Below are 71,843 nucleotides of genomic sequence, written 5' to 3'. Positions count from 1 at the left end.
TGCAGCTGGTTTTAGGAGGTGGAGTGAGACTCTTGACTCTGCTCCGCCCCTCTCTTCTCTGGGTGTGCCTTTTTTTGAAAACTGCCCTACAGCTTTACATTGCCCATTTCTGGGGTACAGTAACCCGAGCATGGTGGGAAACAGAAGACCAGGGGGGCTGGAGAAGAGAGATTCAGGAGGGCAGGTTATGGGAAACTGCTCTACATCTATACTCTCACTGGGATCCTGGAGGGAGCATGGGAGTTTTCCAAACCAGCTCACAGGAGCTTTGTGGACTTTGAGGTATGTTGTGGGGTGTATCGGGTACTGGGTTTGTTGCCACAGAGGCCCTTTCTGGTCCACAGAGCCGGTACTAAGTTGGATTTACCTGTGACAGCCGCCATTTGTCACCATTTATGTCCATAACTTACAAAAACAGATTTTCTAGCCGAAAAGGGGCTGCCATTTGGGGATGATCACATTTGCAGACAATGTGGTCCTATTGGCCATCTATAGTTGGAACACATTCTCCGGTCCCCCTTTTTAAAAAGAGGAACCACCACCCCGGTTTGCCACTCCAGCGGCACTGTCCAAGACAGCCCTACGACATCCAGAGACTTGAGGTACCCAGGGTGGATTTCATCCATCCCCGGTGCCCTGCCACTGAGGAGCTTACGAACCACCTCAGTGACCTCGGGCTGGGTGATAGACGAGTACATCCCCGAGTCCCCAGTCTCTGCTTCCTCAATGGAAGGCATGTTCTGGGCATGTTAGTGGGATTAAGGAGTATTCCTTCCTTCCTTGGTACATGTGAATTGTTATAAATCTAACAATTCAATGACATTCCAACACATTTGCTAAGTAAAGACCAAGAAAAGAGAATTCCTCGGAAGCTAACTAACTGGTTTTGGCTCCAAACTGAACACACAAACATGAGACTGAAGTTTATTTTGGTCAAAATGCTGAACTTTTCCTTTAAGGTTTGATTTCAGATGTACAGAGACTCCTGGGTGAAACTGGTTCAGGGTGGAGCTGGTTCAGGGTGGAGCTGGCTGATTGTATCCGACTAAACTAAAGTTCTCGTCTGGTTTTCCTGCTTCCTCTTCTTCTGCATCCTCTTTAGCTTGAAAATAGACTTTAATGTTGCTGTAAAACTCTCAGTCTTTTTTAATCCTTTCTACTCTTCGCCGTCGACTCCTGATGACTCGATTCCTCCGTCCTTCGTAGGTCGTTTAGCTCCGGTTTGTAGCGTCCAGGTGAGTTAATGACTTGTGATCGTGAGCTTTGTGAACGTTGTTGTTTACAGTTATTCAGCAGTGATGATGCTCTCCTCTTTGCACTGTACATACCGTAGTTTGGTTTCAACTCAACTTAAACTCAACCAGACACGTTGGGTGTTCAAGTCCCCGTAAATTGAACCCTTCTTTGACATCCAGACCCCGTCATCCGACCTGAGACCACACGCTCTACCTCTTTTTGTACAGGGGCTTCCAAAACAGGCGAACTTTGATGCCGAAGGCTCAGACAGACGGACGTTAGAGACTTCCCATGAATGTAAATCCCCCTTCCCGTATAGGCTGAGAGTCCAGGCTTAATGTCTCGCGGCAGCCGCTCCCTTCCGTAGATGAGTTTTGTGATGAACGGAGAGATAAGATCGTGTATCTATGTAACCGCAACCATCATATATATACGAAACCAATGTGTATTTGGATCCTTTGATTTAATTTCCCAACATGAACGCTGCAAAATGTTCCTGAAAAGACTGTTTCAGCTTTATGAAGAGGGATGGAACTAGGTTATGTTCACGACGGGGGAGGTTACCATGGTAACAGAGTACTCGTTTCTGCGGTAGTCCTCTCTTCCTTGGGTTTACGGCCACTTTGAACGGCAGATGCACTACGAAGACGGTCTGGAGATCCGTTCTCCATGCCACTGCCAAACGGCGGCACCAGGGCTCGGCAAGTGGCTAGTGTGCCAAGTCAAGCGACAATGTACGGACGTGTGGACATCATTGGCTCACACACAGGGATGTAACAACCGTGGATCAACATGTGCCGCCGCCCCACCCACAGTGCAGCGAGGCTGGATAAAGGCGGACTGACTGTGACTGATCTGAGTCAGAAAACCCTGAGCTTCACTTATTTCAGGTCGAACACACTCAAGAATCCACACGATGGTTCAGGGGATGTTTTCAAGCCCCAACAGTCATGCTCTGAAAGCTGTAACGGCTCCTTGGAGCAGGATAAGACGCAATGACTCCATTAGAGGGCAGCTGGGACGTGGTAGAGCAGGAGATTAGCAGGATGCAGAAATGATGTGATGAGTCACGACAACCCGGAGTCCCGTCTCCAGCTCCACCAAGCTGAGGATGAGGGTCGGATACTGCTGACGAGACGGATGTTGGTTGAATATCACTTGGAAACACTTCTCCGTCTTCCCTGGACACGTTTTGATGAGAAAAAAGCTTATTATTTCACTTATTAGCCAATTCAATGCAGGGCTTTTACTTTGGAGGGACGTTTATTTTGAAGGTTCCCAGCTGGTGGCACTTTTGTTCAATTTCTGTCAATTTACAAAATCCTGGGTTGTGAAGAAAAACAGATGTGTCCTTTTAAAGAGGACTCAAACCTCGAGGCTTGAAAACCAAAAAACTACAAAAAAAAAAACAAGAGAAAAAAGAAAAAAAGTCTGAGAAACCTCACAAAACCTGAGGTGAACACGGCAAATATCCATGTTGTGTGGCATGTGTGGAGGAGGCGAGATGGAGGGCCCAAATGAGGAAACAGGGGTTCGGGAAGGACAAGGAGATCCAAAACTAGCCCAGGATTTCAAAGGAGACAAAATGATTAGCCAGAAATAAAACTAATGATTCCTTGTCAACGTGATCCAGAATTATCACGTCATGTTAGAGGAACAACTGGATCTTCAACACCCCAAATATATTTAGTCCCAAAGTGTCAAGCTACCACCTCAGAAAAGACAAAATGAAGTAATTATCACGATATAACGTGAAAATGTATTGTATAAACAATATATTTTTCAAGTTTGAACAATATATCAGGTTATTACAATATACATGTTTATCAAGTCGTAACAAAAAACTTTTAACATTTGTACAATTTATGATCACATTCTCACAATATAAATATTATATTGTAATAACGTAATGATATATTATTCAAACATGAAATATATATTGTAATAACTTGATACGATATTGTAAAATGTAAAAAATATATTGTTAGAACATTAACATTTCACATTATAACGTGATACGGCTTTAATTTTCTTCGCTGATGGTGGCAGTTTTACGCTTCCGTAATTTAGAGCTGGCTCTGGTTTAAACTTAAAAATAAAGTCTAGAGACTTTATTTCGAAAATGCAGCTCAGAATTGTTTGCAACTAAAGTGAGCTGTAATTAAAAGTTATTCCTCTTTAACCCTTGTACTGTCTTTGGGTCAAAATGACCTAATTCTCCAGTCCTTCTTTCCTCCTTCCTTCCTTCCTTCCTTCCTTCCTTCCTTCCTTCCTTCCTTCCTTCCTTCCTTCCTTCCTTCCTTCCTTCCTTCCTTCCTTCCTTCCTTCCTTCCTTCCTTCCTTCCTTCCTTCCTTCCTTCCTTCCTTCCTTCCTTCTTTTCTCCCATCGAACATTATTTCCTTGTTTTCTCCTTTCCTTCCTTCCTTCTTTTCTCACTTCCTTCCTTCCTCCCTTCCTTCCTTCCTTCCTTCTTTTTCCCTTCCTTCCTTCTTTTTTCCCTTCCTTCCTTCCTTCCTCCCTTCTTTCCTTCCTTCCTTCCTTCCTTCCTTCCTTCCTTCCTTCCTTCCTTCCTTCCTTCCTTCCTTCCTTCCTTCCTTCCTTCCTTCCTTCCTTCCTTCCTTCCTTCCTTCCTTCCTTCCTTCCTTTCTCCCTTCCTTCTTTTCTCCCTTTCTCCCTTTCTCCCTTCCTTCCTTCCTTCCTTCCTTCCTTCCTTCCTTCCTTCCTTCCTTCCTTCCTTCCTTCCTCCCTCCCTCCCTTCCGTCCGTCCTTCCTTCCTTCCTTCCTTCCTTCCTTCCTTCCTTCTTTCCTTCCTTCCTTCCTTCCTTCCTTCCTTCCTTCCTTCCTTCCTTCCTTCCTTCCTTCCTTCCTTCCTTCCTTCCTTCCTTCCTTCCTTCCTTCCTTCCTTCCTTCCTTCCTTCCTTCCTTTCTTCTTCCCTTCCTCCTTCCTTGACCCGAAGACAGCACAGGGGGTTAACTGATCATTGGTTTTATTCAGCATTAAATAATAGACTCCAGAATCAAACAAGCCCCTCCCACAATAAGAAATCCCTACTCTGATTGGTCATCTGGCGTCAGTCAGCTGTTTTTGAGGTTTGGGTCCTCTTTAAATCACCTGATGATGTCACAGACCTGCAGGACTGACGTGTCACGGTCGCGTGAACCTGAGCACCTGAACGCAGGTGTGTGTGTGTGTGTGTGTGTGTGTGTGTGTGTGTGTGTGTGTGTGTGTGTGTGTGTGTGCGTATGCGTGTGCGTGTGCGTGTGTGTGTGTGTGTGTGTGCATGTGTGTGAAGTTCTTACCAAATGCATCATACTGGATAACTCGTTGTCATGGTGAAGGCATGTAAACCTTAGATGAGCATCTGTACTCTTGTGTAAAAACATGAATATTTTGCTTCTATTAATCTGGGCCTGACAGGGTTGTGGGGTCTTTGAGGTGGGCGGGGCTAAACTCTAAATGCTGTTCGTTTTGTGCTTGACGAGTAAACTTGTACATTTTTCTAATGCTGATGGATGACATACATATAAAGTGCATGTATTGTTTGACTTCCTTTGGTCATATGAGATTAAAGATGCTGAACTGGAGCAGAGTTTGAGTCTCGGCCGTCTCTGTAACAGCTGCTCGTCTCACCTGGATGATAAACACTGCACCTGTTTAAAGAGCTGATGTTACGGTTTAAAGATAACCATTAAAAAAAGAAGAAAAACACTTTTTCTGTGGTCTAGATGGTTTATTTTGGCACATAAAGTAATTACAGGTTGAAGGACATGTATGAGTATTAGGGAGAGGGTGGAGCCATGAACAGAGAACTAAAGAGTGGATTACAGGTGAGTGTTTATTCTGTATCTCAAAGAACGCCATGAACCTTTCATTAAGACCTCGGGAAACTTATAAAAAGCAGTTTTATTTAAATTAAAACAATATCAAGTCTATTATTATTGTATCATTAGATGCTCTAACTCCACACTGCTCTGACTTGTATGTTTAGACTCCATACCATCCCATAATCAGGGCGGGTCCCCAAAAAGTCTTAAATAACATTTTCCTAAAATAAGGCTTTTAAATGTCTTAATTTGTCTTAAATCCCAATCCAAGGGTCTTCATTTTAGAGGGAATGTATCCAGTCATCATTAAAAAGTTTATTTCATCGTTTTGAGGAGAATCTCCTGCAGTTTCTAAATCTGTGTTGCCAGGTTGGGCAGGTTTCCACCCAATTGGACTGAGAAATATAGGACTGGGCGGGTTGATAAAATTTTGGCTGCTTTTTATTTATTTATCCTTTATTTATCCAGGAAAGTCCCATTGAGATACAATCTCTTCTGCCAGGGAGTCCTGGTCAAGATGGCAGCAGAAAAATAAATTCAGTTTCATATAAAAGAAAATACATACAAGGACAAGTAACTTTACAAAAAAAATAAAAACATATCAAAACAAGAAACAAACAAACATAAAACATACATCAGAAAGCTAAAAAGAATTCATGACAAAGAATGACACTTGATTAAAAACAATGACATTGTTCTGTGAAAAATTATTTTAACATATGTTTGAACATGTTAAGAGAGGGTAAATATTTCAAGTTGAGTTTGTGTTGTAGCTCATTCCAAGCTTGCGGTGCATAAAAGGAAAAGGCCGATTTACCCAACTCTGTTCGAGTGCTTGGGACCATGAGGAGAATTTCTCTGATGATCTAGTGTTATAGCTACTAGAGTAATATTTCCTGGTTTTTACTAAATATCAAACTTACACAATAAACTCACTGATATTTTATTTGCTTTAATCTACTCAATTTAATTATAGTCTTTGTTTGGAGTCTGAACTTTTTTTTGCTATTTAGTGGTGTTGTGAAGCTTGAAATTTGTTACACATTTTATAATTTACGGTTTTAACATAGAGAAAGTATGATTCGGCCGGTTTTTCATTATTTTGGCGGGTTTTACATCGCATTTGGGCTGGAACCTGTCAGATCTGGCAACCTCGACCTCAGCGCTGGATTTCTTAGTGACTTGTCTTTTTGGTCTTAAATTTAGTTTGAAAATGGTATTAAAAAGTCTTAAATTTACCTCGGTCAAACCCGTAAACACCCTGATAATAGACCTGGAAGAATCCTGTAATTCTCTCACAACAGTGGACCCTGGAGACGACTGAATGACGTGTTCCTGATCCTAATTTTCTAATTAGAGAGCGCCAAGTGCTGAGAATGATTATGTTTGTGGCACAGAACCAGGTTTCCCTGAGAAGACGTTTTTAGGAGGAAGAAAAGCAACGAGAGGAAACAGGAGCAGGTGGTGGGAACTAAGTCTAAGCTGGGATTTGAACAGCTGCACAAAAACCGTTGGACCTAAAGTTTGGTGTTTCTGAAGATCAACAGCTGATCCTAAAGTCCCAGCGGAGCACCAACGGTTCTGATGTGCTGCAGATTAGTTCTGTTGTGAAGAAAAAAACATGATTCTTTAAGAAGCACAAAGAGGCTGAAGTTGACTCCAGGATGTCGGTGAACGTGTTTCCGTGACGACGCAGAGGCAACTGACCACGGATTTCTGTGCTGATGTAAAAACATCAAAGCTGAAGCTTCTGTTTTATATTTCAGATGGAAACAGATGCAGAAGAACAGCTGGTGTAGCTCCAAAACCCCTCGGACAAAATACTCTAATCATTATACCTGGCTCTCACCTAACCCTAGGTGTATATATAGAGATATAGAGATCCAACAAATCCATTATTCCTTCAGTTAAATTTGTTGAAATTTCATGAACTAGTAGACTATAGTATTCTGCAAATTATGTTTAAAGCTCATAAAAAAACTTTACCAATCAACATTCAGAAAAGATTTGAAAAAAGAAAAAGCAAGTATGACTTTAAAGGAACAGAGATTTAAAAAAAAAAAAACAAGATTCAGGACTAAATTGATGGAACGTTGTGTTTCTGTGAAAGGAATCAGTTTATGGAACAATCTGAATAAAGAAAACAAAGAATCCAAATCAAACATTACATTCAAAAGAACAATTAAAGCCTGTATGTTAAAGAAATATAACGAAAAATGTTGAGTTTGATTGACATACCCCTAGGCGGTGGAAAATTTTATTTTAATGTTATTTTAATTTCATTTTATTTTAGTTTTTTTTATTCACTTAGTTGTTGTTTTATTATTATTATTATTTTTAATTTATGTTATTTGTGAAAGGGGCAGATCAGATAAGATTCTTCTTCTTTCTGCTCCCTTTTCATTCACAAGTTAGGAACATTTGTATTTGTATTTGTATTGAATTGTTTTGTTTTTTGAATGAAATAAATAATAAAATGAAAAAAAATGAGAAAAAAACCCCCCACATCCTATTACCACCTGAAAAAACGTTGCTAGAATTAAGGGGATTCTGTCTAAACAAGACATGGGAAAACTTATTCATGCATTCATTTTCAGTAGGTTGGATTATTGCAACGGCATCTTTACAGGCCTTAACAAGAAATCAATCAGGCAGCTGCAGCTGATCCAGAGAGTCTTTACAAACACCAGGAAACTGGACCACATTACACCGGTCATGAAATCACTACACTGGCTTCCAGTGAGTCAAAGGATAGAGTTTAAAATCTTACTGCTGGTCTACAAAGACCTGAATGGTCTTGGACCAAAATACATGGTTGATCTGTTAGTTCCTATGAAGCTCCCAGACCCCTGAGGTTCATCTGGATCTGGTTTGTTGTGGTTCCAGAACCAGAACCAAGCAAGGTGAGGCAGCGTTCAGTTATTCTGCTCCTCACCGGTGGAACAAACTTCCTGTAGACCTGAGGTCTGCTCCAACTGTCAGCTCCTTCAAATCAGGCCTAAAAACATTACTGTTTACTCAAGCGTACTCTTAAATTAAATACTTATCTGCTGTATTCTACTGCCCTTATGTTTTAACAACCTGTGCTTTTTATTATTTTACCTCTTTTCTTATCATTTTATTTGTTATTTACTGTTTAATTGTGTCTTGCCGCTTTTAATGTTGATGTAAAGCACTTTTAATTACCTTGTGTTGAATTGTGCTATACAAATAAACTTGCCTTGCCTCACCTGTCCCCTCACCATCTTTTTAAGGATTATGTTATTCTAAGGAAACTTCAACTCTCAGCATCATTTATTTATTTATTTCAGATCCCCATTAGTTGCTGCCTCAGCAGCAACTATTCTTCCTGGGGTCCGACAGTACAAATATACATTTCTATAAAACTTTTACAGTACAATATAAAATGTTAGTTAAACAGAATAAAACAAATAATATAACAAGTACAAAGAACAACAACTAAAAAGAAAAACAAGACAAAAAACAAAAACAAATAAAAACTAAAGATAATAATAAGCAGAAAACAATGAAAAAAAGAAAATGAATTTTCCTAAATGAAAAAAAACGAAAATGAAAAAAACAAAAAAACAAAACAAATAACAACCAAAAACAGATAGATTAAAGATAAATCCAAGTACAACTAAAGATAAATAAGTGCATACAAAATGAGGCAAATACAAAAACAAAAACAAAAAAAACGTATTTCAATAGAAGAAAATGTAAAAATAGTGAAAATAACCGGAAACGTCACAAAACTTCAGCAAAATAAAATACTAAAAGTTAAAATTAAATGCAGAACAAGCAAAAACAAGAACAAGCATCATGTTTTTCCTGTGAAAGTAGCTGTTGGTGGTTCCATGACGTCTGTCTCCTCAGAACAAAGTCAGATTTGATGATTTTCATCATCGGAGCAGAGTCTCCACCGGTGTCTCCGCCCGTCCTGGACGGTCCCGCACCAGAACGAGGACGTGGATCTCCAGTCTGCAGCCGACACCTCCCACACCGAGACGGCGCTGTAGCCGCCGCCCGACTCGGCCCGCGGCCCCTCAGAACCAGAACCCGCTGATACCGGCCTGTCGTCCAGCCACCACAGCACCTGCTGCCGGGGCGAGGCCAGGCCCCCCAGGACACAGACCAGCAGGTGAGGGGATCCCGGATCCCCAGAGAGACGGACGGAGGACAAAACCTCTACAGATGGACGGACGGAGGAACCTGGAGAGAACAGTTAAAGGAGACCCATTATGGATCTAATACCTATTTATAACAGGCCTTGAATGTCTTAAAAACAAGCTTTTGATTGTTTTTGCTAAATAAATTAGAAATTCAGCCTCTAAACCATGTCTTTATCTTCCCATTCTCTAACCTCATTATCTATGCAGGATTCTGAGTGGGTGGGGCTATGATAATGAGGCTCTGTGCTGATTGGCTGCCTGAATGACGCGATACACCGCTACGGAAAAATGGCGGAAGCTCCGGCCGGCGGAGTTAGTTGTGGGCGTGAGTGGAGGCTAACCGATGTAAATCGCACTTTGGTTACGTAACGACGGAGCAGAATCTTATTGGCTCGTAGATCCACATCACACTGGACGGCTCATCCGGGCGGCTGTACAGACACTGCAGAATCTGGTTGCTTTCCTCCTTCTCTGAGTTGGCAGGCTGAGGGGAGACCACTTTATAAATGTTAAAGCAAGAGAAAACATGTTTTTCATAATAGGTCCCCTTTAAGATAGTTCTGGTACCATCTTGGAAACAAACACAGATTACCAAAACGAACGGTTCTGTCCAATACGTCTGTTCTGTCGATTTCTGCTGTTTCGTCGAAAAATGCTACCGCTGCATCAGAGGTGTCAAGTAACGAAGTAAAAATACTTTGTTACCTTACTTAAGTAGAAATTTTGGTTATCTATACTTCACTGGAGTAATTATTTTTCAGATTACTTTTTACTTTTATTCCTTACATTTTCACGCAATTATCTGTACTTTTTACTCCTTACATTTGAAAAACAGCCTTGTTACTCTATTTCATTTCGGCCTTTAAAAAAAAACTATCCAGTTAAATTGCTCCATCCGGATAGAGTGAATTTGGTTGTGGTTGTTTCAGATGTTCTTGTCCAGTTTTGTTCTTACATCCGTTCCCTCAGATTCCTGCAACTAAACTTGGATGTACATTCCAATAAATGTTAGGATAAATGATAACATGCCTCTGAAGTTTGACTTTTTGCACCATTACAATACTTATAGGCAACTAGTCATCATATCTCCTGCTCTCTGAAACACATGTTAATGCTCAATAGTACACATATATGGTTCTTTAATATATTTGCATTATACTAAGATGCATTCATTTTCAATGGCTTTTGTCCTTAATGGCTTTTTTCCCCCTTACATTACTTTTACTTTTATACTTTAAGTAGTTTTGAAACCAGTACTTTTATACTTTTACTTGAGTAAAAAACTTGAGTTGATACTTCAACTTCTACAGGAGTATTTTTAAACTCTAGTATCTATACTTCTACCTGAGTAATGAATGAGCTGCATAAACCGATAGCATCTGTCTATTGATTTTTGCTACCCTATCAGAAAAAGCTCCCTAATGGTTTTCTAGCTCTGTAGAGCTACAATTTTACCGTGTTTTACTCCCTAAACCACTTCCTTTCCCCCCAAGTGGTCCTTGTCTCTTGCCAGGCCGTCATTGTAAATAAGAATGTTCTTAATGACCTGCCTGGTTAAATAAAGGCGAATGACTGAATGAATATCAAATAAAGCGATAGAATTGTTTTTTTCTCTCTTTATCATATAATGTTCACAAAGTGTAATGCAATTCATGTCATGGGTCGTGTATTTTGAAGGATCAAATACTCAACATCCCATATTGTCAATTTGAAATCAATATTTCAGGGGTAGCATAATTTGATAGTCCAGTAACATCCTATCAAATAATGCTCCCGTCACTAAATACATTCAGGTAAGATACTAATCAACTCACTGCCACTGCAGGATGAATGTCAGCATGCTTACACCTCAATTTATCAATTTTGTAATCACTATTTTTGGATTGATAAGTATAAAATAATAAGAAATAAAAGTAAAGGCACACAAACAAACAAATTGTCTCAATTTCTCGTTTCAAAAAAACATTTAAAACAGTAGATGAACAGAGAGCAAAATCTAATCTCTATCACAATATTTTTAAGCTTGGACTGAAGGGATGCAAGAAATGATGGGCGTGGCCATCAAACTTTGAAAATCGACCACAAAGTAGCAGTTCTGGACGGGTAGCATGGATTGACAGAACACCCGTACCTGCTGCTGAGCTTTGACGGGGAAGAAGATCATCGTCCTCACCGTGGTCTGCTCCTTCCCTGATGTCCACCAGGAGGCGGGTTCCTGAGCTGAACACCATTGAGAAGTGGACCGACTGTCTGCCGGGCGACGAGCAAACGGTCCAAAACCTTCAGGTACAAGAACAAGAACATCTATGAGCGTCTGAACCAACACGGACAGAACTCAAGAACCTGTTGAGAACTCTGGAGCTCTTCATGGATGCCGACCCCAGAAGGAGGATGAAAGTCACCGCCGAGTCCATCCTGATCCTCCACCTCCTCTTCGTCCCAAGTCCTGGTGGAGAAACCAGAAATGTGCTCAGAACTTTTTATCAAGAACAATACCATCAGAATTGGATCAATATAGACTACATTCAATCGATCAAATTACGTTTGCTGACTTTTTAAAGGAGCATGAGGCTCCTTTTAAGAAATGAGACTCTCTAGCGCCACCCTTCACCACGACGGCCGTTGGGGGTACTGCAGCCAACAGTGAAGCCGGCACGGGAGAACGGGGAGAACGCACATGCAGCGTCATGTGACGTCACATCCGCAGGACAGCGCGGGAAATTCCGGTCACAATTGCAGCACATTTTGCAGCACACAGCCTGTTCAAGGCAACGGAGAGATACACTAGAGGGCTCATTCTTTTGGGTTTGGAACGCTTCATCTGACATTATTACTAGAAAACTTAAAATGTATACGGATTTTTTTCATAAATCCTGCCTCAATCCTGCCTCATGCTCCTTTAAATGTTGTTTAAATGAGATTCACCATAATGGAAACGTGAATAAATAGTTTTTAGGTACAAACTTTACTGTCTCGCAAACCCAACAGAACCATGGGTCCTGCTCCGAGCAGCACCAGGCGACAGTGAGAGAAAACAAATACGGCAAATCCAAAATACAACCAACAGAACCACACAGGTGGAGGTCAACAGAACTTGTTGCTTGCCATGCTCAAATAATATATTTTATAATTTTATTTATATTTGATATTAATGAAATAACTTTAAGGACGTCCACAGTTAAAAGTGTTAACACTAATCTAAATTTCCTGGAAAGACGAGTTTCATTGCATCAAATGATGTTTTTATCTGGATCTCATGGTAATCACAATGGTAATCACCATGGTAATCAGGTAATAATCACCATGGTTGTTAGAGCCAATTTTGTATTGTGTTGTGCAGGGGCGTCAGTTGGGAATGAAGGTTTGGCAGCCGCCACACCTTTGCTTCAAGGGAAAATGTAAATGTTTGTTTTTTAAATACATTTATGGAATTACTCTGTGTCTATTTGTATTGATTATTCTATTACTTAATACATATAGAATAACTACAAATGCAAATCAGAACAACATGATTTCACTAGTTATTATACACTGCAAAAACTCTTAATCTTAACAAGAATATTTGTCTTATTTCTAGTTAAAATGTCTAATTTTTAGTCAAAAAAATCTCATTACATTCAAGACAAGACTCAAAAACAACAATTTTCACCTGTTTCAAGTAGATTTTCACTTAAAATAAGTAGAAAAATCTGCCAGTGGAACAAGATTTTTTTGCTTGTAATGACAAGATAAATCTTGTCCCACTGGCAGATTTTTCTACTTATTTCAAGTGAAAATTTACTTGAAACAGGTGAAAATGGTCAAATAAGTTATTTTTCTGGTGATGACTCTTGTTTTAAGTGTAATGAGATTTTTTGACTAAAAATTAGACATTTTAACTAGAAATAAGACAAATATTCCTGGTAAGATTTTGAGTTTTTGCAGTGAGCGAGACTGTATTTGAACAATTTTCTTGACCACACAGATAAGCTCCATAGCAGACTTCTGTGATGAATATTTGCTGGACGTGTTTGTGACGGACGTGTACGTTAATGGCTAGTCGCCCCCTCACTGACTATGTGCTCCGGTTAGAGAACAGCTGCGACTTCGGGTGATAGTTAAACATTTATTGATTCCAGACATCAACGTGATCAAAGGTATTTGTGTGCATTACAGAACGCGTGTGTGTGGTTTCTGTGAATAAACATACACAGAAAGGGTAATTAGAAACTATACAGCCAAATTCTACAATATAATAAAATATGCAGAATATACAGTTTCATTATAATTAAGAAATCAAATATACACATTATGTTACATTAACAATATACAAAATAATATAATTGCACCTAAGCAACATTAATGTGAAAGAAACCGAATTACTGCAAGTGGCAAGAATAATATAAGTGAAAACGAGGCACTCATGGGCTTAATATCGAGAAATCAAGTGCAATACACTTGGTGACCACAAGGAGGCGATCTAAGACCACAAATGGTAAAAGCGGCGCTTGCCTCCAGCATGTCTAGAAAGACGACTGTTCACGTGAACAGCGCATGGCACCAGACGCGACCAATGCAACATTTAGAAGCTAAATAAATGCCTTAAACATTAACGGAAAGCTAGAAATAATACCACAGGTCGAAAATACTAATAAAGCACTCTCAAACCCGACCATTCATTACTTTCTAAACTAAGAAATAAGCATTTAGCAGAACATTTAAGAAACGGGCATTTCTCCATAGAAATGAATAGGAGCTCGCGGTAAAATCAAAGTTCACGGTTACCGGATTAAACAACATGTAAATAACACCGGCGGATGAGATAACAACATAAATACAGACATAAAAATGATGTACTTACATTGTCATTAACGCACACGTACACACAAAGAATAAAGGATTTCAGACTGAAAGTCAAGTCATGAATGTGCGCAGGTGCGTGGCACGTCACCGCTGACGTCACTGACGTCCCAATGCTGACTGCAGCAGGGAGTTTTCCACAGCCGCCCCCGGATTCGTGGAGCGAATACGTAGAACAGGAAAGTCTCTGCTGGATTAGCGTGCGCTGGGATCGTTGTCGTCGGGCATCTCCGGAAGCTCGACCAGCTTGGCGACGGGACGGGTGTAGAGGTTGCCCTTGATGTCCACCTCTGCAGCGCGTACCTTGCCGTCGTCACTGGGAATGATGCGGGTGATGCGCCCAACGGGCCACAGCGCCCTCGGGAGCTGTGGGTCGAGCACCATGACGACGGTGCCCACTGCCAGGTCTGGTGTAGGAGTTCTCCACTTCTGGCGGGGCTGTAGACCAGGTAGGTACTTGCGGGTGAAGTGACCCCAGAAGTGGTCGGCAAGCACCTGACTGTGTCGCCATCTGCGTCGTCCCAGCAGATCACTGGAGCCGTAGACTGCCTGGGGTAGCGAAGCGTCTCGTCGCCCCATGAGGAGGAGATTTGGGGTAATCGGATCAGGATCGGCCAAGTCAGAGGATGCGTAGCCGAGGGGCTTAGAGTTGAGGATGCCCTCAACTTCAATGAGCACAGTCATTAGGGCTTCCTCTGGGAGGACTTGGTCCTTCAGGATGGTCTGGAGGGAGGTTTTCACCGATTTAATCTCCCTCTCCCACACTCCCCCAAAGTGAGGAGCGAGAGGGGGATTGAATTTGAAAAGGATGCACTGTTTGGCCAGCTGTTCCTTGAGCGATGGCTCAAGTGCTTCGAAAGCTTGCTGGAGCTCCTTCTCGCCACCACGGAAATTGGTGCCTCTGTCGCAGAGTATCTCGTAGGGCTTGCCCCGGCGCGCTATGAAGCGGCGGAGGGCAAGGAGAAAGGAGTCTGTGTCCATACTTGGCAACAGGTCGAGATGGACACACCGAGATGTGAGACATTTGAACACAATGCCCCAACGCTTCTCTCGCCGCCGGCCTATCTTGACCATGTACGGGCCGAAGCAGTCCACTCCGGTGGACCAGAATGGAGGCTTGTTGAGTCGGAGGCGCGCAGCAGGCAGGTCGGCCATCTTGGGGATCGTAGGCTTACTTCGCCATCTGCGACACTCGACGCAGTGTCGCTGGTGCTTCCTGATGACTTGGCGGCCTCTGAGGATCCAGTATGACCTCCTGATCTCCGCGAAGACTCTCTCCGGACCTGCATGCAGGAGGCGGTCATCGTAGTCCTTCACCAGCAGCTGCGTGATGGGGTGGTCTGGTGCAAGGACGATGGGATGGATTGAGTCTTCAGGTAGATCGTCAGCTTTGCGGAGGCGACCTCCCACTCTGATGAGACCAAGAGTGTGGTCGTACTCTGGTGAGAGTGATATGAGGCGGCTACTAGGTCGGATAGGGCGGTCATGTTGCAGGGCGTGGAGTTCCTCAGGGAAGCTGTCAGCTTGCGCTCGCTTCAGGAGAGCTACTTCTGTGTCTATGCGCGCTGAAGCAGACATGGGGACCGCTGCCGCCCCGTGTTGGGACCGGTAAGTAGCGCCCACTAAGTCAGACCAGGTATCGTACTGCAGTGGATCGGGACAGGTGTCGGAGACTGTAAGCTGGCCGCAGAACGTGGACTTCCTGTGCTCTACTGTATCTCCCTCTCTCGCCACCAAGTTCTCTGGCCAGTGGCTTGGAGGTTCATACAGGAAGGTAGGCCCATTTTTCCAACGATTTGGTTGAGCGAGTTGATGCAGTGACTTTCCCCGAGTGATGTCATCGGCCGGGTTCTGGTCAGAGGGAACGTACCTCCAGTCACTGGCATCGGTGTGCTCCTGGATTTCAGCTATGCGAGTTCCGACGAACACCTTGTACTGAGCAGAGTCTGACCGGATCCAACAGAGCACTGTGGTTGAGTCTGACCACATGAATGTGTGCCTCAGGGTTAGGGTGAGCTCAGAGTGTAGCAATTTGACGAGCTGAGCTCCGGTCAACGCAGCACTAAGCTCCAGACGGGGCATGGAGAGCTGCTTCCGTGGTGCGACCCGGGATCGTGCCATGATGAATGACACATGTGGGTGTCCTTCTGCGTCTTCCATACGAAGGTAGGCGACAGATCCGTATGCCTTCTCCGAGGCATCGCAGAAGACGTGTAGGTCGACGTTGGAAGGGTCAGCGTTCATGTTGGCAGGCAGGTAGCAGCGAGGCATGCTGATGTGCTGAAGATGGGGAAGTTCACTCTCCCAAGTCTGCCACACTGAGAGGAGTTCTCCGGTGATAGGCTCGTCCCACTGTTGCTCGTGCCTCCAGAGGGCTTGGATCAGGACCTTAGCACGAGTGGTATAGGGAATTATGTACCCTAGTGGGTCGTACTGAGACGCCAGAACTCTGTACACATTCCTCAGTGTGGGCTCAGAGGCTACTGGTTGGCGGTGCTTGTAGCCGAGCGTGTCCGAGGGACAGTGCCACCGTAGGCCTAGGGTGGATTCCTGTGGATCCGCTCTCTCTGCAGTCAGCCATAGTTCACAGCCTTCGGACCTTGCCTCTGACGGTAGATGAGCGATGACCTCTGATCGGTTGCTTGCCCACTGCCTCATGTCGAATCCACCAGCAGCGAGCAGGACTCTCATCTTGTCAATCAGCTGTCTAGCCTGTTGTGGAGTGTGCAGAGACTGAAGGCAGTTGTCTACGTAGAAGGCGTTGTTGACTGAGTTCAGGACCTCTTCGTTGCTGGCACTGTTGGTCTTGGCGTGCAGCTGTAGTGCGTATATGGCACAGCACGGGCTGCAGGCAGTACCGAAGGGCAGAACACGCCATTCGTAGATGTCTGGGCTGCGCTCCTTCTCCATGTCACGCCACAGGAAGCGAAGGAGTGGTTGGTCTTCAGGGAGTACCCGGATCTGGTGGAACATCCCACGGATGTCTCCGCTGATGGCTACTGGATACTCCCTGAACCGGAGAAGCACACTGAGCAGTGAGGCTCCAAGGTTGGGTCCAGGAAGTAGGATGTTGTTGAGGGCAGTCTGCTGGTACTTGAACGAGCAATTGAACACCACTCTGGCCTTCCCGTTGTGGTGAACAATGTGGTGCGGAATGTACCAGGACTCCTCCGACTGGCTTGCTTCGTCACTGCTGATCTTGACGACGTACCCAGCTCTCTCCAGCTTGTGGATCTCTTCGTTGTAGACCTTGGCCAGATCTGGGTTGCCGGTTAAGCGTCGCTCAGTAGCGCGTAGCAGGGGAATCACCGCCGATGGAGGTGCATGTAGTTTGGGAGCTGCTGGCTTGCGGAGTAGAGGTGTAGCGTAGCGGGCTATGCCATCTACTGTGACACGGACAGTTTGCTGGTCCAGAGTGTTAACAGCTAGCTGATCTTGCTTGGAGCGTGTTGCCTCCTTCTCAGACCGAAACGGCAGGGTGTCGACTTGCCAGAGCATCTCAACGTGCCGATGTAGGTCTTGATTGGGTGACTGGAACGCTGCATGGAGACATGAAGTCTCCGTGGGGGGTGTTTGCAGGAAGTTGGTCGGTCCCTGTATGGTCCATCCCAGCAGGGTGCGTACAGCGACTGGACTGCCTTGAGGTCCTCTCAGTACTGGACATACAGGAGTGATCAGATGTGGGTGATCGGAGCCGATGAGGAGCAAAGGCTGGACTACACTGAAACCTCGCACCGGAACCCCACGGAGATAATCAAACCTCTTCTTGAGTATCTCTGCAGGGCAGGACTGCTCTGCGAGACTGAGCTGCTCTGCGGTAAAGGCATGACTGATGTCGTATTTCACCTGAGTGTTGTTGGGATTGCATACCTCGAATGACACAGATGCTCCATTAAGCTTCACCACATCTTGTCTGATGGTGCGGAGTGACAGAACTTCATCCTCCCCATGCAGACCAAGATGCCTGGCAGCGGCAGGAAGGAGGATGGTTCTTTCAGAGCCGTCATCCAGTACGGCGTAAGTGTCCAGTGTCTTGCCTCCGCTGTGCAGCTGAATAGGAACAATCTTCACCATGACACGACTGGAGTTACTGGACTGGCTTACATACACCATGCTGGAGGATGCAGTAACGGTGAAGAGGCTCTGACAGGCTTTGGTGGCCACTTCGTGCAGGACAAGAAGGTGTTGCTCATTGCAGGTGGAGCATGGCTTCTTCAGGGTGCAGCTCTCCGGCTTGTGTCCACGCCCACATCGCCAGCATTTACTCTTCTCCTTGATCCAAGCACCTTTCTCAGCTGTGTTGAGCTTAGCGAACTCTGTACAGGCACTGAGGTAATGTTCTTGGTTGGAGCAGTAGGGGCAATAGGGCTTAAAGCGCTCTCGCTTCTTGGAGGCCTGGCCGGGGTTTGAACTGGCTGGAGAGGAGGCAAAACTTTGTGGTGGCTCTGAGCTCTCAGGCTGGTTAGTCACATAGATAGTGGCGGTCTTAGACTGCCAGGGCTTGGCAGCCTTGTTCTTGCGCTCGAACTGAGTGAGTTCTGGTTTAGAGGCGTCAGTAGCACGTCTTGCCACCTGTATGGCTTGCGCCTTGCGTTCCAGCCAATCTGCAAAGTCAGGGAGCGTGTATGTCTGATCACTGCCACTGCGGATGATCCCCTTCGATATGCAATGCTCAGCAAAGCGGTCTCTGTAGGAGGCGGGTAGCTTGCTTAGCAGCGTGTCCACGTGAGAGCCACATCTCAGCTCAGCTCGAGAGGAACCATCGATAGTACTTAGCAGACCCACTAAAGTGCTGATAGAGGATGAGAAGTCCTCAAAGGCCTGTGCGTCACCGGGCTTGATAGGGGGAGAGTTCAGGATGGCCTTCAGCTCTCCTTGGACAAGCTGGCGCGGCTGACCGTAGCGCTGTTCAAGGGTGTGCATCGCACTAGTGTATGGCGTTGGGTCGTTGACATACCTCTTGGCAACCTGATAGGCGTTTGGCAGTTTGAGGAGGTCGAGAAGTACTTGGTACTTGTAGTCCTCGGTTAGGTGCTTGTGTGGACCTAGCACACTGTCCAGTCCTTTCTTCATCATAATGAAGTCACTCTCCTTACCAGTGCTGAACGGGATAAGCTTGGGCTTTGGAATGCCGTAGGAAGAGGCAATGGCCATTTCCAGGATGCCAGGAGCCGTTGGCCCCGATGGTGGGACAGGTTGCCCATAGGGTACTGGCGGTGGCATCGTAGGCACAGCTGGCGGGAGTGATGGATAATTGGGGTAGTACCCTCCAGGTGGGTAAAATGCAGGAGGATAGGCAGGGTACTGAGGGTAGGACTGGTATTGTATTGAAGGAGGATGTGATTGCTGAGTAGGCTGAGGAAAGGGATTTCTCTGTTGGACAGGTGGATGGCTGACGGGCTGTGCAGGCGGAGCCTGAGGCACAATAGGCTGTGGCGCAGACCGTGGTTGATGTCCATCCTGTCGGTGTGGAGTATGAAGTGCAGAGTTGGGGTTGGAGATCCATCCATCATCCATGAGCACTTGTGCTGAGGCCTGGTGGACTGGCTGGCTAAGCATGGCTTGGTCTTGTGCACATGGCTCTCCAGTCTGAGACAGAAGGCTGGGCTGTCGTGACAGGGAACCACGCTGTGACACTGACTGCTGTAGGGACTCTTCGCCAGCTGCAGTAGTGTAGCGAGCGGGGGTGTGAACTGGTGTTGACCGATGGCTGCCAGCAGGGCTGTCCAGGGTTAGCCTTGGCAAGCTAGCGTACTGTGGAGGATAGTGATGGTAGGATGGAGGATAGAATGGCTGATGCGCTGGAGCGCTTTGTGGATAGGGCAGGCGTTTGGCGCCGTCCATCACAAGCTGCAAGTCCTGTAGCTGTTTGGTCAGGTCGTTGTAGCGTGCTTCCATGCGATGCCATTGTTCCTCTTCAGTTGTCCTCTGCAGGGTTGGAAAAGGCGTGAGGAAGTCAGCAGGCGCTAGCTGGCTAGCTGGTTGACTCTCTGTAGCCTGATGAGGGTGTCGCTCAAAGGGAGGCAGTTGTTTGGCTGGGTAACCATGTTCGTAGTCCCCAAGATGCCGTGGGAGCTGTCTCACTCTCTGGGGACGGATTGGGATGTCATCTTCTCTGTAATCACCTTGGTAGGTCGCCATAGTGCAGTGGGCGGAGCTATCCGGCTCGAAGGACCACTTGTGACGGACGTGTACGTTAATGGCTAGTCGCCCCCTCACTGACTATGTGCTCCGGTTAGAGAACAGCTGCGACTTCGGGTGATAGTTAAACATTTATTGATTCCAGACATCAACGTGATCAAAGGTATTTGTGTGCATTACAGAACGCGTGTGTGTGGTTTCTGTGAATAAACATACACAGAAAGGGTAATTAGAAACTATACAGCCAAATTCTACAATATAATAAAATATGCAGAATATACAGTTTCATTATAATTAAGAAATCAAATATACACATTATGTTACATTAACAATATACAAAATAATATAATTGCACCTAAGCAACATTAATGTGAAAGAAACCGAATTACTGCAAGTGGCAAGAATAATATAAGTGAAAACGAGGCACTCATGGGCTTAATATCGAGAAATCAAGTGCAATACACTTGGTGACCACAAGGAGGCGATCTAAGACCACAAATGGTAAAAGCGGCGCTTGCCTCCAGCATGTCTAGAAAGACGACTGTTCACGTGAACAGCGCATGGCACCAGACGCGACCAATGCAACATTTAGAAGCTAAATAAATGCCTTAAACATTAACGGAAAGCTAGAAATAATACCACAGGTCGAAAATACTAATAAAGCACTCTCAAACCCGACCATTCATTACTTTCTAAACTAAGAAATAAGCATTTAGCAGAACATTTAAGAAACGGGCATTTCTCCATAGAAATGAATAGGAGCTCGCGGTAAAATCAAAGTTCACGGTTACCGGATTAAACAACATGTAAATAACACCGGCGGATGAGATAACAACATAAATACAGACATAAAAATGATGTACTTACATTGTCATTAACGCACACGTACACACAAAGAATAAAGGATTTCAGACTGAAAGTCAAGTCATGAATGTGCGCAGGTGCGTGGCACGTCACCGCTGACGTCACTGACGTCCCAATGCTGACTGCAGCAGGGAGTTTTCCACAGTGTTGATTGATACTCTAGTTAAGTTCTGTGACTCGTAACCTTGCCATACCTTGGCTTCGACTGAATTGACGCCACTGGTGTTGTGGTCCCCATTTAATAACTTGTGTGTGAATTGTTGTAGTGCCATTTTTGCCCAGTAGATGGTGTATGGAGTTTGGGGGAATAGGTTTATAAAGGTGAGGCTGATCACGGCAGGTGTGCCGGTTGCCGGTGAGCACACAGTTTTTTGACCGTCTTCACTTTGGCGTCGTGTTACAGCTTTACTGATTTCATGCAAGTTATAACTTTATAAGTGCATGTAGTTCGCTGTAGAGAAAGGAGCTCGTGTGTACGTTTGTGTGTATGTTTATGGACAATCATTCATTCAGCTGACATGCTGCCCAAGGAGACGCGTCATCTGTCAATCAGCGCCTCAGTGACTTGTAGGTTTTTTCTTGTTTGTTTGGGTCAAAACGAGTCAAGTCACAACAACAGGTAATCAGGTAATCACCATGGTAATCACCATGGTAATCAGGTAATCAGGTAATCACCACGGTAATCACCACGGTAATCACCACGGTAACCACCATGGTAATATCCATGCTAATATCCATGGTAATCAACACGGTAATCAGGTAATTGACACAGTAATCATCACGGTTATCAGGTAATCAGGTAATCACCACAGTAATCTCTATGATAATCAGGTAATCTCCACCGGTACATGGATGCAGTAACCACAATAATAGTTATTTCAAAGACTGGGGTCTCCAAAGTAGAAAACTTTTTGCACACCAGATATGCAGAAAGGTGCGTCGGAGGAGGAAAGCTGCAGCCAATTTAAAAAGAAAACTCCCGCATACGTTCTTCTCACCAGACTAGTGTTTTATTGGGCCAACGTTTCGGTCATCCAGGATGCCTTGAGAAAGGTCGATGACCGAAACGTTGGCCCAATAAAACACTAGTCTGGTGAGAAGAACGTGTGCGAAAGACTGGGGTCTACAATTGGGATTAAAGTTCCACCGGTACAACAAATATTCTGTATGATTACTGAAATCTTTTACCTGGCACCCGAGCGTCTGTCCTCCCCGTGGTTCCCGTGGTTCCCGTGGTTCCCGTGGATCCCCTGGTCCCCCTGGTTCCCCTGGTCCCCGTGGTTCCCGGGTGCAGACTGAAGCCGGCAGATCTCCGTGTGCGTCTGGCTCCTCAACGCTGAAACCAGGAAACCTTTTCAGAGCCGTGATGAACTGCTGGAGCAGAACCAGCGGTCTCCAGAGGAGGCTCTGGGATCACGACCGTTGGATCAGGCGGTTGGTGGAGGACTGAACAACAGGAAACTTTGTTCTTCCTCTGTTGCTGCTTCAACTGTCGGCTCCAGAATGTGATTCCTGTTCAACCGTCACCGGTCCAGAGGATGTAAGAGGGGCGCTGTAGCCCAGTGACCTGATCACCAGCAGGTCTGCAGAACTCTATAAAAACTGGATTAACACACTGCTACGAAGGAAAGACATCAGCAATGACCTTGGAGAAGCTACTGTTGCTGCACAAGTTCTACCTTCACTACGAGAAGCTTTATTCCCAGGAATGGAATAATACACCCAAACACACCCTAAGATCAGACCCCACAATGTTCAGTATGCATGTATGTGGTAGTGCTGTACTACTACTCTTACCATACCAGCAGAATTGTTATCAGTGCCAACTGGTGACACCTGGGCCCGATGTCCACCAGTCTTTAAATCCAAGCCTGTTAGGCCGCGTTCAGACTGCAGGCAAATCTGATTCATATCTGATTCCTTCTCATATCCGATTTTCAGGGCTGACTGTCCACACTGTGTTTAGCAAGTGTCCAAATCGGATCTGGCTCTGTTCAGACTGGGCCACATCATTGACTGATCTGACGGGTTGCCGTAGCAACGACGTCGGAGCGGAGGCGTCACTCAGCGCGTGTATTGTGTGAAGTCATGTAATTGCGACAACGAAAACAATAACAAGATGGAGCCAGCTCACCACAGATTAATGAGGCATTTCGTTTCTTCCTCTGTCCAAGGACTGCTGTTTTCAGCATCTTCCGACTGCTCCATACCTGTAACGGAGCTCCACAACTCGAAATGGGCGGGTGGTTTGGCGCATGGGTCTGGTCTGGCGTCGCGTAGAGTGACGTCACGGACAGTCAAAACCGATCTGAGTGTTTGGAGCTGTTCAGACTGAGACGCATCTGCCCAAATGCGATATGAAACTACCTCCCGGAGGTGGTTTCGATCTGGTTTACAAAAATCGGATCTCATGTGGTTTGGGACTGTTCAGACTTCAAAAGAGTCATCCAGTTTCAATCTGGATGGGCTAAAAATCCGATATTGGCTGGCAGTCTGAACGCGGCCTTATTCATTCTGTCTTACTCTCTCTCTCTTCACCTGCAGGCACCTGGTCGGTGATGTGGCAGCCTTGGTTTCCTGTTATCCTGTTTAGTTTATGCATCCTACAACACACATCTACACTCACTTACTTTACTGACATCCACATCCCATGTTTGGTAATCTTTAACATATTTGAGTTCAGTCATTTCTGGTTAATAAAAGCATTTTGTTATTCATTATCGTGGTGTGTCTCCCGCCTTGTCATGGCTGTAAGAGCGTGTGTGTGTGTGTGTGTGTGTGTGTGTGTGTGTGTGTGTGTGTGTGTGTGTATACAATAGGAAGCTACCCCAATCCACCTGTCAAGTAATGCTGACTCTGTATCAATCTGTGAAGAGAGAGCTGAGCTAAAGGCAGGGTTTTCTGTTTAACACACCATCTACGTTCCTTCCCTCACTTGTGGTCATGAGCTGTGGGTGGTGACCGAAATAATCAAGCAGCAAGCTGAGATGAGTTTTCTGTGGGTGGGTGAACTCTCCCTTCAAGATGGGGTGAGAAGTTCAGTCATCTGGGACGTACTCGGAGTAGAGTCACTGCTCCTCCACACTGAGAGGAGCCAGCTAAAGCCTGGTTTATGGTTCTGCGTTAAACCTACGCCGTAGTAGGGTACGCGGCTACGCGGGAGGCCTACGCCGTAACCTGACGTGCACCTCCCAAAAAATATAACTACGCGTCGAGGCGACGCAGACCCAACGCAGATCAAGAGGGCTGTGATTGGTTTGCTAGCAACGCATTTCCGGTTCCAGACTGCGCCATTCCCACCATTTTTAAATATCTTGTTGTACACGGACAGAACATTATCAACATGAACCAAGTCGAGGAGCGACTCATTGAGGAAGTCCTTAAATATGATCACCTTTACAATTCCTCGTCACCTCGCTACAAGGATTGCCAGATGGCACCAAATTCTTGGAGGGAGATATCGATGACTTGATGGTGTGGAGGGTTTGCTCACGGCTATAAGGCAACAATGAAAGGATGGTGCATGCTGGTTTAAACCTGCCGTATCTGGAGGAGTGGAGGCATCAATCCTTATACCTGGACCACTTGTAAAATGATGTCCTTCTACTGAGGACTGAAAACTGGCCAGTTTGAGTGTTGAACTCTGAAAGTGGATTTTGTGCTACTTAAAGACAATGGGATGAATTGAACTCAGAGTCTCTTTAACAATGTGCAGCACTTTACCATGATGCGCCACATTTTTGCCTCCTTCCCAAGCTTCCTGGACAGTTTTCAGTTCTCGGTAGAAAGAGATCATTTGAAAAGTTGGCCAGGTATAAGGTTTGATCCCATAACCTCTGCATCTGAAAGCCTCTTTGTTCCAAGATGAGCTACACCAGGCATTGAAAACTTTTGATCTTTTGTCCTTTATTTCAAGCCTTCAAAATGTGTTTTATTTTATTAATTTATTGTTTTTGTGCTTGCGTTTGAAATAAAATATATCAATCAATCAATCAATCAATCAATCAATCAATCAATCAATCAATCATAGACACCATCTTCCCATCTCTTGTTTTGAGGTTCTATTTAGATGATACCGAGTCACCCCCTGATCAGATCCAAGATCACGGTATTATAAGAGGAAACTTTTGCACATAACTGTGTTTGGGAACTTATTTCACTTCCTGCTCAACTCGAGACAGAGTAACAAGAAAGAGCAACCAAACTTCTCTCATGACCAAAGTTTATTACACACATTGTGACATCATATCGACAGATGAATGAAAGAGTTAAAAAGACACTGAAGTCTAGACTTTTATTCCCCCGTGTAGCTCTCCGGGTCCAGTCCCCTCTTGTGGTCAGAACCGTGGCTGACCCCGCAGTAGTAGACGGCCGCGTCGCTCTGCTCGGACCCTCGCAGCAGCAGCAGCGAGCCGCCGGCCGTGGCCGACACTTTCCCGGGGTGGACGCCGTCGCCGTACCTCAGCTGGGAGCCGTTGGTGGAGGCCAGGCTCAGGAGCAGCTCCGGCCCGCGGCCCGGGGCCTTCCGGTACCAGCTGATGGTGGTGGGGCCGGCCGCGGGGGCCCCGGAGGCCCCGGAGCCGTCCAGCAGGGGGCAGTGCAGCGTGGCGTCCTCGCCCGCTCGGACCCGGACGGTGGAGGCCACCGCTGCGGCGCCAGGACGGAGAGCTGGGAGACACTCACAGAGGTCAAATACTTTCCCCTGACACTTAGTCATTTGATTAAAAGTGCTCTAATGTATAGAAATATTGTATGGAGGAGTATTAGGGCCAGGCAGGAAAAAAATAACATTTTACAGAAGATTTTTTTTTCATTATGCACTTTGAGAAAAAGGTCGAAATGTTGAGAAAAAAGTTGAAATATCGAGAAAAAAGTCGAAATGTCGAGATTAATGTTGAAGTACAATTTCAAGAAAAAAGTCGAAATGTCGAGAAAAAAGTCAAAATGTCGAGATTAATGTTGAAGTACAATTTGGAGAAAAAAGTCAAAATGTTGAGAAAAAAGTCGAAATTTCGTGAATAAAGTGGAAATGTTGAGAAAAAAGGCGAAATATCGAGAAAAAAGTCGAATTGTCGAGATTAATGTTGAAGTACAATTTCAAGAAAAAAGTCGAAATGTCGAGAAAAAAGGCGAAATTTCGACTTTATTCACGAAATTTCTACTTTATTCTCGAAATTGTATTTCAACATTATTCTCGACATTTTGATTTTTTTCTCAACATTTCGACTTTTTTCTCGAAGTGCACAATAAAACAAAATCTTCCCCTCTCAAATATTTTTTCTCCTGCATGACCCTAATACTCTTCCGTAATATTGAGACACTTCCTGTGTTAGTTATTGAGGATTATGGTTTATTGGATAAGAAATGTAATAACAAGTTTATAAATGCTGTCCTTAAATCGAGATCATTTAATGACTATCACAGAGGGTTATATTCTGACACTTCCCAGTCTTTAAGTTTGTCTACACTAGAAAAAGCCCACTCAAATTATATCAAATGGCCTAAAGTCAAGGAAACTCATTTTAAATTGATCAATAAAATGTATCCAACTGCTGAATATTTGAGATAAAGATTTAAATTTGAAACTGACCCCTGTGCTTTTTGTAATGAGTCTGAAGAATCACTTGATCATATGTTTCTATTGTGTCCTGTCTCACAAACTTTTTGGCGTGAAATTAGAAATTGGCTATCTTTGAAAATGACATCCCAAAATAAGAAATCTCAAATATTATTTTTTACATAGATACAATTGACAAATCAGTGTCTCTCTTGGTTAATGTAATTCTTCTACTGGTTAAATATCATATGTACTGTTGTAAGTGGAGAAAAATCAAGCCCTCTTTCCAATGTTTTTTAGATGATTTCAAATGTTTTTTTGTCTCTATAAAAAAATTAAGTCAAATTACTGCAAAAAAAATTATTGCCGGATATATCAAAAGTATCTTTTATTTTAATCTCTTTCTGAAATGTCGATGTTGTTTGCCTTAAAATGCCTTACTGTTTTTGTTATTAATTTTATCTCTTGTTCATGATAATTCCCAAAATATGTTCTATTTTCTTTCTGTATTGTTGTATTTCCTCCAAAAGCAGTTTGTATAAATGTGTGTTTTTGTTTATAAAAGAGAAGTTAACTACTGAATGTCCCAGAATACGTCTACTTTTATATTACGGGATTGAAAATGACCAGATAGATGAGTTTCGACTGAAAGGACAACAAATCACTCGTGATGGAGAAGTTTCATCCGTTAAAGCTGAACAGAAGTGTTTATGGGTAAAGTTAAGGAGGTAAAGGTGAGACTCACCGCTGAGCGTGAGGAGGACCAGGCAGACCGGCAGAGACGCCATCGTCTTCTGACAGAGGAACCGGATCCTGCTGCTGTTTTTGTTCGGCAGGCAGCCGAGCGTTTCGTTCAAAACAACTCCAGCACATAAACAGCACATGGAGACGTTTCCTGGTCTCCTTCATGGACGTCCTGGACTCACAGGAACTTCAGTTTTCTTGGAGAATCTGTCAGCTGAAAACTACAGACTGTAACCTGAGATAATAGTAAAGACCCCAGACGGATCAGAACCACCTAGGGTTGCCACCTTTCAGAAATAGAAATAAGGGACGCCCTGATTTCAGCAGCGCAGGAGCCAAAAAAAAGCCCCAAAACTTCTAAACTGAATAAAAATGTGTTTATTTTATATGAAAGAACAAAATGCTTTGATTTAAAGTTTAAAGTGCTTTAATAGCATTGAACTTGCAGGACTGTGTACAGACAGCCAACCATACTAGCAACTGAAATATCCTCCTATGCTATGTATGTCCACATCAGCCAAGATGTATAATATAGTCTACGGGTGAAGAATATGGTGTAAAAGTTAATTTATTTAAATAATTCAACTAGAATATGGTGTAAAAGTTAATTTATTTCAATAATTTAACTAGAATATGGTGTAAAAGTTAGTTTATTTCAATAATTCAACTAGAATATGGTGTAAAAGTTAATTTATTTCAATAATTTAACTAGAATATGGTGTAAAAGTTAGTTTATTTCAATAATTCAACTAGAATATGGTGTAAAAGTTAATTTATTTCAATAATTTAACTAGAATATGGTGTAAAAGTTAATTTATTTCAATAATTCAACTAGAATACCCTAGAACCACCCTCTCTGCTGGCCTGGTCACTCACAAACACTGACTTTATAAAAACTATACCAGCTACTCGTAACCCGCCCATTCACAGCCATTCCCACCGGTACAGAACGTACCGGAGGCAGGTTTTATGTGTTGACTCATACAGGAGCGTCTGAGAGTCTCTATTCAAACCAACCAAGACCAATGCAGAACAAATAAATTAACACTGACATTATCAGTGTGTAAAGAAATTGAAAAACAATAATATTAAGTAATAATAGTGATAATAATAAATTAATAAGATCTGTAAGAGGTAGGTAAATATAAACGTACAGTGCATGGGCAGAAATATGTGCCACTAGAAACTGAATTTGAATAATTTATATTTGAATTTGAATTGCTCAACTTGAATAATTGCATTAAAAAACTGAATCTGAATCACATAATTTGAATTTGTATTGTTTAATTTGAATCATTGCATTGAAAAACTGAATCTACATTCAGCTCTCACAATTCAAATTCAGTTCTTGCAATTCAATTTCAATTTTACTGTGCCAGACATCCGGGTCTTCCGAAGGAAGAGCAATCGAGTGCAGATACATAGAACTCCTTTTCACGTAGCCTACTATAACCTCTATTTTCTTTCAACGATATAAAGAAACCAATGAGAGCGAGATATTTCGAAACCTATTTTGTTTTCTCCATTCTGTGTAAAAAGTCTAGATTTATATCTTGCCGTTTTGTAGAAAAATTTCTGCTCAGTTGTTCAATGCAATGATTCAAATTAAACAATACAAATTCAAATTATGTGATTCAGATTCAGTTTTTTAATGCAATTATTCAAGTTGAGCAATTCAAATTCAAATATAAATTATTCAAATTCAGTTTCTAATGGCACATATTTCTGCCCATAACAGTGGATCAATAATAAAGTGAAAAGGTTTTTAATACTAAATGGAGTTAGTTAGATTATATACAGGAATTACGGGATGAAAGAGGAAGATTAATCCAGAAAGAAGGAGAAAGAAGACTCAAAGAGAAGAAAAAATGCAAAACAAAAATGATAACCATATTTAATAAAATAATGAATAAAAATGTTGTCTTTGTTACTTGTTTGATTTCCAAATATATTAGTGTTTGTGTGTGAATGAATCAATGACAGACATAAGCTTCAAACACCTTTTGTAAAACACTTTAGGGAGTTCGGTCCATTTGCCACATCCAATATAGCCGACTGGGTGACCTATGGAAGATATGGGGAGGCTTTTACACTCAAAGTTTTAATTGTTAAAATTAAAGATGATCCTCAATGAGTTTTTAGGGTTTTTTATTTTATTTTTGGAGCGATGTACCTGATTGAACCCGCAGTTCCATCTGTTCGCCACTAGAGGGAGACGCGCAGCGCATTAAACATGCAGCGTTACATCCCGAGAAACCCTTCATGTAAAATAATACACACTGCTGTGTCCAGCTCTGTAAACTCCCCTAAATGTGGGAATCTCAACAGCACTTTTTGACAAAGCAACAATCATCAGGACTTGAAAACGGCTCTAAGACATACAACAAATGTAAACGACTTTCAGTCTAATACAACACAAGCTTTCTCCAGAAAGAACCAGAACACGACCCCCGATCAATTACTACATAAACAGGTAAAAACTCCCCTAGGAGGAAAAAAACCTGGACCAATTGACTATTGACTCGTAGAGTATCTAACATTACCACAAATGATAATATAACCACAAATGATAGTATTACTACAAATGATAATATTACCACAAATGATAATATAACCACAAATTATAATATTACTACAAATAATAATATTACTACAAATAATAATATAACCACAAATGATAATATTACTACAAATGATAGTATTACTACAAATGATAGTATTACTACAAATGATAATATTACTACAAATGATAATACCACAAATTATAATATTACTACAAATGATAATATAACCATAAATTATACCACAAATTATAACATTACTACAAATGAAAATATTACTACTAATGATAATATTCCTATAAATGATAATATAAAACAAATGACACGTGCTGAAGTAAAAGTATCAGACAAATACACTAGTGATGCAGTAACAGAAAGAACCACTAGATGTCTGTAAAATGCTTTTTTTGTAACTAAGTTGTGATTTCCTGCTTGTGTTGTTCTCTCATATGTAAGTTTTGGATAAAAGCGTCTGCTAAATGACAGTAGCAGTATTTGTAGTATTAAGTATAGTTTCTATTTCTAGTTCTTTTATCGTAAATGCAGCTCATGTAAAGTGTTATTGTGTACAAACTGGTTTATTTAAATTTGATGTTAATGTTTGTATTTATAACTTATGATTATTATCTATTTACAGGATCATTATTTTGTGGTATTTATACTGTATTTCATGTTTTTGTATAATTTGTTGTTTGTGAAGCATGTAAACTGGGCGACACGTTATCCTATAAATAAAAGACAAAAGTAAGTAACTAAATGGCTTTCTTTCTGTTTCTGCACGTTCTGCTGCCGCTGCAATAAAGTTATCTTCCTCTTCATCTTTAATAGGTTTATTAACTTCAAATGTTTCATTTGTGTAATTTTAAAGGCCAAAGACGTTTATGAAAGAGCAGAAAATAACCGATTTAGTCTGATGATGTGATTTCAAACCGAGGGGGGGGGTCTGCAGAGCTTGCAGCCAGCAGAACCGGTTCCAATCTGGATCTTTCTACAAGATGAGCAGAAAACGAACCCAGCGCACGTAAATCATGAGCTGCTTTCGCTGCCAGGTTGGATTCTTGGGAAAACGAAAGCAGATGATTTCTGGGTTTCTGCAGTTTCAGCGTGAAGGAGAAACAACAACCTTCGGCCGACCCGACCCGGAACCCCGACGGGACCACCGGTCCGATCGGAGCGACTACGGCTCCACCCGACACCAGAACCACAAACAGCAGCCGTCCTCGGCTTTAATAAACGTCTGACCCCTGACCTTTCATATAAACAACCATAATTGACATTATAAAACATGATTATTGCTCTATTTCGGTCTGGTAACGAGGGGCGGCTGACTTCCCCCGGAACGGTGGCCGACATGTGACGGCTCCGTCCTCGGTGACCTCAGACCCAGCGGCATGCTGGGAGATCGCCCAGTCGGCTCCACCGGTCGGCTCCACCGGTCGGCTCCGGCGGCGTCTCCATCAGATGACCATTTTGTCGTTATCTGCAGGTACACGAGACCCAGTGACGTGCGGTGAGGTTCATGGTTGGTGAGGCACTGACTCCTTTAATGTCAGATTTACAAATATATAAACCAAAAAGGGAAGCTTATTCAATTGGCTACTGGTTATTTCATATCTCATCAGCAATCCTCACAAAAAAACACACGGGCACACATGCACGCGCGCACACACGGTACATATTACAGATCCTTAAAGGTAAGAAAAAACGTGCATTTGCTCTACACCCTCCATGTGTTGGCCGTCGCAATTCTATAATTCATACAACATAAATGAGAGTATAGACTGGTGTACAAAACCACAGATTTAAATTTTGACCTTTAGTGAAATATTCAGTTGTTTTTTAAATGTTTTAAAGTGTTTGTACCCGTTGGCTCAAGTACACCCCCTTCAGGTGAGGCAGAGTATTGTCTGCCTCACCCTGTGCCCTTTTCACTGCGGTTTTATTTTCCATCAGCAAAACTAAAAATGTCACTAACAAACATTAAACTTTAATGGTTAAAGACATTAGCCAGACTGTGGAAAATCAGGTCAAATAAACGTAACGTCTGCAAACATTATATTGGCGACATGCAGAGATACGGCAAACCAGCACGGGCCAATCGCACGTATCAACACAGTTGGTGATGGAATGCACAATCACAGGTGAGGCTCGTCTCGTTGCTGCCTCACCTCACGTTTCAGCCCCGTATTTGAACAGGAAATAGGCCAATTCAGCGATTTTGACTATACAATTTTTTCGAAATTACATACATAAAGATCACATGGACAAATATTAATATAAATTTGATGTGATAATTATTTATGTTTTTACTTGTCATGATGACAGGTGAGGCTCTGCCTTGTTAGTTGTGGTTTCACGCGTCGGAGGCCAACCAATGCAAATTGCATTTTGGTTACGTAACGAAAGGGAGGAGAATCTTATTGGCTCGTAGATCCACATCACACTGGACGGCTCATCCGGGCGGCTGTACAGATACTGCCGAATTTGGTTGCTTTCCTCCTTCTCTGAGTTGGCAGACTAAGGGGAGACCACTTTATATATGTTAAAGCAAGAGAAAACGTGTTTTTCATAATAGGTCCCCTTTAAACGAGGTGTGCAGTTCCCAGAGTGACCACCAGGGGGCTTCGACCAGCAGCAGGTCTCTGCCCACCTCCACCTTAAAGTTTTACAGCAGAAATAAACACATTCACCGTCTGGTACCAAACACAGAACCCACCTCTGGCCTCGGTAGTCAGACGTCTCATCCTCTTCACGTAAAACTGTGCAAAGCCACAAACGTTTGCATAATTGGCCCTTCGTCAAGCCCCGTCCCCGTTGCTAGGTCGTCTCTCCCGTTCACTTCCATCGTAAAAAACAGGGTTTTACATAACTTAATTTCTAACTATTGTACCAAAGAAAATCACCAGAAAATCACCAGTAAGTAGATATAAATTTCTACTATTTCAGGTACCGTGGAGTTTATGGACGTTTTCGGCAAAAACAAGATATTTTGATGAGTTTAGCTGATAGCATGGTGGAAGGTCTGGCCGTCCACATTTATTCAAAGCAGACATTTTTTGTAATTTACCTTTGCTTTTGGGATTAAATGTATTCCTTTGATTCTCTCTGCGTAGCGGGTGTCACTTTTACAACTTTTATCACCGCTTAACCATTTAAAGATAAATAAATAAATGCGTTTGCGGTTGTAGCTATGGTTGTAGCTATGGTTGTAGCTGCTGCCGAGCCAACTTTGTTTTGGAAGTACAATTCAGATTTCTGCCAGTTTGGGGATAAAAATACGCTGCACCCTCACAACACTACAAGTGTTCCTTTTACTAATTAAAAAAAAAATCTTTAAATAATAATCCAGTGATTTAAATTTTAGTTTTTTAGGCTTTTTAGGCTTTTTCCTTCAATGTAAATGAGAGAAACGGCTGTTTGGTCCAAGCGGATAAACCGGATGCAGCAACAGAGGATGATGTTTCTGATTGGTCAGTCAGGGACCAATCAGAAGGCTGATAAAGGGTCAATTGGGGGCAGGTTTTTTGATTGACAGCTCCAGTCGGCTACACAGTATTTCCAGTGATGTTAAATGTACCAACGGACCATCGGGACCGGCTTCGGGTCGGTCTGAAAGCGGTGACACTTGGCTGAGTAGCAGGCCGACGCTACCTTTGCACATGGCTGGACTCGGTCCCGCGCGCTACTTCCTGTTTTGGACGGAGGAAGTGGGGGTCAGAGGTCGGCTGGCTGTGGGCCAGGTTTGGTAGATTCAGGTCTGAAAACTGCTTTATTCAGTTTTTCAACCCCCCCAGGTTGAAGCTGCGGCCCGACGAGCTCGCAGACGGGTCTGAAGTTCCTCAAGAATCTCAACTTTCACACAGATGAGTTGTGACAGAGTTCACAGATGACTCAGCTTCCTCAGATTTGACGTTACGCCACAGATAGCAGTTTCTCCAGTCATGGTCAGGAACCCGGACTGAATCAGAACCTTCCAGACCGGCCTCAGGGCCGAGAAGACCTAAAACTGAACATGGACCTCGGTTCTGCTTCCATGTTCCTGTTAGACGGAAGAGGTTTTCCTCCCAGAAACCTCCAGACGACCTGTCCTGGTTAGGGATGGGAATCAAGAACCGATTCTTGTTGAGAACCGGTTCCCAGTGTTTCAATTCCTTGGAATCGTTTGCCTTTTTCGCAAACGCTCGAAAGTTTGATTACATTTTACCAAAAAGGATGACAACAGGGCGACAATACTTGCAATGTGGACATTTCAACAAAGGGGGGAAACTGTTAGGACTCGGCCGGCTGATGCGCTGGGAGCGCGGAGTCAGCCGGCGTGTGGTAAGGCTGATTTATGGTCCCGCGTTACACCAACGCAGAGCCTACGGCGTAGGGTACGTGGCGACACGCACCGTACGGCATACCCTACGCCGTAGGCTCCTGACACAGCTGCAGCTCGTCAGCTCATCTATGGAGAAGTTAAAGAGCTTCTCCTTTAATCAAGGCAGGGAAGAATATGACCCAGGCCAGAATAGATGAATGTCACCAGGAGTGACTAAGTTTGTGGTGTTGAACAAGTTACTGGACATTCTTGTGTAATTGCCACAAAATAATTTGGTGTATTTAGTTAATTTCTACACAAAAATATTTATTTTATTATTATTATTTTATATTAAAGACATATTTTTATATTACAAATAATTTAGTGGAGACCCCTGGCACCATTGATGAGCCCAAGGCTGGGGGCGTCTTAAGACCTCACTTGTATTTTTGTGTTCAAAGATATAAAACAAAGTTTATACTAAAATTGTTTGTTCTCCTTTTTTCCAAATGAGAATCGATAAGAGAATCGAAAATGGAATCGGAATCGGAAAAATCTTATCAATTCCCATCCCTAGTCCTGGTCCAGTCTTCGTCTGGTTCTGGTGTCATGGTCATGGACAAATGTCTTCTCTGAGATCAGTACTGATGTCTTTCACTTCTGGCGTTATGTTACACACCTCCAAGAGCTGCATCCAGACCCCCCACCCCGACCACTAAGACCTGGATCCAGACCTTTCTATATTTCTATATTATGAAATCAATAAACAATTCAATCATCAAAATTATAACAAATAAAGGTCTTGCTAAAACATCTTGCTTTGCATGTAATGAGACTATGTAATGTATAAGTTTCACCTTTTAAGTTGAATTATTGAAATAAATTAACTTTTACACCATATTCTTCACCTGTAGCTATATTCTACATCTGGGCTGATGTGGACATAGGAGCATAGGAGGATATTTCAGTTGCTAGTATGGTTGGCTGTCTGTACAGTCATGCAAGTTCAATGCTATTAAAGCACTTTAAACTATAAATCAAAGCATGTTGTTTTTTCATATAAAATAAATACATTTCTATGCAGTTTAAAAGTTTTACCCTTTTTTTGTTTTAACCCTTTTTTTGGCGCCTGCACTGCTGAAAACTGGGGTCGCTTATTTCTATTTCTGAAAGGTGGCAGCCCTACCTGGATACAGACCTGCAACCCCCCCCCCCCCCCCCCCCAAAGAACCGGTCATGTTTACAGAAGATGTTGCTTGGTGTCTCCAGCGGTTGGAGACAAGCCCCGCCTCCGAATGCGTCCTGAGCCAATCAGAGCTGGGAATGCCGGAGGGGGCGTGGCTGGGCGGGGCTTGTGGCGCCTTCGGGGCCTGGCAGCGCGTCAGGAAAGACTGACGCCGCCTCCGTCTTATCACCGCTTTCTGTTTCTATTCCTCTGCGAGTGAAGCACGTTTTCAGTTTGAGTTCATGCTGGTTCGCTGGGAAACAGAAACTGAAGGGCTCAGTGTTGTGTCACACCCCCCCCCCCCCCTACAGACACACACACACACACACACACACACACACACACACACACACACACACACACACACACACACACACACACACACACACACACACACATACACACACACACACCCTCACACACACAGCCACACACACATACAAACACACATACAAACACACTCACAGAAGTTTCCATGCCAGAGAGAGTTTGAAAAGTTGTAACTTTCCTGTTTCTCTGTGATACGACGGAGGGAGGAAGAGGGTGAGGTTAGCAGAAGTGGGTGAGGCATCGTGAGGAGGAGGGAGGGGGCCGGCCTGTCCTGCTGCCCCCCCCCTCGAGGGAGCCCCTCCCTGCGTTCCTGCCCAGCCTGCAGGGAAACTGCAGCTCATTTGGACCTGAGAGAGTCAGAGAGCAGCTGCTCGTCATCCTCTCCTTACCGCCGTCGTCGTCTCCTCCCTTAATCTCAGGTGTTCAACATGTCGTCCGCCCCCCCCAAGAGCTCCGGGACCTGCAAGAACGTGGCGCTGGCCCTGCTGGCGCTGTGGTCCATCATCGCGCTGGTCCTGATTGTGGTCTGGGCCACCTCCCCGGACATGAAGGGTGCGGCCCAGTGCCGCGCCGAGCTGAAGGAGGCCAGCCGGCAGCGGGAGGTCGACCAGGTCAAGTTCAACAAGGACAAGGTGGCGCTGGAGGAGCTGGTCCAGGGGGCCCGGGACGAGCGGGACCAGGTGAAGGAGGAGATGCTGAGGCTGCTGGGACGCCTCAACGCCACCAACGTCTCGCTGGAGGAGTGTGGGCAGGAAAACGTGAGTGACAGGTTCAGCTGAGACACTTTTCTGCTCTTTAGACGAGGGAACATCAGTCCTCTTTGAAATCTTTGAAAACGCTTGAAATGAGTTCAAGTTCAGAGTCCAGAGGGTTGGAAGTTCAGTAATCATGCCAGAGTTTTGGTTCAACCTGTTTACATTCCTTAAGTTCCCGAAAACCGAACTCATGTTCTCAAATCAGGCTGGTGTGAGTCATCGTGCCGTTTAAAACATTTATAGACTTCATGAAACAGCTGGATGGCTCACATATCTGCGAGTCCTCCAACGCTAGAGCTGGGGATCCATTCAAATGTCAAGAATCGATTCGATTCCGATTCTTAAGATTCAGAATCGATTATCACCATTTGATTCGATCCGATCCGATATTGATTTGGGTTAGTGTTGCCTGGATTAAATGACTGTAAAATAACTATTGAAATAATCATTTCACAATAATTATTGTGAAATAACTAAGAAATAAATAACTCAAATAGGCATTTCAATATCCATTTAAAGTGCAAAAAAAGAAGAAATTGCAACAGCTCAAGCAGTAAACAAATTATTTTAGCTTGTCTGATTTATTCTGTCACCAGACACACAGCTTGCCATGAAGCACCCGGAATTTTTCAGGTATTTCATGACAAACCGTGTCCGATAACATAGAAACCAAACAAGCTATAGTAAATATAGATAATATGAACTTCATTGAACTAATATAACATTTGGAAATTTAAGCTGAAATGTCCAGCATTTTCTCACTTCATTTAGTTCAGGAGTTTTCAAAACTACTGGGATTAAAGTTCACCAGGCAAAAATGTAATGATGAAAAAAAAAAAAAAAAATTAATAAAAAAATTAATTAAAAAAATTTATCTTTAGACATACAAATCGATTTTTAGGAATTAATATGAGAATCGATTTAGAATATGAAAATCGATTTTTTCAACACAGGCCTATCCAACGCAATAATCTCTTCATTAGTATCACCGAGAGTGAATCTAGGTACGGAGTTAAAGTCTGAACAGGAGGGGCCCGAGTACGTGACCCTGAGGGACTCCGCTCGGTACCGAGAAGTGGGTTTTAACCTTCTTAGACTCGTTTGTAACACTTTGATTCTCCGAAAACAACTCAGAAAACCTACTTTAATGGTATAAAATCATATAAATAAGCCAGGATCCAGTCTTAATGGATCAAAAGAGTCGTGACTTGTTTCGTGGAGCAGAAAAACGGAGACGCCAGAGAAGAGAAGATGTCAGTAACTGTCAGTTTGTTTGTGTGTCGGCCGAGTGTCATCAGAGCAGCTGCTCTGCGTCTGAAATCAAGACGACTTCCTGCGAAGACGGCGTATCCTCCAGATAGAGCATCCACGTCGTCAACAGCTGAAGTTGATCAAAAACATCTCGTCAATGTTGTCCCAGAGACGAGTGAAGCGGCTGAAATGTTCATTAAGGTTCAATAATAATAATAAACATGTTTACAAGATGGCTCAAAGAAGTCGTGTTGGTCTCGTCCCCAGATTCCTGCTCCACAGCAGGAATGATTAAGTACCTCATTTAGTAAAAAATGACATGAAGCCATAAATCTGAATGATTAGGGGCGTGGCCTCGTGAGTGACAGGCTGCGGTGACACTCCGGCTACTTCGCAACTTCTGGTGAACTTCTGACCTGCGAATGAACAGCTAACGGAACATAACAGTCCTGTTTTAAGGATAACCCTTAAAACAGGTTTGTTTGTGCGAATGGTTTGTTGTGCTTAACTGGACCAAGAGCCGGCCGGGACCGGTTCTGGGTGGGTTCTCCAGGGGTTTGGAGACGAGGCTCGGCTATCTTTGGTCCCTGCCTGAGTGCTGGCCAGGACCAGCCGGGGGGGGACCGGCCGGCCCTCTAACCGGACCGCTGGGTTAGGACAGTGTGTCCCAACCTGGGGTCCGGGCCCCCCCTGGGGAGGCGCCAGAGATCTCTGGGGGGGCGTGAAACTTTGTCTGCTTTGAAATTATGCAGTTGTAAAAATTATATTTGCGAATGAGTCATTCATAAGACATTGTTAGGAATAATTTATGAATGTCTTGAATATTTTTTGTGTTTTTTATACACTGGTGACAAACACAGGAAATGATTTCATTCCTTATCATTATATCATTACTCAACATTTAATCTACTCTCACAGGTTGTTAAAGGAAAAATTTAAAAAAATGTTGGTCTCATATTAAGAGACATTTTTCAGAAATATTTTTATGTCCTTTTATGTACTTTTGTGCGTATTTTATACATCGGTGACATTGGAGAAAAACAAAGTCATATGTATACAGACTAAACCAAAGAGAAATGTATCAAAAAAAACATAATTAATGTTCATTTTTTCAATTAAAGACTATTTTGGTGCTAGTATGTACGGGTCGGGGGGCCCGGCTGGTCTTAGACACAAGTAGGGGGGACAAGGAAAAAAGGTTGGGAACCACTGGGTTAGGAGACCGGCCTGAGCCCAGGTTCAGTCCGGTGTGTCACAACCACCAACAGAGAGGGATTCTTCTCTCCGCCGGCCTCCTCCCACCTCCGTGCAGCCCTGTTTCCACTCCGGGAGACGTAGTTTTTCCTCCCGGGTGGAGAGTCGGGCCACATTTTTCCTGTTCGAGCCGGGAGGAGACGGGAGGAGACGGAGGAGACGGGAGAAAACCTTCAGCAGTGTTTTCCAGCTTCACTCTCAGAGCTGCTGGTTGGAAAAAGTGAGTGTTTCCCGCTCTCCCTCCCTCTCCTCCTCCGTCCTGACTCACTCCCTCTTTCCTTTGCTCTACTGTGTTGTTTCCTTACTTTTTCCTCACTCTCACACCCCCCCCAGCCTCCCTTCTGACTCATCGGGTAAACGTCCCAGGACTTGGAAAGCTTGGAAACCCGTGGCATCGTTGCCATGACTACAGGGGATCATAAACAGATGCTGCTTTTCTTCCAAAAGTTCCCGACCTGCTTGTTGTCCCTGGAAAGTCTTGGTGCGGTGCAAGGATGGATCCCTGGGATCAGATCTACTAGTCCTGTTTTCAGCTCTACTAGTCCTGGTTTCAGTTCTACTAGTCCTGGTTTCAGTTCTACTAGTCCTGGTTCGGGCCTGGCAGTTCTTAGTTTGACTGATGTCTCAGTAACTGTTAGAAGGAAAATATGCTCATGTCTGATTGTTAATCAACTATGTGCTTGTTATACGACCTTGTTTTATCTTTATCCAGCTGAATAATGCTGTGGTCCAGACCACGCCTACTTCTTGATTGTACAACTGTAATTCTACACACACTTTCTGTGTCTAATAAATAAACCCTGCTGGTTGCAGGCTAGTCGTAGTTTACAGCTAGTTTGCTACATTTGCTTCAAGAAATAAGTTAAAGGAGCCGTCTGTAAGAAATGTCCAAAACTGGTACTGCAGTCACTTTCAAAATATTGTTGAGCGGCGTGTACCCTCCCCCTCCTCCCCCCGACCAGAGGTTGCCAGGTAGGCTGCAGAATGCAGCAGGAACGTAGGCTGCCATGGCTGAGATAATTAGAGCCGAGCTGGCAACCCGGATGCCGAAACAATACTGACTTGGTGATTGGGAGATAGGTGGAGGGTGGAGCTTCAGAAACAATACTGACTTGGTGATTGGGAGATAGGTGGAGGGTGGAGCTTCAGAAACAATACTGACTTGGTGATTGGGAGATAGGTGGAGGGTGGAGCTTCAGAAACAATACTGACTTGGTGATTGGGAGATAGGTGGAGGGTGGAGCTTCAGAAACAATACTGACTTGGTGATTGGGAGATAGGTGGAGGGTGGAGCTTCAGAAACAATACTGACTTGGTGATTGGGAGATAGGTGGAGGTTGGAGCTTCAGAAACAATACTGACTTGGTGATTGGGAGATAGGTGGAGGGTGGAGCTTCAGAAACAATACTGACTTGGTGATTGGGAGATAGGTGGAGGGTGGAGCTTCAGGCCAAAACAAAAAATGACAACATAAACATCAGTTGAGGGCTGCAACTCCTCTTTTTAAACTGGAATATCCTGGCTTGAGTGCGGTTGTCAGTGACATAAGTATTTGAAATGAATATCATTTTTAAATGACATATCGGGTCATTTTATGATTCGTTTTATTATTGCTCTTACATACAGCTCCTTTAAGTCTCAGCAGGGTTTATTTATTAGACACAGAAAGTGTGTGTGGTGTGGACCACAGTGTCATTCAGCATCATTGATTTGATTTGACTTTTATTTGTCTCAAACATGCACAAGCATAAAAACAATTAAAATATTTTTTAAAAAGCACATTGCGATGAAGTGCAAGTTTGAGAAGGAGCTGAAGGAAGCAAAGCCTATCAAGTTTAGCCCCCCTTACATTGACATATAGTATATAATACAATTATATATAAAATACAATAACATGTGTATCTATATATATATATATATATATATATATATATATATATATATATATATATATATACACATATATACATACATTAACACATCCATACATGCACACACACAGGTACACGCACACATTCATACAAATTTCAATTCCATAAGAATATTCATAATACATAAAGCAATGCAATTTAAAAAAAATCTGAACATTTAACTTTAATATGAATAAATATAAATAAAACCCACATTACAAACATTCTACAACAATTAAATAAATCCTTTCTAAAAAAAATAATAAGATTAGCTGTCCAGTTCTTTGTAGCTGGCCAAGAGTGTTTGTTTATACTTATTTTTAAATGTCCTCATCTAGTTTTTTCAAGAACATAGTTGATTAACAATCAGGGCCCCTGGACATGAGCATATTTTCCTTCCAACATCAAACATGAAATAACCCAGTAGGATTCAGCCGGGTCAGCCGGGTCAAAGCATCACATGAAAGGAGGAAACAGTAGGTTTTGTAGCATCGACTGATGTGGCTGAAAACAGAAGCATCAGCGTGAACGTCGCTGCAGGTTCTGACTCACTTCCTGCGGGCGACACGAGTTTCTGGTGTCAAGTGCTTAAATCTGTGAATCTGTCAGTGATTTTTAGGGGGAGTGTGGTTCCAGGTGGTGTCGGCCCGATACTGAGAACCACAACCATCACACTCACTTTTCCAACAATGATTAGTGTCCAGTTGGCCTGAAGCCTCAGCGTTGATGAGTGAAGGCTTTCCAACGCGTGTCACCTGACAGGACGAGCAGAGCAGGAAAGTACCAAAGACAGCAGGCTGCTTCCTGTCAGCTTCCTGTTCAGTTCTGAGCTCCGATCTCGCTCGGCCGAGTCGCTTAACCCCTTCAGGTACAAACACCACTGCGTTCCTTCAAAGTAAAAGCATGGGGCGTGGTGGTGAGACGTTCACCTGCGGCCCCCGGCCCCCCGAGCCGCCAGCTGTGAAATGTTGGGACCCGGTGTGGTATTTTGCGGGCGTCTTGTGGTACGTGCAGGGAGACGCTTGTTTGTCTCTTATGTTAAACAGCAGCGACCGCTTTGTTCTGCTGGGTTTCTGGTCTCCTGACTGAGTAGTCGACCTGCCGGGGGGATGTAAACTAAAACCATACGAGAGGATGTTGGTGCGGTTTCTCACCCCGTATCACCATAACTACAACTGCTGTCATTTAGCAGACGCTTTTATCCAAAGCGACTTACATCTGAGACACAAACCATGGAGCAATTAGGGTAAAGGCCTTGCTCAGGGGCCCAAGGTGGTTCATCTGGGGCTTGAACCTGGGTCCTCCACACCCAAGCACATCTCTGTAGCCACTAGACTACCACCCCCCAACACCTGACTGTGGTCAGGGTTCAGTGGTGACGTCACCAATAGGGGGTGACATCACTGATACGGGGTGACATCACTGATACATGGTGACATCACCGATACGTGTATCCAGGGCCGCCGCAAGGGGTGTGCGAACCGTGCGACCTCACGGGGCCTCGCGCTATGGGCCGTTTTTTATTTTTTTCAAAAAAAAATGTTTTCCTTTTTTTTTCATTTTTTCCCTTATAAATATCAATAGTCACGTTCCATTACAGACCTAAATGTGTACTAGTCTGTGCATATCAATAAATATATGTGCAATGATGCGCGTGTCTGTTGTTCAATACAACTGATCAGACCAAGCGCAGACACAAGGTGCTCTGATCCAGACGGTGGAGTTGGAACAAACTGTCACACAATGTCGAGAGAACGAGACAGATTCAGGAAATTTCCATCAGGGGATGAAAAAAGAAAAAAACTAAAGCAAATGGAAGAGTTTAATGCCTCTCTGAAAGGCACGTTTGATAAATTTGTTACAAAAATCACTGATCCGACCGGGTCTCAAGCAGCCGTGGGGCCCCGCGTCGAGGCAAGAGATGATGATGATGAGGCAGGGGAAGGTATCCAGTATTTTGCTAATTGGAGAGTTAAAATTGCACATATAGACACCCGATCTGACCCGAAAAACCCAAAAATTTTGCGCACATGAGCGTAGCGAGCGCGCGAGGGCCCCCCCCGGCCATTTCGCACAGGGCCTGGCAAATCTCCCAGACGGCACTGCGTGCATCCCTCTGATTTACTTTACTTATTCATAGTCAGTACTGTTTATTTGCCCCCCCCCCCCCTTGTTACTGCACACTCCAGTTGTAGTTTCTTGTCAGATACTGGATAATTCTCAGGTCTCAGGTCTCGGACAGCAGAGTAACAACCTCATTCCACGTCCTGGTTTCCTTATCGAGCGGCGAATAAACGCTGAGAATCCTTGACTTGTTTTTAAGTTTTTAAGTGAGTACGTCACATCCAGACTGAACAAGTCCGGGTCGGTTCCAGAGTCCCAATGAAGCCGGTGTGATAACGAGCCGGACCGATAACGAGCCGGACCTCTGTGGGACGTCAGAGCCGTCGGTGTGTTTTCTTATCCCCGCGGGCCGATCTAAGTATAACCTCACATTCATGGAAGGAATGTCTGGAAAAGCTGCCTTCTGCTTTCGATAGAACAACGGATCAGAAACAATAATTTCAAGTCACTGCTGCTGACAGAGGGTCTACAAACGGTTAATTATCAGTAACGACCTCTTAAAAACTGATAAACTACCTAACACTGTTCAGAAGCAGCATCCCGGTCCTGCAGAATCCTGGTCTCGGCCCACCGGCCTTCAGCAGCCAATCACAGCTCTTCCTCAGAGGACGAGGGATGCTGCACCTCATCAGTAATATCCATCACCGTTATCCGACCTGATGGTCCAGGTCCTGCTCAAGGGCTCGAGGTTTCCAGGGAGTTTTAGATGTTTTTGTTTCTCTTTCAGGGTTTAGTTAGATCTAAATGATCAGAGTAACACGTCCCCCCCCTCCTGTCCACAGGCCGGCCTGAGGGTGAACATCAGCGTCCTGCTGGAGGACGTGGAGCAGCACCGGCAGACGGAGGCCAACCTCACGGCACGGCTCGGCCTGCAGGAAGGTAACGTCTCTCCACTGCCATGAAAGGAAGCTCTCTCGGAGCCACCGCCGGTATTCTTAGCTCGCCTCCCTCCCCCGTTACCATGGAGACCTCTCAGCGTAAACAAACAACGTTTGCTGGGTCCAGGAACGAGCAGCTCAGAATCTGAACGCAAACTGTAAATACGAGGCTGCACAAACAGACTTCAGATGAGGCAGAGGTTTCCAGGGAAACATAAACTAAACTAGGGGGGGGGGGGGGGACATAGCATCACATCTGTCATCTGTCAAGATGAGGAGAAAAAGAGAGAAAATGAAAAACATGAAGTTAAGAAAGTCTGTAAATGATCCGAAATAGACAAACAGCAGCTCAGTTAGAAGAGAGAGAGAGAATGTTAGTGTGTGTGTGTGTGTGTGTGTGTGTGTGTGTGTGTGTGTGTGTGTGTGTGTGTGTGTGTGTGTGTGTGTGTGTGTGTGTGTGTGTGTGTGTGTGTTAGAGAGGGAGAGAGGGAGACTAGGAGAGAGAGAGAGTGTGTGTATGTGAAAGAGTGAGATAGAGTGAGATAGTGTGTGTGTGTGAGAGAGAGAAATATATATAGAGTGAGAGAGAGAGTGTGTGTGAGAGTGAGAGTTTATTTGTGTGTGTGTGAGAAAGAGAGAGGGAGAGAGAGAGAGAGAGAGAGAGAGAGAGAGAGAGAGAGACAGAGAGAGAGAGAGAGAGAAAGAGAGAGGGGGAGAGAAAGTGTGTGACAGAGAGAGTGAGTGTATGTGAGTGTGTGAGAGAGATGGTATTTTTTTATTTATATGGTATTGGGTATTTGTTGTAGTTGTATTGGTGTTTCGTGTGTCGATTGTGTCGTGATTTATTGTATGTATATGTAGCTTTCGGCAACAATGGTTACCATTCATGCCAATAAAGCCAATTTGAATTGAATTGAATTGAGATAGAGAGAGAGAGTCTCTGGTACCACGTCACTCGTTGCTGCCTGGTTGCAGCTGTGTCGTCCGTCTCATGACGGGGGAACCTAAGACCAGAACAGAGTCTTTGGACCACCTCTGCAGTTCTTAGTCCGTATCTCCACCTCTAACCTTCACAACACCACTCGGGTCAACACATCAGGCCGGGGAGAGGTTTGTCCGTCAAGACTCCTCTCCCTGGCCCTGCCCCTTCTCAACCTTTCCCCGACCCTGCACCCCAACCTGGGACTTGCTGATTGGGCTGGAGCTTCGGGAGCTGCGTGCTGGACTGCGGTCCCCACCCCTGGTCATCCCGTTGCTGCTTCCACCTGCCTGCTGTGCTGTTGACGTCCCCGACCCCCAGTCTGGCCCTCGGCAGGACGGTCCCCCCTTATGAGCCTGGTCCTGCTCAAGGTTTCTTCCCTCCTAAAGGGGAGTTTTCCACTGTTTGGCTTAAGGTTTTTCTCCCACTAGGGGAGTTTTTACCTGCCATTGTTTATGTAATAATTGCTCGGGGGTCAAGTTCTGGGTCTCTGGAAAGCGTCTAGAGACAACTTTTGTTGTATTAGACGCTATATAAATAAAATTGAATTGAATTGAATTGGACATCTGGCCGGTACCACACCAGCAAGTGGGTCTTCACTAGTCCGAGAGTCTGGTGCTCAAACCCAGGGAGGCTCCTCCTCCGTTTGCTCGTCACAGAGGATGAAGGTCAGAAGGACCTGAAGGAGCTGCGACAGCGGTACCAAGGAACAAGGACCGGCAGGACTCTGTCACCGTGACCTCGGGGTGGCGGCAGCTGGGAGGGAGCGGCCTCACGCCTCCTTGTCACATACCACAGTTTCTGGCCGGGCCTCTGGACCCCCCCCCAGTCAGCTGGTCTGACTCCTCTGGTGGAGAAGAGGAGATCAGGATGTCCCATAGATACTTTGTGACATACTGATACTTTTCCACCGACCAGTAGAGGCTCCTGGTCCATCAGAACCTCCCGAGGCTGATTCACATCCTCCGGAGGTGTTTTCCTCACACGGAGGTTCTGACTCAGAGCCTCCGTCGGGCCACCGGCCGGCCCCGCCCCCTCCGCCCAGTAGCCTGATGGGAAGTGGAGGCCGGCGTTAATGGAAGTGACTTCCTGCTCGGGGGGAAACCATAAATTCCTGTATGAAGGAGATATGAGAGGAGCATTGTGTCACCGACATCACTCTCCGGTTAATGTGACCGCGGCGCTCTGGGGGAAAGGTGTCGGCCCGACCAACCCAGGCCCCGCCCACTCTGGCCACGCTTACACAGGCTCCGCCCACACAGGGGAAAACATCTGACCTTGAAGATCAAAGTCCGGAGAGTTTAACTTTGTTTCAAAACAAAGATGGAAGGAGGGGGGGGGGGGGGGGTCAGGAGTCACGGAAACAGGTGCACTGACCTCACGGTCCGAGTCCGGACCCCCATGGGAGTCCAGGACTCCGTGATCTCAGAGTTTGAACTTGATCCAGAATCACAAACAGGCCGGAGTTGGCAGCAGAGCTCATTCCTGAGGCGGCGCCCCCCCCCCCCCCTCTTCTCATGAGACTGTGTTTTACCTTATAAGTTAAAGAAACAGCAGATCTGGACCTGAACCGGGCCTCCCAACGCTGGGAGCAGACCCGGGGGTCAGCTAAAGATCACTGAGGTCCGGACCGACCACTCAGGGGGAGGAGCAGTCGGCCTGTACAGCCTCTAATGCTGCTTTTCCACTAGTACCTACTCAGCTCGGATTGGCTTGCCTCGATTTGGTTCTTTCCCACTAGGGGTCTAACGTGCCGAGTAGATACTTTTCTGTAACTATTCTGCTGAGGTTCTAAGCGGCTGAGTCGGGCTGTGACGTCATCACACTACAGGCCACCGATTGGTCGGGGGGTTGGAGTCAGACGTCTGAGTCAGGATGTGACATCAGAGAAAGAGACTCTGACAGCGGCTTCTTGTTCATTTTATTCCACCAGCAAAAGTCTGTTTCATGATCCAACTCTGAGGTGCAGATGTTCATAAACCTGGTGGCTGAGGAGAGAATTAAAAAGGGATCTAGACGGGCGATAAGGAACGACCAGATCTACCAGGAGCTCTGTCACTTCATAGCTGCTCGCGGCTCCCAGCTGACTTTTCAGCAGTGCCGACACAAACTAAAAAAAATTATCGCTTGAAGCTTATCTCACTGTCATTTTTGACTTGGTATCGAACACAAGTCACAGACCCAGCAGCACATATATCTCTGCATCTCTGAATGCAAAACACCGGATCCTGCAGCGTGGGAGTGAGAGGGGCAGGGTAACGGCCCGGGCAGGCGGAGGGAGGTTTGTCCGTCAAGACTCCTCTCCCTGGCCCTGCCCCTTCTCAACCGTTCCCCGACCCTGCACCCCAACCTGGGGCTTGCTGATTGGGCCGGAGCTTCGGGAGCTGCGTGCTGGCCTGCGGTCCCCACCCCCGGTCATCCCGTTGCTGTTTCCACCTGCCTGCTGTGCTGTTGACGTCCCTGACCCACCAGTCTGGCCTTCGGCAGGAGGGTCCCCCCTTATGAGCCTGGTCCTGCTCAAGGTTTCTTCCCTCCTAAAGGGGAGTTTTTCCTTGCCACTGTTTGGCTTAAGGTTTTTCTCCCACTATGGGAGTTTTTCCCTGCCATTGTTTATGTAATAACTGCTCGGGGGTCATGTTCTGGGTATGGGAAAGCGTCCAGAGACAACTTTAGAGACAACTTTTGTTGTATTAGACGCTATATAAATAAAATTGAATTGAATTGAATTGAATATATCATCTCCTCCAGCGCAGCGCGCATCACCGCGGCTTTAACGGGGAAATCTGACCGGTTCCGACCGGCTGGGACCGCAGGAACCGGCCTGGACTGGTAGCAGGGACTCCCGGGGACCGACCAGCGGAATTTCAGCCGGATCTGCCCGGCGGATGCTGCGCGACGGGCGCCGCAACCCCACGACCGGCGCACAGATCGGCTCCGGAGCGCATCCGCGGCGCATCTCCCGTTACCGGGGATCAAACCGACAGATTTCGCTGAAAATCTCGGAGAGTGAAGCTGGTCCGACCTGGGACAGACCCCCGAGGACCCAGCTCCCAAACCACCCGGGAACCTGGAAGATTTAACCCGGATCCGTCCGACTGGCTGAAGGAAGGACCGCTCCAGCAGCGGAGAGAGCTGGTTGTGGGCGTGGTTTCAGCAGCGGAGGCTGAACCTATGGAAATGAGCGCCTATGGTGACGTCACCATAGGCGCAGATTCAGAATGGCTCCAAAAAAGGTCACGTGACACTGGGGGACTCTGTAAGGCGGGGGTCAGAGACCTTGCAGAATTTCATGGTATTTTGTCTCCCCTGTGCTGGCAGGGTGAGGGGAGACCACTTTATATATGTTAAAACAAGAAAAAACGTGTTTTTCATAATAGGTCCCCTTTAAATCACACAATCAAATACGTCACAGCAGCTTCACTCCAATCTCCTACTTCTGCTCCAGATGCTGGATTGTAGTGGAAAAGAAACCAGGCCAAGTTGAGATGAGTAGAGCCGAGTAGGTGCTAGTGCCATAACAACCCTAGCTGTGATGTCACAGATGCACAAAAACACCTGATCGGCGCCCCGACGGTCCTTTTACTGGTTCAAAAGTCGTTTCGGTGACATCAGAATGGGGGCATGGTTTGATGAGCGTTGGTTGGACAGAGATGACGCCTGCACCGGCTGACCGTAACGTTCTCCGTGTTCTCGTCCCCAGAGCACATGGAGGTCCTGCAGCAGAACCTGACCCAGGCGGGCCATCACATGGCGTCCTGCGCCAGCCTGAGGGCGGCGGCCGAGAGCCACCAGAAGGCGGCTCAGAGTCAGACCAAGGCCTGCGAGTCCAGGGAGCAGCACCTACAGAAGCAGCTGTGAGTCCTCCACCGCTGGCCCGGGGGGTCCGGGGGGTCCGGGTCTCGGTTCTGATCGTGTTTCTGGTTCTGTTCACAGTCAGAAGTGCCAAAGTACTCAATCCGAAGCGGCTGAGTCGGTGTGTGGAGTGTGTGTAGCCCCCACCGACGCAGCTCCCACCGCCGCTGTTCCTGCACTGATGCTGCTCGTCTGCGGCGCTCTGCACCTGATAACCTGTGAGTACCAGCGGCGCCGAAACGCCCCACCGCACCTGAACGCATCACTGCATCACCATCTAATCATTCATGATTAGGCCTGTGTTGAAATGATCGATTTTCCGATTCTAAATCGATTTTCATATTAATTCCTAAAAATCGATTCAAATGTCTAAGGGTCGATTTAAAATTATTTTTTTTTCTCATCATTACATTACAACTTTTCGTATTTTTTTGTTTATGTCCAAAAAAGGAATGTTTTGTTGGACACGAGAATAACTGGTGCCATGTTTTTGCCTTTAAATATGTTTAAATATGTTTATGTTTAGGAAAACATTAAACAGGGTTCATACACATTTTAACCAACAAATTTCCATGACTTTTCCATGACTTGGCAGCAAGTTTCCATGACTATACACGACCTCTAAAACATCAATGTATGAATGAAATATAGGAATAAAACTATGTCAAAAGTCACCACAGTGGAGATCTAATGACAATTATGGTTCTATATAAAATAAACCTTTGTTTAAACTAACACTGATATACCAGCAATATGTTGTAGTATATGTTGTATAGTAATCTAATATTGCACATTCACATTAAAGAACAAATAACTGACGAAATTCACGAGACATAAATGTTTCTGAGGTAATAGGGTCTGAAAAATGAATAAGGACTTTTCGATACAAAATATTTATTGATCAATTTTAAATCTACCTTATAGGCTGTTATTACTAAATGTTATCATTAAGTGAGAAAAATAAATTCCATGACTTTTCAAAAACTTTTGGGGCAAACTTGGAATGTTTCCAAAACTTTTCCAGGCCTTGAAAATGATATTTTCAAATTCCATGACTTTTCCGGGTTTTTTCAAAATGTACAAACCCTGATTAAAGTTTTCAGTTATAATTGCATAAATTGTCTATATTTTTTTGCTTTATATATCATCTTGGGGTTACATTTGCATAAAATGCTCAAAACCAAATTCTCATAAATGGGAAAAAATGAAACCAATTTCATAATTCCTCTGTTTCCTCCCTGGATCTGTTTGGTAATTCTGCCCCACGATGTTTCTGAAAACAGTTATATCAGCATTCTGGGAGCTGATTGCAGCATCATTAGCTGCAATACTTGCTGTTGAATCTCAATATAATACTAGTATTAATATGTTGCATAACTACAGTCATATAATTCATGCAACAGCTGAAAAAACTGTTTTAATAACACTAACACAAATCAATATCAAATCGAATCGGATCTAATCAAAACGTGATAATCGATTCTGAATCTTAAGAATCGGAATCGAATCGATTCTTGACATTTGAATCGATCCCCAGCCCTATTCATGATGTGTGGACGGCACACAGGTGCTGTCAATCAAACAGCAGCCTCGTCAGGGCTCTGATGATGTCACGGGTGGAGGAGCAGCTCCCCCTGCTGGCTGCTGAGGGGAACTGACGACGTGAACCTCCTCGTCTGAAACCTCCGGCCTCTACTCCAGTGACGTTTACCGTCGCCGCGGCAACATTCAGCTCCTCACGTCTCGTTTCCTTCCGTTCAGACATCCGGTTGTACGAACCGTTGACAAGTTCTGATTCTGACGTCATGCCCCCTTACTCGTACTGAGTGGCAAAACATCAGCAAAAATGGCTGCAACTAGTGGAGAAGACGGGATAACAGCCGATTATCGGCTTGAATTAAAGGCAGTTGGACTTGACAGTGACCCGTACAGTTACCCCAAGAACCAGTGGTCCATGGACATTAATATTTGACCACAAATCCAGTTTCCTGATATTTATATGTACTTAATTTCTACGCCGGGGAAATACACGAAGCAAAGCTTGAAGGCTTACAAAAGTCTTGACGCTTGGTCCGACTTCAAGGCAGGATTTGTTGGTGAAATTAAAGTGATGAGGACACCGAACCTTATGATTTGACCGTTTAACGTTAGCTACCCAAAAATCCAACATTACCTGATACAAAATGGGAACCACAAATCCACGTTTCGGTGCCTGGAATCCAGTTGTTTCTGTGAATTGCAGCGATCTGTCTCTTTGTCTCTCTTAAGCTTATTTTTCGGCAGTCTGTAAAACGATAACTCCGATTTCGTGCTAAATCTATGAGTACAGTCGATCGCACAACAGTTCTTTCCCATTTTAGATGTTTTCAGGTTGCTCAAACTGAAAGTTTACGCTGACACTCAGTCTTTCTGACACTCAGTCTTTCTGACACTCAGTGGGCGTAACCCGCTATGAAGTCGCATCTTTTCCACCAAACCGGTTCCAGGGCTGGTTCTGGTTCTCAACTCATTCAACTTCGGAACCAGCTGAGAACCGGTTTGTTTTTCCACAGCTCGGGTGCTAAGGGGAGCCACGTCATTACGTTGCTGCGTTTGCGTAAAAGTTGAAGCAATGTCAGTTTCAAACAATCTAGAACATCCAAAACATAATACAAAAGAGAGAAAGACAAGAGGTTACATTTTTACTCGCCTAATCTCTTACCGCTCTGAAGTGCACTCTGCCGACCCTTCTCTTTTTCTTTCCTTAAAGGGGACATATTATGAAAAACAAGTTTTTTCTTGTTTTAACATATATAAAGTGGTCTCCCCTCACCCTGCCAGCACAGGGGAGACAAAATACCATGAATTTCTGCAAGGTCTGTGACCCCCGCCTTACAGAGTCCCGCAGTGTCACATGTTTTTTTTTGAGCCGATTAGAATCTGCGCCTAGGGTGACGTCACCCGAGGCGCAGAGGTTCGGCCTCCGCTGCTGAAATCGCGCCCAAAACCAGCTCTCTACGCCGGCTGGAGCGGTCCTTCCTTCAGCCAGTCGGACGCGGCGTCGCGGCGGAGCGGATCCGGGTTAAATCATCCAGGTTCCCGGGTGGTTTGGGAGCTGGGTCCTCGGGGGTCTGTCCCAGGCTGGACCAGCTTCACCCTCCGAGATTTTCAGCCAAATCTGTCGGTTTGATCCCCGGTAACCGACGATGCGCGCTGCTCCAGCCTACTTCCTGGTTCCCAAAGCGGGGTCCGTCCGACTAAATTGTCCAGGTTCCCGGCCGCTTTGGGAGCAGGGATTTCTGGGGTACGTCCCAGGCTGGATCAGCTTCACCCTCCGAGATTTTCAGCGAAATCTGTCGGTTTGATCCCCGGTAACGGGTGATGCGCCCCGGAGCCATGCGCCGGGCGCCCGCCGTCGGGTTGCGGGGCCAGCGCGCAGTGACTAAAGGCTGATTTATGGTTCCGCGTTACACCAACGCAGAGCCTACGGCGTAGGGTACGCGTCGATTTAACGCAGAACCGTAAATCAGGCTCCGATCCGTTTACAGGGTGTAACTGAATGAGAGCATCCGACTATCGAGCTGCGTGACATCGGACGCTCTCTGTCCACACTGAAACTGTTAAACTCGTGGCCAGTTAGGACAGTCCAATACAAAAAAAATAAAGCAATGGATTTTATTTTGTCACAGAAGCTTCTCGCATGGGACACAGTTTGTGTACGACGCAGGCGGCTGCTCTGGCCGGAGCGAGGTTTATTTTCCTCTCCTGCTACACGTCATTCAGGGAGCCAATCAGCACAGAGCCTCATTATCATACCCCCCCCCTTCCCTAAAATGAACCACAGAAAATGAGGTGAGAAGGGGTAAAACTAGAGACATGGCCCACAGGCTGAATTTCTGATTTATGTAGAAAAAACAAGCTTTAGATTGTTTTTAAGACATTTAAGGCCTGTTTAGAATATACATTAAATGCCATAATATGTCCCCTTTAAGGCATTCCCTAGTTACAATATGAGTTGCAGCTTTAAGGGAGACGGAAAACACAGCTGCAACTCTCCATGTTTACACAACTCATTATTTTCAACTTCATATAAGTTGCTCGTCCTTGATCTTGACCATGGCACGGTATTTCTTCAACCGGGGGGCAGTTCTTGTTTTGCACAGAAAGCTCTTTGATGATCATCCAAAGTCACAACATCTGACTTCTCTTATCTGCAACAAACTCTTCACCTATTAGTCGTACACACACACCGACTAATGTTATTTTATATGTAAAGATAATTGGAGTAAATATGAGATTACTTTATGTTCAATTATTCTAACAAGCAACAAGGTATCTGCACTGGCCCAGAACCAGCCCTGGAACCGGTTTGGTGGAAAATCCAATCCAATCCAATCCAAAACAACAAGGTTACCAAAGTGCTGCACAATGAGTAAAGCAAGACATAATAAAATAGTAAAAACTAAAAACAGAGTGAATAAGAGCACATAAAAGCACGAAATAAAAACACACCAAACAACCAGTGATAAATAAACATAAAAGACAAGACAGAGACCCAACAACTCTCATGCTGGATTAAAAGCCAAAGAATAAAAATACGTTTTAAGACGAGATTTTAAAATTTCAAGGGGGGGGGGGGGCATTTTTATGTGGGGATGAAGCTCGTTCCAAAGTTTAGGGGCTATTGCTGAAAAAGCACGGTCGCCCCTGGTTTTTTGCCTGGTTTTGGGAACGACAAGACGTGACTGAGCAGAGAAACCTCAAAGACCTCGAGGGAGTGTAAACGTGTAGGAGGTCTGAGGCCCCGTTTACACGTAGCAAATACGGTGGCGTTTTCATGCGTTTGGCCGTTCGTTTACACGAAAACGAAGCTCAAAGTCACCAAAAACGATCATTTCTGAAAACTCCAGCCAAAGTGAAGATTTTCAAAAACTCAGTTTTCACGTTTGCTTGTAAACGGATGGAAACGGAGATTTAGGCTACAGAACATCACATTATGTGACAGAAACGTCACCAGTATCATTTGTGCAACCTGTGTTTACAATTTGTTTGGCCACCGTCAATATTTTCTTGTATTTTTACCTGTTTTATATTCTAAAGTCACACTTAAAAGTAACTCCACTTCTCTGTCACTCCAAACGAAAGACTCTTGTTCCGTCTTGGAAGTAACTGGCAGTCAAGGCTGATTTATGGTTCCGCGTTACACCAACGCAGAGCCTACGGCGTAGGGTACGCGGCGACGCACACCGTACGTAGGCTACGCCGTCGATTTAACGCGGAACCATATTATTCAGGCTTCACTTTCATTTGTTTATGTTTTTTCCAGGATTCTGATTGGCTAGCATGACTTTATCTTCTCGTTACACTGCCCCCTGCAGGTTTGGCTGCTCACAGCACCTTAACAGCGTATTTAGCGGGTTTGTGTAAACGAGGGTATTATTCAAAACGTAGAGGGGGAAATATCCGTTTTTGTAAATACCCGGCTATGTGGAAACGTGGTCTGAGGTGTATTTTGTTGCCAACCCATTTAATGACTTAAAACAAACAATAATATTTTTAAATGAATTCTAAAAAAGGGGTATCACTGATTGGTTCTTCGGGTCCAAGTGCAGGTTTGGTGTCTGAGCTGACCTGAGTGACGCCTCTCATGTGTTGCAGGAGTCCGGCGCCGAGGACGGTGGAACCGACGGGCGAGCCGAGGTCCGGGAGGGGGCGGAGCCTGGACCCGCCCGGTGATGACTGCTGTACAAACCGACCAAAAAAGAAACAGGTCGCCACGGGGACGCTGTCGTACGACGAACACTTGGACACACGACTTTGCTTTTTCTTGACTCCACAGCCGAGACGTTCAGAGACCATCGGACATCTGAGAACTTCACCGCTGCTTGTTTCCGGAGCGGCTTCCTCACACGCCGACCGCCGCTAGGCGGCTCGGCCTCTTTAGCTGTCGGCTTTCACTGGACCCCGTTACGCAGGCGTGTGAGTGTGTCTGTGTGTGAGTGTGTGTGTGTCTGTCTGTGTATGTGTGTGTGTGTGTGTGTGTGTGTGTTTGCGCTTCTTTTGGGCTTTTTGTTTTTAACGCAGCAAAACTCACCGCTTGAAGCTTTTAGCGCCGACTCGACTCCTGGGGGGCTTTTATCAAAGATGCTGGTTTGGGGGGGTTGTGTGCATAGACATATATACGTAGACGCCTCATGACATGCTGGAACGTAATCCAGCGTGGCCGCCATATTGGATGGGTCTCCTCACTCCAGGCTAAATTAACTACACTGGAGTTACAGAGTTACAGTTACAGCCAGCACACGCAAGAAGCTGCAAAACAGTTCTTTTTCAAGGGTATAAGACCCTGGAATGACCTGGATTTATTTTTATAGATATATTTATTGAGGGCAATAAGAGGAAAAAAAAGATTTACAATAACAATAGAAATATCAATATTTTGCCCTTTTTTAAACTTTTCAAAACAATAATTAAATAAAAATATATATTAATGTTAATAAGAAAGAAAGAAAAAATAAATAAATAAATAAATATAAATAAATAAATACAACAACACACCCATCTCCCCTTCAAATAAATTCAAATGAACAATCAAACTTGTTTCTTTATTAAAATATAAAATTAATTAATTCATACATTTATCAATATGCCATACCATATGTCTTTGTTAAATAAAATCAAATCAAATCAAATCAAACTTTATTTATATAGCACTTCTCATACACATAATGCAACACAAAGTGCTTAACATAAAACAAATAAACATAAAACTTATTAATGCCCCCCCTCCCCGCAGACACAAGCACACTACAATTCACCTAGGTTATACACACAGACACACAAGCAGACACACGGTGCAGACATGGCTGAGCACAGAGGATCCAGGTGAGGAAACGGTAACAGGGAGCCGTCCAGGCCAGGAGGTCTCATAGCCCGCAGCTACAAGGGGGGGCTCACAGAGACCATCCCAGCCCGGACGGATAGAGGAGTCCACACCACAGCGGTGAAGCCGTGGTGCAGAGCTCCACAACCATCCAGGCCAGAACCACCCCCAGGACGACCCCCTGCAGGCCAGAGTCACTCCCAGCATGGAGGCTCCCCATGAGGAAACACTGGAGCTAAAAGCTGCAAGAAAGCAGGATAAAATACACTAAAAGAGTTTTAAAAAAAAAAGTATAACATAACATAAAATCCTAAAAGTATGTCTAGAAAGCAAGACATTAAAAACTAAAAGAATAAGACAGTAGAATGTATAAAATAGACCATAAATAACGACTAAAATATTTAGATAAAACATGAGATTAAACAAAAATAAAATATGATAAAAAAGGATAAACTAAGTATAAAACAGAGCAGTAAGATCCAATAAAAATAAGGGTGAGCATAAGAAATTTAAAAGAGTTAAATGAGTCAGTTAAAAGCATGATTAAAGAGATGGGTCTTGAGCCTCTTTTTAAAAACATCAACAGTCTCTGCGGCCCTGAGGTTCTCCGGGAGGCTGTTCCACAATCGGGGACCATAAAAACTGAATGTCGCCTCCCCGTGTGTCCTAGTTATAACTTTTGGTATGGTTAAAAGGCCAGCACCGGAGGACCTCAGGGTCCGGTCCGTAAAGAGCATAATACAAAGTCTTTCAGCATAAAAGTATGTATTTTAATGTGTGACAGCGTCCTGTATCATAACTAAATCTGTGCTGTTTGTAACAAACCAAACAGTGTGAAAATCGGGTAAAAATTCGGGGAGTTATGGATGATTGTAGTCGGGGATAAAACCTTCCTCAGTAGAAATAAATGCATTGGGGGCGAATTGGAGACCCATCCAAGATGGCGGCCGTGCTGAACGTCAGCTCCAATAGGCAGCGTCAGTCTATGAGGCGTCTGCGTTTATATGTCTATGGTTGTGTGTGTGTTTGTGTGGGGGGGCTCATATTCTGGTTTAGATGGGGGGGTTAAGACGCTGGTTTAGAGGGTGGTGGTTGTTGTGGTGGGGGATGGTTTGTGGGGGATTGGTTTGTATGGGGGCTCAGGGTGGATGTCCTGATCTGAATAATAAACCTGAGCAGCTCCTTTTCCAGCGTCTCTGTGTTTTCTTTCATCACCACATCTTGGAGATCGAGGGTTCAACCCCCCCAGACTCCAGACAGACCCCCCCCCCCCCTCACAAATGCACACACCGTTTCACAAATGCACTGGACAAGTTTCACAAATGCACAGAACAATTCAGTTCAGGTCTATGGAGGGAATTTACGTGGCAAAATATGATTTTTAATCACTTTCATCACTCCGAAAATGAAACATCCACAGAAAGATCAACCAGGAAGTGGAAACTGCTGGAGGGAATGTGGAAACCCCCTAGGAAGATCATTTCCACATCTTCTGGGACTGCCCAAAGATCCAGCCCTACTGGGGGGATATAATAAATATAACCAACTCAATAATGTGTTTACAGATCACACAAGATTTAAATGTAATATATATTGGGAATATCCCTTTCTATGCTTGACCCAAGTGACAAATATCTGATTAAAATAATGTTAGCAGCCAGTAAAAAAGCTCTATACAGGAGGTGGCTAACTAAAGAGCCCCGGACTAAAGAGCAATGGACAGGAATTATGAATGAACTATATATTATGGAAAACTCAACTTGAAACTCAATATGGGTAAATGTAATACTTCCTGGTGGAAGTGGTCATCTTATTTTGATGGGGTGGTGTGTGTACATCTTTGTGAGAATATAGAGGTGGATGTCTATGAAGATAAACAGGTTTCTCACATCTCTCTGTGTCGGTATATATGTATGTGTAATTGATGGCCTAGGATTTTTGTTTGGGACTTTTGATGGAGGAACTTCCAACGCTGCCATGTGGCTTCCCTTTGCTGTTGATATCAGAGTGGCTCACTGACCCGACCTGTTGTTACTATCTGTGCACTTTTGTTAATTTTCTTTCTTTTGTTTTGCTTTGCTTTTGCTTTTATGTCACTGTTACATTTTCGTTGTAATGTCCAAAATATACAAATCTTTAAAAATAAAGTTTAAAAAAAATCTGTAAACATCTGAAACACGATTACTGCGATTTAACCTTCGTTGGGGACCAAAGTTCATATCAAAGGTTGTTTTTTCTCGGTTTTAATGACTCGTCTGAAGTTTGAACCAGTCAACTAACGGAGGTTTTATGAACCGATATCTGCTCCCAACTTTGGTACCGGTCTGAGATGGAGGTGATGGAAATGGGAAGTTTAAACATTAAACCAGTTTTAATGCTGAAGCTGCCGTCTGCTTCACTTTGTTTTGATCACCAACAGAAACTATAAACCAACTGACATCAATCCGACGGTTGAATTTACTGCATAACGGCCCGTTAAACTGTTGCATTTACTGATTTACATATTAGGCTGCATTGTTTTTACATCTAGTGAGGCACCAGGATTCCCACTCTTCCCTGAATTATTTCCAGGAATTTGTAATTGCTCTGTGAGCATCTCACTCCGTTGAAATTAATGAGGTTAAGTCGACATGAAAAGTCATTAATCTCTAGTTTCTTCTCCCATCAATCAGAATTCCCAAAGTTTAATTTCCACTCACTTTCTATTGTCAGACGATAAAACAAGTGTGAAATACTGGATAAACTGAAGACACCTGTTGCCTGTGATCAGCTCCCGCTCTGCTCAGTCCAGTAAAGGCCCGTCGTCCCAACAACCTCCCGTTTCCGGTTCCACCTGACGGCCTGCAGGTCGGTTCCGCCTCATGGAGCGGGTTGACCCGGTACTGTGATACGTCCTCACGTCCGCCATATTGGATGTGGCAAACGGACCGAACTTCCTAAAGTGTTTTACAAAAGGTGTTTGAAGCTTATGTCGTCATGGATCCATTCACACACAAAAACTAATATATTTGGAAATCAAACGAGCACCAAAGACAACATTTCTATTCATTATTTTATTAAATATGATTATCACATTTGTTTTGCCTTTTTTCTTCATTTTAAGTCTTCTTCCTCCTCCTGTATTATTATTCCTCTCTCATACCATGTAATTCCTGTATATAATCTAACTAACTCCATTTAGTATTAAAAGCCTTTTAGATTTATTAATTGATCCATTGTATGTTTATATTTACCTGCCTTTTACAGATATCAGAACGAGCTTCCTCCCCACATCAAAATGGCCCCCACACTCAAAATTTTTAAATCTCGTTTTAAAACGTATTTTTATTCTTTTTTAATCCAGCATGAGAGTTGTGTGGTCTCTGTCCTGTCTTTTATGTTTCTGAATCACTGGTTGTTTTTCTGTCTGGTGTGTTTTTATTTCGTGCTTTTATGTGCTCTTATCTATTTTACTCTGTTTTTAGTTTTTACTATTTTATTATGTCTTGCTTTACTCATTGTGCTGCACTTTGGTAACCTTGTTGTTTTTTAAAATGTGCTATATAAATAAAGTGGATTGGATTGGATTGGATATTTCTTTGATTTATTATCACTATTATAACTTTATTGTTGTTCTTTTCATTTCTTTACACACTGATGTCAGTGTTAATTTATTCGGTTTACCATCATTGCTTACACACTCTCTCTCTCACACACATCTAAACAGCTGTACAACTGCAATCTATGTTTGCAGAAGTTAAAAACCTTGAAGAACAGTCTCAGTTTGGGGAAGACAGACACGACTTGTGACGTCAACACAAAATGCTGATAGTCAATTCCAGACTGTGTTTATTGAATGTGCGCCCCCTGCAGAAAAAACACATCATGAATGAGGAATCTTCTCCTGTTGCTCCACTTTTTGCCACATCCAAGATGGCGGTAGCGTTGACGTGTGATGCAGCGCTCAGTGAGGCATCTACATGTTATATATATAGAGGGAATGCACATGACATCACGGATGCGACTTCACAGCGGGTTACGCCCACTGAGTGTCAGAAAGACTAAGTGGCAGAAAGACTGAGTGGCAGAAAGACTGAGTGTCAGAAAGACTGAGTGGCAGAAAGACTGAGTGGCAGAAAGACTGAGTGTCAGCGTAAACTTTCAGTTTGAGCAACTGGAAAACATCTAAAATGGGAAAGAGCTGTTGTGCGATTGACTGTACTCATAGATTTAGCGAGAAATCAGAGTTATCGTTTTAAAGACTGCCGAAAAATAAGCTTAAGAGAGACAAATGGATCACTGTAATTTGCAGAAACAACTGGATTCCAGGCACCGAAACATGGATTTGCGGTTCCCATTTTGTATCAGGTAATATTGGATTTTTGGGTAGCTAACGTTAAACGGTCAAATCATAAAGTTTGGTTTTGTCATCACTTTAATTTCACCACAAAATCCTGCCTTGAAGTCGGACCAAGCGTCAAGACATTTGTATGCCTTCAAGCTTTGCTTCGTGTATTTCCCCGGCCAATTATTATTGTCCATGGACCACTGGTTCTTGGTAACTGTACCAAATATTAATGTCCATGGACCACTGGTTCTTGGGGTAACTGTACGGGTCACTGTCAAGTCCAACTGCCTTTAATTTAAGCCCATAACCGGCTGTTATCCCGTCTTCTCCACTAGTTGCCGTTTTTGCCACTCAGTGCAAGTAAGGAGGCGTGGTCCAGTGAGGAAGTAACGTCAATGCATACCCTCATATATATATATATATATATATATATATATATATATATATATATATATATATAGATACATGCTCCTCAGCTGTTGGTGGTCGGAGGGACACGCTAGTAGAGGACCTTGTTTGACGCTCAAACTCAAAAGTTAAAACTGTAAACGCGGTTCTGATTGGCTGACGTCAGGAACACTGACGCCTGATTGATCGGGACGATCCTCAGCGGCAGTGAAGAGTTCAAACGCATCTGAATCTGTCAATTAAAGGTCTTTCAGTTTACTGTTAATAACATTTGAAGCTTTTTTCAAATTAAATCAGAACATTAAGAATAAATTGATACATTTTGGGTACGAGGCCAGAGATCCTGACCAGAGTAGAAGTTTTCACACATTTCCAGCTTCAGACTGAGGGCTCCGGAGGTCCGGACCACCAGGTCCAGGGGTCCGGACCACGAGACCGAAGGAAGACCTGCAGCAGCCGGAGCTTTTAAAAACTTTATTTTCTGCAGTCGATCAACAGGATGTTTGGATTCTACCGACATTTGAGGTCGTCAAAGTCACACAGAGTTCCTCCGGGACATCCACACAGCTTCCCGATCCTGGACGCTTTACGGACCGCGCACTGCTGCCCTGCAACACACTGACACACACGCACACACACACACACACACACACACACACACACACACACACACACACACACACACACACACACACACACACTCATTACCTGCAATCAAAACTGTTGCTTCCTTGACTTCTGCCCGTTAATTAACATTTGTTGTGGGTAAAGTTGCTTTCGTCAACAAAAAATTATGACTAAATATCGTCGTCAACGAACCTTTATCACCTGAGGAAAACGAGACGCAACGAAAATGCTGGTCATGTGACGATAACGATAATTAAAAATATAATGCAATATCGTAGATGAGTAAAAACCAGACTAAAATGTAGATTACAAAATAAAAACTGCCGTGGGGAATCAGATCCAGAAGATGCAGCTGCAGAGTTAGAGGCTGATGCCGTTAACGCAGAGCTCTAGGTTCACGTCAATTAAAAACAAAGTTACATGGAGAAACGCAGGGATCTGTTCTCGGGATGGAGAAGAAGAAGAACCATCTTTGGATACACTTTCCTACATAGAAGTGGAAAAGAAAACCCAATGTGTCTTCGAAAAAGACGGAGAGAAATGTGGAAAAATAAATATGTACAGGGTCTTTCTGTGTGGAGTTTGCATGTTCTCCCCGTGCTTGCGTGGGTTTTTTCTCCGGGTACTCCGGCTTCCTCCCACAGTCCAAAAACATGCATATTAGGTTAATTGGTGATTCTAAATTGCCCGTAGGTGTGTTTTTGTCGGTTTCTTTAGCATCTTTTCACTTTCTGTTTTCAGAGCTATCATTATTATTATCATCATCGTCATTATTGTTATTATTACTATTATTATTATTTTGTGTCGACGTATGATACTTCATTTGTTCTTTTTGTATATTCTATTCTGTTAAAAGGTGGGCAAGATAAGCTTTATGCTTCAAGCCCAGACCTTTTCGGTCAAAATAATCACAATGTTGACCAGGGAAAAACCTGTGTTAACTTGTTTGTTGATTTTTATGTTTGTGATTGACCGAAATAAATATTAACTAACTAACCAACTAAAATTCAAATGCATTTAAATGCAGTTGAATGCAGTAATTGATATTTCCACTAGAGGGCAAATAAATGTATTTACATGTAGTAATTTACGTGACCACTAGAGGGCAAATAAATGCATTTACATGCAGTAATTTACGTGACCACTAGAGGGCAAATAAATGCATTTACATGCAGTAATTTACGTGACCACTAGAGGGCAAATAAATGCATTTACATGCAGTAATTTACGTGACCACTAGAGGGCAAATAAATGCATTTACATGCAGTAATTTACGTGACCACTAGAGGGCAAATAAATGCATTTAAATGCAGTTGAATGCAGTAATTGATATGTCCACTAGAGGGCAAATAAATGCATTTAAATGCAGTAATTTACGTGACCACTAGAGGGCAAATAAATGCATTTACATGTAGTAATTTACGTGACCACTAGAGGGCAAATAAATGCATTTACATGCAGTAATTTACGTGACCACTAGAGGGCAAAAAAATGCATTTACATGCAGTAATTTACGTGACCACTAGAGGGCAAATAAATGCGTTTACATGCAGTAATTTACGTGACCACTAGAGGGCAAATAAATGCATTTAAATGCAGTTGAATGCAGTAATTGATATGTCCACTAGAGGGCAAATAAATGCATTTAAATGCAGTAATTTACGTGACCACTAGAGGGAAAATAAATGCATTTACATGTAGTAATTTACGTGACCACTAGAGGGCAAATAAATGCATTTACATGCAGTAATTTATGTGACCACTAGAGGGCAAATAAATGCATTTACATGCAGTAATTTACGTGACCACTAGAGGGAAAATAAATGCATTTAAATGCAGTTGAATGCAGTGATTGATATGTCAGAAGAAGGAGTGTGTCTGGTTTTGTGTTTATATGTGGCCCTGTGATGGACTGCTGACTTGTCCAGGGTGTAACCCCTGCCTTTCACCTGAAATGAGCTGGGATAGGCTCCAGCAGACCCCCGTGACCCTGCAAAGGATATAGCGGGTATAGATAATGGATGGATGGATGTTTGAATTGTAAAATCGGTTTGGCTAAATACAATCCTTGACTAAAACTAGACTAAAATGGACAATTCTGACTAAAATAAGACTAAAATGCTCAGACTTTTAGTCGACTAAAACTTCACACGACTAAAAGGGGAATGAATGTGACTAAACTAATAAAAACTAAAATGATAGCTTGACCTAAAGACTAGACTAAAACTAAAATTGAAACAGGCTGACAAAAACAACACTAGTTGTGGGCTGTGTGTGGCGTCTGGGGTGTGTGTGGGGTGTGTGGTGTGTGTGTGGGGTGTGTGGGGTCCGCGGGTCGGCAGCAGAACTCTGCTGACACCAACATGCTTACAGGAGGGAGCAGGCCGAGCTTCTTCTCCGACGCCGGCAGCTCTTTGTTCTGCAGCTTCTGCAGAACTTCCTGCAGAGCTTCAATCTGCCGGAGAGAGAAAACGCTGTTTCAGTGACGTGAACAGCAAACCGCCCGCCCCGCCTTCCCCCCTTCCCCCCTTCCCCCCTTCCTCTTGTATCTTGTGAAAATCATGCTTTTATATTTGTTTTTAAACTGGTTAACTTTTCATTGTTGTTCGTGTTCTACGAGTCCTAAAATTTAGAGTACCCTTTAAAACCTTTTAAAAGGATTCTCGTAAACCGCAGAGATGTTCTTCCACACGGGACTGGAATGATCACATGACCTCCGTAACGGTTCCAGGTCATCTAATAAAACCAGTCCTGTACGTACGACGGATAAGAAGTCTGCCCTTCCCCTAAATCAGGCTGAACTGAGACACTGGAAACTTCCATCACAAACCTCTCAGGTAGGAGACCGACGTCTCTGGTCCCCGTCTTACTTCACTTCAGAAGTATAAAACATTTTCATTTATATTTAAGTTCTTCCTTAATTAATCAGATACATTCTGATGAGGGGAACACAATTAATGAAAACAAGCTCTTCCAGAATAACAAACATAAGATAATTATTAATATCATAAATCATATTGTTGCCCTTTAAGAGCATCGATACGACTTATAGACGTCTCAACCTGAAAACGTGTTTGCTGTCATCAATGAAGGTCTGGAAACTTCAAAACATACGTCTTAAATTCAGAAGTAATGAGCAGAATATCTCACTTTTTAAAGAAACTGAACATAGTGTCATTCAGAAAAACCAAGTAATTTAAATAAAATACATAAAAAAATTGTGGGAAATTAAAAAAGAAAAAGAAATGTATGTCTTGAATAGAGGAAAAAAAAGCAGTACAATATATGACTGAAGAAAATTTTCACAAATTCAATTTAACAAAAAAAAATTTAAGGAAAAAGATGTAGGAGAAAGCAGAAAAAAACAGTAAAAGTATTTCAAATAATAAAATATACTGAGTTCAGAAATGACAGAGTTTTTTACCCTTCCAGCTTGTGTCTCTTTGGTCTGATTATAAAACACATCTCTCTACAGGACTACAGGACTGTCTCAGAAAATTAGAATATTGTGATAAAGTTCTTTATTTTCGGTAATGCAATTAAAAAAACAAAAATGTCATACATTCTGGATTCATTACAAATCAACTGAAATATTGCAAGCCTTTTATTATTTTAATATTGCTGATTATGGCTTACAGTTTAAGATTAAGATTCCCAGAATATTCTAATTTTTTGAGATAGGATATTTGAGTTTTCTTAAACTGTAAACCATGATCAGCAATATTAAAATAATAAAAGTCTTGCAATATTTCAGTTGATTTGTAATGAATCCAGAATGTATGACATTTTTGTTTTTTGCATTACAGAAAATCACAATATTTTAATTTTCTGAGACAGTCCTGGAAACTCATCTAGTCCTTGTCAGGTAAAAGCAGAAACTCACCAGCTCCTTCTCCTCCGGCGTGTTGATGGCGTCGTATTGAGGCGGTTCCTCCAGCTGACCTTGGCATCTCCCCAGAGCCACCAGCAGCCAGCAGGTGGCGCCCAGGAGCAGGACCGGCCCGCTGACCATGGTGCTGGACGACTGGGACCCGGCGGCGGCGGCTGAAGGAGGCTGAGCACTGAGCTGCTGCCCTGGATGTCTGCTCCGCCACCAGGAGGGTTTATATGAGCCGCTCTGATGTCACTGGGACAATATTTACACCAATCAGGACGCTGACCCTGGAGGTCGGTGGACGGAAGAACCTCTGCCCCTTCAAACAGGACGTGACGGCAGCGGCTCCCCCCCGACGGCAGAGGTGGACGCACGTCTCCGAACCCACTGAACCAATCAGGTCCCCTAGAACTGCTGCCGTCCCCCGTTAGGACAGAAGTTCCCCTCGCCGTCTCCGAGACCGGATGAACTCAACCGCAGAGCTCCATAAAAGTGTCACGACCAGGCTTAATACACAGGACGCAGATGCAGGCTATCAGAGTCTTTAGAAATTCCGATTTAATCCCAAGGCTGAGAAAAAAGCGGGCTATGAAATATTTTCTATAACGAGCTTCTTCACGAAGAAGCAGGGTTAATCATGTTGGGCCACAGTCCTATGTGGTTATAAATTCATGTGAATTGTGTGATTATGTGAAGAGTTGAGGCCTTGGATCACCTTTAAAGAAAAGCAAGTCTTGTTTATTCAACACCAGGTCAACTGAGGATTTGTCTAATATAAAATGAAAACAAAATAAATTGAACCTCAAATTATGAATAAGAAAATGATGAAGAAAACTACATTTTGTCCAGCATCTTCCCAAAAATGTCAATTAACTTAGATAACTGGTCATCCCTCTTCCTTTCCCTCTCCTCCTCCTTTTCATCCAGCTCCCTCAGCCTATTTTCTTGTCTTTAGTCTTGAAGAAAGTCCAAAACTTCATTTGTCCTTTTTTTGGTTTTCTTCCCTCCGTTTGTTGGTCGCTCCCTGTTTGTAAAGGAAATAATAGGGCCGTTGAAAAATCATCACGGGACAACAGTTTCTGAATTTAAATCACCAGTGGGCTATGTATTTATACTTACAGGTGAACTTCTTTTGTCTCGCAGTCGCACATGAATTCTTTTCCTCCGCCACCTGTTTTGTTTACATTCTCGCTGGTAAGCGAAATGGAGTGACGGAGAAGTCTGAATGGTTCACGACGGCGTCATGGCGACGGCGTCACGGAGATGGCGTGTGCACGGCGTCGATTTGACGCAGAACCATAATTCAAGCTTAACCTCGAGGTGGATGGTAGGAACCCTTCCACACAATTCAATTCAATTCAATTCAATTCAATTCAATTCAATTCAATTCAATTCAATTCAATTCAATTCAATTCAACTCAATTCAATTCAATTCAATTTTATTTGTATAGCGTCTAATACAACAAAAGTTGTCTCTAGATGCTTTCCAGAGACCCAGAACATGAGCCCCGAGCAATTATTACATAAACAATGCTAGGAAAAAACTCCCCTAGTGGGAGAAAAACCTTAAGCCAAACAGTGGCAAGAAAAACTCCCCTTTAGAGACTGGGGGTCGGGGACGGCAGCAGCACAGCAGGCAGGTGGAAGCAGCAGCGGGATGACCGGGGGTGGGGACCGCAGGCCAGCACGCAGCTCCCGAAGCTCTGGTCCAATCAGCAAGTTCCAGGTTCGGGTGCAGGGTCGGGGAAAGGTTAGACAAGGGGCAGGGCCAGGGAGAGGAGTCTTGACGGACGAACCTTCTCCCCCGCCCAAAAGGGGCCTTACTACTGGTAAAGCACTACCGCTTTTGTCCAAAGGAGCCGCCAAAGTCAACAAAAGCTGAAAGTTGCATTGTGCTGCTTTAAAGTTAAAGTTAAGAATTAAATCAAGTTGAAGTTTGAAAAAGACAACATTTATGGACATTTTTGACAAAAGTTGTTTTTTATTTAACAAAAGTTTTGTATATTTTGTGTTAAAGGGTCATTTTAATTTCTGAAACCAGAACCAGCAGAGTTGAAACCGGTACTAGCAGAACTCTACTGGGATATCTGGTTCCTCGACCTGATGTTTGTGGGTAATCCTATTTCATTACTTGTTGATTTAAAAATTGCAAAAGTTATTCCTCTGTTTAATTCTATTCTATTTTGCCATGTTTTTCAAAAATATTTAAAAAAATTATTTATAAACAGATTATTTTTCATCTAGATTCTAATTCAGTTCTTTACAAACATCAGTATGGTTTCCAGAAAAATCACTCCACTTATATGGCTCTGCTTCACCTTATTGACAAAGACCTCTGCACTTGAAAATAATGAATTTACCTGTAGTATCTTTATCGACCTTTCAAAGGCGTTTCATACTGTTAACCATCAAATCTTAATGGAAAAGTTGCATAAATATGATTTTCACAATACTACATACAAATGGTTAAAGAATTATGTCTCAAATAGAAAGCAATTTGTTTGTGTTAATGGTTGCTATGCCAATAAGGCCAGATTACTTTGTGGAGTTCCACAGGCGTCCATTCTTGGACCATTATTATTTCTTATTTATATTAATGATTTGTCTAATGTTTCAAATGTCCTGTTTCCAATAATATTCACAGATGACACAACCCTAGTGCTCTCTCATTCAAACTTCAGCTCACTGATTAAGGATGCCAATGCCGGTTTAACTGCCTATGCTATGTGGTTCAGATTAAATTGCCATTGGCATTAATTTATCCTTATCTCTCATATGGTAATATAGATTGGGCAAATACTTTTCCTACAACTCTTCACAAAATCCTGCTTCTACAGAAACGTTTTGTTAGGATTGCAACTCGATCAGAGTCACACGCTTCATCTACTCCTTTATTTCAGAAACTCCAGATTCTTACTATTTATTATATCAATATTTTTCAGATATGCGTTTTTATTTATAAGATAAATTCAAGTGAAGGGAATATTCCTGGACAGTTCAAGACTTACTTTAAATTAAATTCACAAGTTCATTCTTATTCAACTCGACAATCCTCAGATCTTCATCCTCCTAAATTTCTCACTTGCAGACGTCAATTTTCGATTAGATTTAGGGACTAAATTGTGGAATGATTTTTCACACCTGGCAAAGAGCTCTTCCTCTTTGAAATTTTATAAAAGACCTTTGAAGGACCACTTGACTGCTGTTTTGTAACTGTTTTCCCAATATATTGTTGTACATGTATCCATGTTTTTTTGTTTTTTTTTGTGTTTCACTCATAGTGACATGATCATTTCTACAATTAGTCTTATTTGCTCAGGAGTCAATACAAGTTGTAAAAACAATATCCCATGCACACTTACACACACTTATTTTTTGTCTTTATTCTTTATTATTATCTATATATTGCATTATTAGTTTGCCATCACTTTTGTGTAGTTATACTTTTTGTTTTTGTATGTTAATCTTGTGTTCTTTATAACATGTGAAATTTGAATAACTTCGGTGGAGGCTTCAAATAAGCCCATTGGGTTTTTTGCCTCTTCCTGCACCGTATAGTATTTATCTTTGATATTTTCTTGTATACCTTTAAAACTGTCTGACTTTTTTTCTAAGTTAGTGAGTCAGGCCAATCAGAGGCCACTCAGGCCAGTAGCATGTGTGGGGGGCAAGATGATGGGTTTGTTTCGATTAACACCCGCCACCCACCCCAACAGTCCATATCACCGAACAGACAGTGTGTGGAGGAAGGTGTGTGTGTGTGTGTGTGTGTGTGTGTGTGTGTGTGTGGCGAGGGGACCAGGAGAGGCACATAATGGACACCCAGCCGGGTAAAAAAAAAGAGAAAATTCAGCGCCGAGAGAGAGAGAGAGAGGGAAAAAAAAAGGCGCTGGAGGATGACGCAGCCAAATGCCAAAACGTATTATTATTATTTTTTTAAAATATTTTTATCCCCGATTTTTTCCCATTTTTACCACCCCGTGCTCCTACCTAACAGTCCTGGGAATTGCTCCTTGTTCCTGCACTGAGCTCAGGAGTGAGCAGGCCGCATCTTTTCACCAGACAGGGTGGGGTTTCTCCGGCCGGACGTAGCGCGTGGAAGGATCACGTTATTCCGGCCGGATCCTCCCCACCCCATCTGGCGCCCCGGCTGGCCAGAGGGGGCATGTATAGCCCAGGACTGTGTGTATGTAGCTACCCAAGGGAACACGGGGAGAACACCTAACCCAAACTCCACACAGAAAGGCCCTTTCGCCAACCACACCCAGGGTGTGGGCACTGAAGTCATGGGGGAACTAACATGCACTTCAGTGCCCACAGCGTCCACGGCGGGAATTGAACCCAGGACCTTCTTGCTGTGAGATGGCTGCACTACCTGCTGTGCACTGTGCCCTCTGTTCACCTTTTCTGCGTCGCACTAAGACACGGTGGTTGGAACTAAAGATCTCAAATTTGGACTCATCTGACAAAAGCACAGATTTCCACTCGTCTAATGTCCATTCCTTGTGTTCTTTCGCTCAAAAAAGTCTCTTCTGCTTGTTGCCTGTCCTTAGACGTGGTTTCCTAGCAGCTATTCTACCATGAAGGCCCTATTCACACAGCCTCACACAGTCACAGTGAATCAAAGAGATAAGGACAACTATTGTGCAAAAAACCAAACCAAAAAAAATCACATACATGAAGAAAAGAGCGCTGGAAGTTCATGACTGCTTCAAACCGGAAACCGGAAATGCGTTGCTACCAAGTGAACCAATCACAGCCCTCTCGTCTGCGTTTGGTCTGCGTCGCCTCGACGCGTAGTTACAATTTTCAGTGATGCCGTCAGTGACTCAAGATTTACAGTCTATTCAGTAGGACTATCAGCTGTGTATCCACCTCACTTCTGCACAACACAACTGATGGTCCCAACCCCATTTATAAGGCAAAAAAATCCCACTTATTAAACCTGAGAGACACCTGTGAAGTGAAGACGATTTCAGGTAACTACCTCTTGAACCTCATCAAGAGAATGCAGTATGTGCTAAATTTAATTTATGGAATTTACTTTTAAAATGAATGAATGAATAAATAGATAAATAAATATCTGATCAAACAGGATACACAAGGAGTGCTTCATCCTAAATTTCCCCATAAGTTCCTTATCTGTACTATCTGACACAATACACACACACACACACACACACACACACACACACACACACACACACACACACACACACACACACACACACACACACACACACACACACACACACACACACACACACACACACATATATACATTTATACATATGGGGGGTGACCGTGGACCTTCGGGTCACCAGACCCTCAACTGAGTGTGTTCTGTGTGTGCATGAACGCTCCCAGTTTCGTTTCGTTTCATTTTTTATGCCACAGTTTTGTTTTTACTTTCTCCTTGATGACACTCTTTGTTGACATCCATTTTTATCCCTTCTTTGTTTTGCAACGTGTTACACACCTTTTTTCTACATTGCTGAAGTGACAAGTACTGATACACAAGACAGGCTGTTTTGCTCTTTTTTTTGAATATACCATTAAAAATACAACTTACATAAAACATTAGACTGAGGTAAACATGTATAAGACTATGAATAGTTAAGTTTATAAAAATAAAATACAGTAAGGTTTTTGACGAGCTGTATCCTGAGGAATCCATGGTTTAAAAGATCTCTGAAAATATATTGAGCTCCTCAATTCCCAGGAATGCCACCAGACAGGACAGAGGTGTGTTATGAATCACGAGAAATTTTAGTTTAGTTTCAATTCATATGCTTGGTATTAAAGTCCACAGTGTATTTATGATAATATGCCCATGAAGAGCCCTGAGTGAAACATTTTAAAAAGTGAGACCATTATAAATATGTTTATAGCTACAAACAACTATAAAATACAGTCATGGTGTAGGACCCCATTACATGTAGCAGCAGCACAAAGGGTGATGTTACCCCCTCGCTGCCCTGGCACATTGGGGATTGCCATGTGTCCACACCTGGTGGATGTGATTATTATTCAATTCGTTCATTAGTGTGATCATCGGCAATCCGGGGCTTTGTAATGACAAGGAACTAACCTCACAATCCTTATCTGTGTCTAAGGTGTGGAAAATGTGTGTAGAGTTTTATAAATTACTGTGTGTAATGTTGTGCAAACCTGTGGAGGCTCCTTGGAATAGAATTTTGTAAATTGTGTGGACATTTTTATTTTAGTGTGTGAACAATCGTAAAAAACCGTAATAAAGTTTTGCAATAGCCCCCACCCACCCAAGACAATTAAACTAGAAAAGTATTGTATGTACTATCCATTACGATATAAAAGCTCCTTACAGCAATGCATGCAAAAGAACTCTTTTAAGTGTCCTGATTTACAGAAAAATATGTTGAAAATGTGGTTGGAAATGATTGGAAATTCAATTTCAATTTCACTTCAATTCAATTCACACTTTATTAAAGACACATCTCGAGAAGAGGTCCATAGTACCATAAGAAATTATACATATGACATACACGATATAAAAGACAACAACCTATGATATAAAAGACAACAAAAACCACAATACAGAAGACTTAAAAACAACAGTGACACAAAAAGAAAACAGTGTGACAACTGCAGAGAAACAGTCTCCTTACATGCAGAAGTATCCACAAATATTTTTATTGATGTTATATGCAAACATATGAGCAGTACGATATAAGTACAATATATTTTTTTATACTTGAAAAATAGATAGATAGATATACTTTATTTATCCCAGGCTCAGAAATTGTAGTTTTTTTTTTTTTTTTTAGATAGATACATATGCACCTAGCAAATCAAACAGGCATAGGCTGCATGTACACAGAGTTTAGTGCTTGACAGAGTTGAATGAGATCTTTTACCTTTTATAAGTACAAAGGAATACTTATCATAATCATCCACACATTCCATTT

General features: G+C 43.6%; 5 protein-coding genes across 5 annotated transcripts in view; 2 read left to right on the top strand and 3 right to left on the bottom strand.

Annotated features, from left to right (window-relative positions):
• si:ch73-60h1.1 (calcium/calmodulin-dependent protein kinase type IV) overlaps positions 1–3,105 on the top strand; it is a 38,239-nt gene extending 35,134 nt beyond the window's left edge. Inside the window, exon 11 of the mRNA XM_061738854.1 lies at positions 1–3,105. This exon is cut by the window's left edge and continues 2,729 nt beyond it. The gene's annotated coding sequence lies outside the window, so the exon portion shown is untranslated.
• A 22,267-nt stretch (positions 3,106–25,372) lies between these two features.
• sid1 (secreted immunoglobulin domain 1) lies at positions 25,373–27,423 on the bottom strand. Its single transcript, XM_061739005.1, has 2 exons — positions 27,381–27,423; positions 25,373–25,746 (listed from the first exon to the last, which is right to left on the bottom strand). The coding sequence occupies exons 1-2, from the start codon at positions 27,421–27,423 to the stop codon at positions 25,373–25,375; spliced, it is 417 nt and encodes a 138-aa protein (XP_061594989.1).
• An 8,587-nt stretch (positions 27,424–36,010) lies between these two features.
• On the top strand, positions 36,011–56,717 carry si:ch211-1a19.3 (uncharacterized). The gene is made up of 5 exons (XM_061738852.1): positions 36,011–36,553; positions 43,872–43,968; positions 48,647–48,800; positions 48,880–49,016; positions 54,436–56,717. Coding segments are annotated over exons 1-5 (720 nt in total). The 5' UTR covers positions 36,011–36,223; the 3' UTR covers positions 54,438–56,717.
• A 4,188-nt stretch (positions 56,718–60,905) lies between these two features.
• LOC133458802 (cocaine- and amphetamine-regulated transcript protein-like) lies at positions 60,906–65,051 on the bottom strand. Its single transcript, XM_061739004.1, has 3 exons — positions 64,906–65,051; positions 63,394–63,477; positions 60,906–61,013 (listed from the first exon to the last, which is right to left on the bottom strand). The coding sequence occupies exons 1-3, from the start codon at positions 65,032–65,034 to the stop codon at positions 60,906–60,908; spliced, it is 321 nt and encodes a 106-aa protein (XP_061594988.1). The 5' UTR covers positions 65,035–65,051.
• Positions 65,052–71,641: 6,590 nt separating this feature from the next.
• Positions 71,642–71,843, bottom strand: part of LOC133457904 (receptor-transporting protein 3-like) — a 1,617-nt gene continuing 1,415 nt past the window's right edge. Inside the window, exon 2 of the mRNA XM_061737284.1 lies at positions 71,642–71,843. This exon is cut by the window's right edge and continues 306 nt beyond it. Within this exon, the coding sequence (XP_061593268.1) occupies positions 71,825–71,843 (19 nt within the window). The 3' untranslated portion in view covers positions 71,642–71,824.

This window comes from Cololabis saira, chromosome 13, assembly GCF_033807715.1.
Source record: "Cololabis saira isolate AMF1-May2022 chromosome 13, fColSai1.1, whole genome shotgun sequence".
NCBI classification, from domain to species: Eukaryota; Metazoa; Chordata; class Actinopteri; order Beloniformes; family Belonidae; genus Cololabis; species Cololabis saira.
The sequence above is the reverse complement of the archived record's forward strand: the minus strand, read 5'-3'. Positions and strand labels throughout refer to the sequence as shown.

Bases quoted from the DNA above. Each gene is read 5' to 3' on its own strand.
- sid1 (XM_061739005.1), bottom strand. From the start codon at position 27,423: ATGGCGTCTCTGCCGGTCTGCCTGGTCCTCCTCACGCTCAGCG. The intron at 25,747-27,380 runs GTGAGTCTCACC...AGTGTCTCCCAG, and splicing joins GGTCCTCCTCACGCTCAGCG to CTCTCCGTCCTGGCGCCGCA.
- si:ch211-1a19.3 (XM_061738852.1), top strand. From the start codon at position 36,224: ATGTCGTCCGCCCCCCCCAAGAGCTCCGGGACCTGCAAGAACGTGGCG. The intron at 36,554-43,871 runs GTGAGTGACAGG...TCCTGTCCACAG, and splicing joins AGGAGTGTGGGCAGGAAAAC to GCCGGCCTGAGGGTGAACAT. The intron at 43,969-48,646 runs GTAACGTCTCTC...TCTCGTCCCCAG, and splicing joins ACGGCTCGGCCTGCAGGAAG to AGCACATGGAGGTCCTGCAG.
- LOC133458802 (XM_061739004.1), bottom strand. From the start codon at position 65,034: ATGGTCAGCGGGCCGGTCCTGCTCCTGGGCGCCACCTGCTGGCTGCTG. The intron at 63,478-64,905 runs GTGAGTTTCTGC...TCTCTCCGGCAG, and splicing joins CGCCGGAGGAGAAGGAGCTG to ATTGAAGCTCTGCAGGAAGT. The intron at 61,014-63,393 runs GTAAGCATGTTG...CGTGTGTGTCAG, and splicing joins AGCTCGGCCTGCTCCCTCCT to TGTGTTGCAGGGCAGCAGTG.